Below are 71,174 nucleotides of genomic sequence, written 5' to 3'. Positions count from 1 at the left end.
TCTATTTTGGGACTTTTTAATAACCATGAAGGAATGAGTATCGAGTGTAATAGCTTGATTTTGCTGTATTACTTGGGAAATTGTGTGCGATTTTTCTACTTTCTGTACTCACATGTATCTGTACTCACATGTGGAGGAGAGGGATAGCTCAGTGATTTGAGCATTGGCCTGCTAAACCCAGGCTTGTGAGCTCAACCCCCTGAGGAGGCCATTGAGCGATTGAGGCAAGTAAGTACCAGGGATGGTGCTTGGTCCTGCCAAGAGGGCAGGGGACTGGACTAGATGATCTCCTGAGGTCCCTTCCAGCTCTAGGACACGCGTATTATATCCAAGTATCATCCTTTACATACTTAGTACTCTAAGTCTGACTTAAACCTTTTATAAGATAAAGTCTGTTCTCTGCTTTATTTATTTGATATCCACCCAGTACTGTTAATGTAAACAAGACTCCCCCCTCAGCTTTGGAGATAGATACATTTATTATTGGAATGGCTCCAGCTGTTTTCCAGAGGAATACACTTATCAAGTCAATGAGTCAGTTCCACCACACTGGGAATGCACAGCAATTGGTGCCTTAAAAAAGCCTGTGTTTGTTTGATTTATTATTTGATTATCTCCTATGTAAAAGTGTCTCATTTATATCTTTCACGTGACCTCTCTTCAGACTAAGTTCATGCATTGCTTTCTGATTACTGGCTGGGTGATCTCCTTTGTTTAACTAGCTATTTCCCCAGAAGCACAGGGGAACAGAGTTTACAGTTATATTTTCAGAGGAAAGTTATCAGTGGCTTCCTAATTTTCATTACATTCCCACACTCCAATAAACCAATGTAAAAATGTATGCACTTTTCTGTGTTTGATCGCTCCCCATCAGAGAGGAAGGGTTGCCCAGTGTTAGTGGACTAGCCTAGGTCTTGGATGAGCATTTGGATCTCAAACACTTGTTAAGTTTGGATCTAGGTTTTCTTATTCTTCAAAGAAACCAAGTAGCCGGCGTCAGCAGCTGAATATCCCAGGGCACTCCAGGACTTATTACCCTGCAAGGCAAAGCAAAGGTTGGCATAGCCAGAGAACTGACGATATTAGGGAACTGACGTCCTTTTAGGCAAGCAAGACTTCTCTCAAGAAGCAGGGGATAACCAGGTAACTCCTAGTCCTGGATACCCCAAGAATCATCTCCCTGGGCCTCAAGAGTTTTATTCTACTGTAATACAGACCTATCTATTGCATGAAAGATTTCAAGCTGGATAACTTTGCACATTCTAAACAGTGCACATTCTTTGTCTGAAATTGTTACAATGTTCAAAAGAGAATTCACCAGAGAAACCAGCTCTGAGAAGTGCCCTCCAGTACTGCACAGGAGTTGGCACAGTTGAACCAAGGTGTGGGTGTGGGGATTAGAATCCTTGCATCTATAAATTGACAAAAGAAGAGATCAAGTTCCTCCCAAATGCTTTCTCTCCCTCCTCCCCTGCCCTGCAATACTTTTAAAACTTTTTGATGAGAGACCCATTAAAAGCAAATGTCCTTCAACTCCCAGTGAACTAGGCGTTAGATAAAGGAGTAATTTACACTTCAAAAAATGAAGCTGTTTGGGTGTGGATCAAAACATAGTTAAGTTTAATGTGATCAGTGAGTCATTTTTTATGCATAGCAATTCTATATTTTCTCTTATAAAATTTACATGAGACCATTATATAATCAGGACAGTGAGCAGAAAGTAGACTTGATTTGTTGATACTGTGAAAAGTGAGCATCTCCAATCAAGGGCCTACTGAAGCTACCATAGAGCCAGACAGCCTCTTCTTGTTTATGTTTATTTAAAGTCAAGTGACATTAAACTAACCTCCAAATAATATGATATGACAAAAGATGCCTTAATTTTAGACATAATCAGAGGCCTAAGGTGCTATTTCGCTTTATCCAGTCTGACCGTTTTCCTTACCTCCTTGCATTTAATTCGATAATGCTGTTCTGCCCCTTCAGAAACACCCCTTCTGATCTTCAATGCTTTCGTCTCTTGGACCAGCTTCAGTGTTTCCACTTCTTATTGATCGTCTCTTCTTCTGGAACCATCTGCTCAATTGCCTCTTCTGTCACCATGGCTATCCCTTTGACTCTCTTATCTAGGTTTTTTTCTGTGCCCACATTCTTGATTTTCTCTTTGAATGCTGTTCTGTATGCATTCGCTATTTCTTCCTTGCTTAGCCTCACCACGTCTCTTCGTTTCTTGAACTGTAGCTTATACTTTCTTTTGAGCTACATCTTGATGTTCACGATCACTGGACTGTGGTCCGAGTCTATATCTGCTCCTTGGAAAGTTTGACTCTGCTGTACTGATGTTACCCAACTTGTTCTTATCAAGATCGTATCTATCATATTCTTGGACGTCCTGTCATTCGATCACCATGCCCACTTCCTACAGTCCTTTTGTTGGACTCTCATGTTGCAGATCATCGTGCTCCATAAGAAGCTCTAGCAGTTTCTTGCCTCTTCTGTTTCTTTCTCCATATTCTAACATTCCCATGACTCTCTCCCAACCTTTGTTATCTATTCTGACCTTTGTGTTCAAATCTCTGATGATCAACACATCTCTCTTTGGTATCTCCTCCAGGGTCTTTGTCAAGTCTTTATAGAACAGCTCAATCTCTTCCTCCATGTTGTCCAAAGTGGGTGCATACACCTGAACAACCAAGGTGTTGAATGGTTTTGCTTCAAATCTCACTACCATCATTCTCCCACTCACCAGTTTGTATCCTAACAATGCTCCTCTAGCTCTTTTGTTAAGAAGGAATCCAACTTCTGCCTCATGCTTCATTTCATTTCCTTACCAAATGACTTTGCAACCACACAGCTCTCCTGATTCCATCCAATGTATCTCTGGAAGTCCAAACGTAGCACACTGGTAGGTTGTGCAGTGATGGATGAAATATTGCACTGATCTGTACAAAGCACAGTTGGATCCAACTGTCTCAGAGAGACTGAAAAATTAAAAGAGAGATCTCCGACAAGCATCAAGAGCGAGACTGATATTTCCAAGCAGGAAGTAGAAAGAACAATGAAATGACTAAAGAACAACAAGACCCTGGAAATGATAAGATCATGGGAGAGACGATCAAATATGGTGGAGAAAGTGTGATTCAGGAAATATACCAACTATGTAATATAGCACAGAAAGAAGAGAAGGCACCTAAGGAATAGACAAGTGACAATACACAAGAAAAGAAGCGTGTTGGAGTGCCAGAACTAAGAACAATTGCCCTAACGAGTCATCTAGGCAAGGTGCTGTGATGATACTGACAGAGAGACCGATTGCAGACAGAAGACCATATACTGGATGGGCAAGTAGTATTCAGGAAAGATAGAAGTACCATGCAGCAGATATTGGCGCTAAGATTGATAGCAGAGAAAGCTTGACGAGAGGATATCTACAACTGCTTTGTTGATATTCAAAAGGCATTTGACAGTACAGTATAGATCAGAATGTGACCTGGGCAGTGTTGGAGTCATATGGAGTGGATAGCAGACTGATATGGTTGTTGAAGGATGTCAGTGACAGTTGTGAGGATGTGCAGAGTGTTGGGGAGTTGGTTTAAAACAAGTAGAGGTATGAGACAAGAAGATCCAATATTGCCGAGTATCTTCATCACGCACCTAGAAAGAGAGATGGACAAGATCAAGAAAGAGGTAGAAGGGATATCGGTGCACACAATGAAAATTAACAACTTGAGGTTCATGGATAATATAGTTATCTTTGAAAAAGATGAAGAGAAGCTAGCAAGAACAGTGCGGGTGACATGGATGATAATGAAAGATTCAAAGAAAAGGATATTGGCATTTGAGACTAGTTGTTATAGAAAGATCGTGAGAAGAGGATGAATGCAGAATGCCACCAATGAGGAATTATATAGGAAGATACAGCTGAAAGAGAAACTACTGTCGAAGGTTATACAATGGAAGTTACAGCTATTCGGGCATATCTGCAGAATGAGCAACACACAAAAAGTCAAGACCCTGGTATTTGGCACAGTGGACAGTTCGAATAGGAGAAGCAAACCCCATGGAGAATGGACAGATGATAAAGTAGATTGGTGCGGAGCTAGTCCACAGAAACTAAGCTCCTCTGCACTGCACAGGGAAAGATGGAAGGAAATAGTGAGGGAGGCATTGGACGTGGTTGCTGTTGATGATAAGGCACCAGCTCCTGAACTCACTGTGATTACATCAGCTTGTAGGATTTGGGTTTTTCTTAACAAAAGTCCAGATGGTTGCAAATAAAAGCTTGAAACCATGGCCCAGGTGTAATAGATGCCAGAGTCTGCAGAGACCCTACAACAAGAGTGTTGAGGAGTGTGATTGCCCCATGCATCTCCTTACGGCGATAACTCCGGTGCCCAGTGCTCAGGGAGCCCTGCCAACACCAGTGCAAGAGAGGGTTCTGTGTGAGGCAGAAGGAAGATGCAAACCTCTCATCTCAGATCCGCCCCAGTGTCTGGTGTAAGTCTGAGGGAGCCCTGCAGCCAGCCCTGCCCCTAAGGTGGGAAGCTGGGGCCCTCACTGACTCCAAACAAATGCTGCTGCTTTTCAGGCAATGCCCAGAGCCTCCTGCCACCGCAAAGTGGGGGTCACTGGAACCCTGTGTCATGTGGTGCTTACGGGCCTAATCCAGCAAGGGTTGTGCTTCCCTTTTACAGTGCTAGGATGCTAGAGCATGAAGCAGAAGGGCCCACTAAACCATCCGATACACTGTGATACAGTCTGATGTGCGTATCGCAGGCCAGCAGCTCCCCCAGGCTCCTGCACGCTAAACCCAGCAACCAAAACAACCAAAGTCTCACAGCCCACAGGGGAGAAGGCTGTTTCACACCTGTCATGAGCAGAATGGCCTCCCTCTGAACTGGAGTGTGTGGGGCCCACTACCTTCCCCTAAGGGGGCGGAGCCAAATGCACCCCACCCTGTCACCAGCAACAGCTGGCCCGAGGGGTAGTAGAAAAGCTTCTTTCCTGACGAAATATGGAGGAGCGCAGATGCTCTGCAAGAGACCGGCTCAGCCTTGGACTGGACCCATGTCTTGCTGCTGGGGCAGGGAGACAAGGACCCTGAGGAACAGCCAGCAGCTGAGTATCTGGGGGAGACAAGTTGCACCCGGGAGGCAGACTCAGCTCTGGTCTGCTGCTGGAGTGGGCGTCCACCTGAACTTGCAGCTGGATTCCCGGAACACTCTGCAATTTAGGGCCCTGGCTGGGACCCTGTGGAGCAGGATAGACCTCGGTCCCCCTATCTCCTGCTGCCACCCCTGGGGTGACATCCTCCTCGCCCCACAACCAGAAAGCCTGTGTGCTGCCTGCAGTCTGCCCCAGCCAGGTGGCTGTGCCTAATGACTGTGTGTGACTCTGCCCCACGCAGGTAGCTGTGGTCTGAAAACTGTTGTGCTTTGCCACACCTGGGGGTGGGCAGAGCTTTCCTCTAGAAGACTGTTACTTACTGCCTGCCAGTAGAGAGTCCAAGCGGCCTCCCTCCCTACATGAGAGTGAGGGAGCACTGCCATGCCACAGGCAGAGAACAGGAGCACTGAGATCACCACAGCCCAAGGCCCCTGCAGTGGCAGGAACGTGATTGTAAGAAATACCAGATAATCCTGGCCTGTGCGCAGCACCCCTTGCTGCAGAGAAAGGTGACCCCTCCCCCCCAGTTCCCAAGGTCATTACCTGTCTGATCTCACATGCTCAGTGCTCAGTCAGGCCCTGAGCACATGGACAAGAACCAACCACCAAGCCCCTGAGAGAGCGAACGCTCTGCGATACGAGAGAGCCCTGGCCCACTGTACCCAATGTCCCATCTCCTGCTGTGGCAGGGAAAGAGACAAAACACATGCCTAGAACTCACTGGGGTGGAGGAATCCCTTTTGGCTTGGATTTCTGTCAGGCTCCTGCTGTTCCTGGCACACTCACATGAGCACTACTGTTTAGGCATTAGCCTTACGCCTGGTTGGGTTGGGAGGGGGCCTCTCGGCTCATCTCCCCTTACCTGTGGAGTCTGTAACAAATCCTCATCTGGTTACCATCTCAGGCCATGCTCAGAAACAGCTCATTTACACTTAGGTAACACCACTGAAGTCAGTGGAGTCAGTCTGGATTTACACCAGTGTAACTGGAGTAAGAATCTGGCCCTTAGATTCCAAACTCTTTGGAGCAGGAATCATTGGCCAAATTCTAATTGTTACTGGTGGTAAGGGCGGAGTGAGTCCATTGAAATCACTGGTGAAAGTAGGATCAGAAGCCACCACGTTTCATTGTTAAACCCCTTATGTATTTTTGACACCATAAATTAACAATAACAAACTCTTCCAGGTCCTCCATGACCTTCTTGTCTCTGCCTCCAAGGATAAAACTCAAAATCTGGGATTCGAGCTCGGGCCAGTGTTTGCAGACATGGAAGGGGAACGGTAACTATGTCTTCTGCTGCAACTTCAACCCACAATCCAAACTCATTGTTTCAGGATTGTTTGATGAAAGAGTGAGGACATGGAATGTGAAAACAAGGAAGCACCTCAAGACACTGCCTGCACATTCTGACCCAGTTTCAGCTGTGCATTTTAATCTTGTTGGGCCCTAGATAGTGTCAACTAGCTACGAAGGTCTCTGTTGAATCTGGAATACAGCATCGGACCAGTGCTTAACAAAACTGGTGATGGTGATGATGATGATGATGATGATAAATAACCCTCCTGTGTCTTTTATGAAGTTCCCTCCAAATGGCAAATACATATTAGCAGCAACGCTGGACAACACCAAAGCTTTGGGACTACAGCAAAGTGCCTGAAGACTTACACTGGTCACAAGAATGAGAAATGCTTCTTATTTGCAAAATTCGCCATCACTGGTGGAAAGGGGATTGTGTCTGGTTGAGGACAACCTGGTTTATAATGGGAATTTCCAAACAGAAGAGATGGTACAGAAATTACAAAGACACACAGATGTGATTGCAACATCTTGTCACCCAACAGAAAACATGAGCAGCACTAGACAACAGCAAAACAATTAAACTGTGGAAGAGTGACTGTTAAACACTTCCAGTAACATATCAGAGACTGTCAGGAAAATTGTGTTTAAAAAAAAAAATCCAAAAACCCTCCCACAACATGAGAATAATAACGATAATAAGCCAGGGACTGAAGATAATTTTCTTTGCTCCATAACTCCCCCAGTGATTAAATTATGCCTCTGCTGGATAGACCATCCCATCCAAAAGGAGATTGAATGAACTTTCTGTATCACAGCTCATGTCATCAGGACTGTCTCAGAGCTGTGACATTGGAAATCTGTCAAGTGTTTGACAATGTGCCATGTTCAGAAGACTGACTGCAACCCCAGGAGAAACACTTGCAGCCAAGATTTACTCCTTGGCTGTTTTCCTCTAATAAGTTTGTTGATCACACTTAAATTATCCCATGGCAATAGCAATAGCACACATATAATAACACCAGGGAAGAGAAGAAGTGCCCATTTAGCAGCCCCAGAAAGTTTGGCAAAGAAGCTCCTTTTTGTGAGCATGGATCCTTAGGGATTGTAGCACGTGCAATATTCAGAGGGACATGGGAACCATCAAGGAACGTGGCATAAATAGCATAGGGAAAAATTATTGAAGGAGATTATGAATCTGAAAGTGATCAGAAGTCAAAGGAGATTTCCACATGGGTAGAGGTGGAAAAGATGGAAATGGTTTAGAGAGAAGAGGGATAAGAGGCAAAATTATAAAAGTATGTGAAATCGTGACTGAGATATAGCCTATTACAGCATTCTAGCCAGTTAAAACCTCTCCCTTCTTTCTGCACCCCTTTCCCCCGTGATGGGAGAGATGGTAACTGACCAGCTCACCTTTAAATGGTTCCTTGAAATATGTGTTAAGAATTTCTTTCTAACCTATCTGTTCCACCTTGTGTTTAGCTGTGACACACTGAGTACGTGTCCCAGGCATGAGGAAGAACTCTGTGTAACCTTAGAAGGTTTGTATCTCTTTGGGGAGAGGGAAGCTCAGTGGTGGTTGGAGCATTTCCCTTGTAAACCCAGGGTTGTCAGCTCAATCCTTGAGGCTGCTGTTTAGGGTTCTGGGGCAAATAAATTAAAAAAAAAAAAGAGGGATGGTGCTTGGTCCTGCTGAGAGGGCAGGGGACTGGACTTTCACCAGCAGCTCTTGGTTTCAGCCAGCTTGCCTCTCTGGTGGATAGAAAGGCAGCACTGCAACTTCCACTTATTCAGTGATATTGAAAGGCTGTACGCTTTCCAGTGGATAAAAGAAAATGCAGTTTTACCCAAAGGGAGTGCTAGCCTGTGGAACTCCCTGACACAGGAAAGTCTGAGGCTGAGTTTAGCAGGGCTGGGTATTGGACAGAATAATAGAATGCCCAAAGCTATGTTCAAAAGGTTTCAAAGGCAAGCAGAAACAAAAAGAAGAATGCAGAGGAGCTGTAATTACTCCTGCTTCCAAGGATCAGAGGTTAAAACAACAGCAAGGCTGATAATTAATGCAGGCCCTGGGGCAAGGTGCAGGGTGCAGCTCTGTGGCCCCTGCAAGGAGTGGGGCCTCAGGCAGAAGAGACAAGGTCAAGGATGATCAACCTTTAGCACTACACAGACTATGACACCACCACCCCCAAGCTCAGGTGGAAGGAAGTGTGCTAGCAGGACTCACACCAGGTGTGACAGGCCCTCCTCCCCACTCAGGCTTAATGAAAATTGGCTTGTGAATATAAAGATCATTAATTCAGAGATGCTTTGGATAAAATGCCTCATGTAACCTAACAATTGTAACATTACGATTTGCGGGGTCTGTGTGTTCTATTTTGGTACATGCATCATTCTTCTGTGAAATTAGAAATATGAAATGTAAGTGTCTTTATAGTTTGAAATGTGCTAATGACAGCCATTAGTCCTGTGCCAACCCTAATGACTCAGTGATCAACTTAAAACAGTCCTGTTTGTCCTGTAAGTCTAGAAGGTGGTTGCTGCTAGAAAAACATGCAACCATACCACCTGGTATTGAAAGCCATTTTGATCCAGTGTTTCTCCATGGGGGAATGAGGGGGGTTTCCCATCCTAAGGAGAAGTCTATTTAAACAGTGGGAATCTACCAGGCTTTTGTCTTCAGCCTGTTTTGGAATCTGTCTGATACGCCCTAAGAAGAACCATAGAAACACAGAATTCTAGGGCTGGACAAGACCTCAGAAAGTCATCCAGTCTAGCCCCCTGCCCAAAGCAGGATCAACTAAACTAACTAAATCATCCCAGCCATGGCTTTGTCAAGAAACAAAGATGTGAAATGTTGTTGACCCAAATCAGAGAAAAAGAACAGCATGGATTTGAAGATTTTTGAAGATTTTACTTAATGTGAGAATAGTTCTTTAGCATAAGAATCTGTACACAGTAAGTCTCTTAGTGAAGTTAGAACTAGCTATGCATCTTCTTTGCATTTCATTTAAGTAACAACTTTGAACAGTCTGTTTTCACTTCTAACCACTTAAATCCTACTGTTTGGCTTCATAAAAACTCTTTTGGTTATAATGAAGCCCAATGTAAATAATTATTTCCTGGGGAGGGCTACCACTGTGGGCATCTCCCTTTCATTGATAGAAGGGGCCTACCTGATGAGCCTGCTCTGAAGAAAAGTTTTGCACAAAGAGGTGCATTTATTTGGGATTTTGTTTCCTTACTGTTGGTTTCCAGGTACTGTGCCTTAGAGCTGCATCCTCCCAGAACTGAAGTAAATCAGTGTCTTCATTGCTCCGCTAGGGGTGGTAACCCCAATTCTGTGCCTGGATATGGGGAGAGCAGAGGATATTGCCCCAACAGGACAGGGTGTCAGGCATCCCCACAGCTTACGAACGCAGGTATTAGTGGCCTGATCAGCACCTCAGGGAACAATCCCAAGGGGTCATCTGTGACAGCAATCCATCACACTGGGGACATCACTTGAGCTAAGGGGCGGGGTGGGTGTTCACCAGGATGGGGCGAGTTAGTCCCTGTCACCACTGGAGCAGCCACATCCACCCTGCAATTTTTTTGTGTCTGCTCCCATCTGCAGTGGAGGAAAAACCTTCAAGAGCCTGGACTCTGCAGGGTTACTGACTTTCTGCTCACACAACCCCAAACACCCTTGTCCCATCCCCTGCCTCCCCACCCCTGAGTTCCCACTCCCCTTCTCACTCCACCCACTTCTCTGTCTCCCACAACTTCCCACACTCCCTTATTTTCACCAGGCTGTTGCCAGGGGAGGATGTAGGTGGAGGAGGGGAGGGCTCTGACTGGGGGATGCAGGATCCAGGGTGGGGTGGTGATGAAGATCTTGTAGTACAGGAGGGTGCTCCAGGCTAGGATCAAGAGGTTTGGAGGGCAGGAGGGAGATAGGTCTGGGGGCAGGGGTTTGGGGAAGGTCAGGGCTCCAGCTGGGGGGTGTGGGCTCTGGGGTGTGGATGGAGATGTGAGGTTTGGGGTGTGGGAGGGGGGGGTCCAGGCTGGATTTGGAAGGCAGGAGGGGTATCAGAGTTGGGATAGGAGATGGGGCCTCAAAGGTTCAGGCTCCAGGCTGCACTTACCTCCGGCAGCTCCCAGAAGCAGTGGCACCTCTCCTCTTCAGCTCCTATGCAGAGGCACAACCAAGAGTCTCTGAGTCTGTGCACTGCTCCCAAAGCTCCCATTGGCTGTGCAGCTGGCACCTGGAGTATGGGGGGACAGTGTGCAGAGCCCCCAGTTACCCCTACTAATGGGGGCTGGACAGGGAATGCTGCTGCTTTGGGGAACTGTGCACAACCAAGGCTGGCGTGGAGCCTGCCTGAGCCCCGCTGTACTTTGCCCAGCGTTTTAACTGGCTGGGCAGAGCCACCAGTGTCCCTTTTCAAACGGGCATTCTGGTCGAAACCTGCACTGCTGCCAGCCCTCCCCCCGCCCCCGGGAGCATGTCTACGCAGCAGTGAGACAGCAGCTTGGGGGGGCTCTTTCATTGCTGTGCAGCGGTCTGGGCTGAGGCTGCAAGCATGAACTCTGGGATCCTTTCACCTAGTAGGGCCCTACAGCGCAGGCTCCAGCCTGAGTCCAGACAGCTACACTGCAGTGAAATCGCCCCATAGCCCAAGCCCCACAAGCTGGGTGGCTGGCAGGGACCGGCCACAGGGGTCCAGCTGCTGTGTAGACATGCCCTGGGTGGGCAGTAGGACAGGAGCTGGTTTGCTTGGGAGGGGACACTACAGGGTTTTCTCAGCACTAGCTACAGTATGATGTGTCATTTGCCAGTTCATTGCTCTAAGCCAGGGGTGCAGGAAGTGGGGGATGAGCCCTCTCAGAGGGTGTGAAATTTCATAAGAGGGGGGTGCAGCACAATCGGCTGCTGGGTCGCAAGTTCACCCATCTGAATAACATTGTTGAAATCCGTTACAGTTTTATGGATGTGTATTCACATTTCTAACCAATCAGTAATATTTTTACATTCTACAGCCTCATTTTCTGACGTGCGCCAAAGGGTTATTTCTTCATATGAACATAATGGAACTTTCTGTTGATTTGGATCACATCACACAGGTTCAGGGGCCCTGTTAATTGCAGGGATTAAACCTGGGGCCCGATATAGAAAGTTTGCTCACCTTTTGCACTGCGCAAACCATAGTTAACATAGCCTCATTCCTCCCCGCCCTACCCCAAAGAAAGCAGATCAGGCTCATTGTCCCCTTTTTACAGACGAGGAAAATGAGGTACAGCGACGCAATGTCTTACCAACACTCACCCAGGGCAGCAGGGAATGAGCTGGAAATGACACCCGGGGGTCTGACTTCCAGTGCTGTCCCTGTGCCAGGAGCTCTCCTGCCTCCCTTACAGAGCATTTACCCCGAAACGTGGGACAAAACAAAACAAAAAAGCCAGGCCAACAATTACCAGCACATCTGCTGGCAGACAGGCAGGAGGGTGGCCTGGCTGCAGGGCTGTGTGAGCTTTTGTGACACTCTTTTCTGTAAGGATGCCTTGCATACATAATTCCATTACAGCTTTTTCCATAACAGCACAACGCGGACATAATTATATTACAGTATTTTCCATAAGCCATTATGTGATTGAAAACTGGCCCTGGGAAGCAGCATCAGGTTGCTTAAATGAAAGCATCCAAGCCGATCGGAGCTATCGCCAACTGAGGCTTTTTAACCCTTTTCTTTATGGAATCAGAGAACACTAGATAGGAAGGAGCCTCGAAAATCATCAACTCCGGTCCCCTGCATTCACAACAGGACCAAGCCCCACTTAGATCAAGGGTGCGCATGCAGGGCCCAGAAAGGAGTATGGGTGCAGGAGAGGATTCTGACCTGGAGAAGAGGTGTAAGAGGGGGGTTCAGGGCCTCGGAGGGGGTTGTGAACTGGGGCAGGAGTGTTGGGGGGGGCAGGGATGTGGGTTGTGACCGAGGGTAGGAGTTTGGGGTGCAAGGTCTGGGAGGGGGGTTTTAACCTGAAGAAGGAATGTGGGAGGGGTTGCAGGGTCTGGGGAGGCATGTGGGTGTAGGAGTGGTGGGTGCAGAGGGTTTGGATCACATGGGGTAGGTGGGCAGGACAGGGGCAAAGGGTTGGGGTGGAGGGAGGAGCTGGGGTGTCAGAGTCAGACTCTAGCCAGGCCGTGCTTACCTGGGCAGCTCCCAGCCAGCAGCCCAGCAGGTTCCTTAGCCAGACTCCCTGCCTTCAACCCCCTCACTTGCTTAGAGCAGCCACAGGGGCCATATGGGGTAGGTCATATGCGGCCTGTCCTGCACACAAGCAGCTCCCATTGGCCAGAAACTGGCCAATGGGAGCAGCAAGATTTTGCTGGGATTTTGCTGGCAGCATGAGAAGCTTCTGTCCCTGGGCTCGCAGCATTCACAGAACCCCTCTCTCAGCTTTTCTAAGCACTGAGCAAGCACGGGGTTGGCAGGGAGGCAGCTGAGGCTGCTGTGCATTGGATCCAGTGGCTTGGCGAGCTGGGGGCCATGTTTTCCCAAGATCTGATCTAGATCATCCCTGACAGATGTCTCTCTAACCTCTTAAATACGTCCAGTGATGGCGATTCCACAACCTCCCAGCACAATTTATTCCAGTGCTGAACAACCTTGATGGTTAAGAAGTTTTTCCTAATGGTCAACCTAAACTTCCCTTGCTGCAGTTTAAGCCCATTGCTTCTTGTCCTATCCTCAGAGGTTAAGGAGAACAATTTTTCTCCCTCACTGTGTAAGACCCTTTGACATAATTGAAAACGTTTAGCATGTCCCCCTGTCATCTTTTTTCCCAAATTAAACAAGCCCAGTTCTTTCACTCATCCCTTGCCGGTCATATTTTCTAGACCTTTAACCATGTTTGTTGCTCTTCTCTGGACCTTCTCCAATTTCTGCACAGCTTTCCTGAAATGTGCTGGCAAGAACTGGACACAGTACTCCAGCTGGGGCCTGATCAGCACAGAGTAGAGTGGAAGAATTATTTCCCATGTCTTGTTTACAACACATCTGTTAATGCATCCCAGAATGGTGTTTGGTATTTCTGCAAGTGTCACACGGCGGACTCACACTTAGTTTGTGGTCCAATTTGACTCTTAGATCCATTTCTGCAGGACTCCATCCTAGGGAGTCCCTTCCCATGCTGTATCTGTGAAGCTGATTGTCCCTTCCTAAGTGGAGAACTATACATTTGTCCTTATTGAACTTCATCCTGCTTACCTCAGACCATCTCTGCAGATCTTTTTGATTTATATCTTTATCCTGCAAAGCACCTGCAACCCCTCAGAGTACAGTATCATCCACAAACTTTATAACTGTACTCTCTATGCCAGTGTTTCCCAACGTGTGGCATGTGTATCACCAGCGGTACGCAAAAGGATTTCAAGGGATACGTGGAAGAAGATAAATTAGTAAAAATCAAGAGATAAGCACTGTGAGGGTACTGGAAGAGGGGCGTATACCAAAGTCCCGAAAGGGATAAGCAAATGTTTTAAGTTTGGGAAACATGGCTCTATGCCATTATCTAATAGTTGATGAAGATATTGGCTGGGTATGAGTAAACAGTGTGCCCTTGTAGCCAAGAAAGATAACGGCATACTGGGGTGCATTAGGAGGAGCATTTCGAGCAGTGGTTGTTCCCCTCTATTCGGCACTGGTGAGGCGACATCTGGAATATTGTGTCCAGCTTTGGGCCCCCCCCAGTATAGAAAGGATGTGGATGTGTTGGAGCAGGTTCAGCAGTGGGCAACAAAAATGATTAAGGGGCTGGAGCACAAGACCTGAGGATAGGCTGAGGGATTTGGGCTTGTTTGGCTTACAGAAGAGAAGACTGAGGGGCTGCTTTCATAGCAGCCTTCAACTTCCTGAAGGGGAGTTCTAAAGAGGATGGTGAGAAACTGTCCTCAATGGTGTCAGATGGCAGAACAAGGAGCAATGGTCTGAAGTTACAGAGAGAGAGGTGTAGGTTGGATATTAGGGAAAACTAATTCACCAGGAGGATGGTGAAGCACTGGAATGCGCTGTCTAGAGAGGTGGTGAATTCTCCATCCCTAGAGGTTTTTAAGTCCCAGCTTGACAACATCCTGGCTGGGATGACTTGGTGGGAGTTGATCCTGCTTGAAGCAGGGGGCTGGACTAGATGATCTCCTGAGGTACCTTCCAGCTCTAGTATTCTATCATTCTACAACAGAGGCAATCTCAGAACCAATCCCTGTGGACCCCCCTCTTGTTAAGTCCTTCCAGCATGAGTGTGAACCATTGAGAATGGTTATCCAACCAGTTATGCACCCACTTACAGTAGCCCCATCTATACTGTATTTCCCTAGCTTATTGATAAGAAGGTCATGCAAGACTACATCAAATGCTTTACTAAAGTGTACGTATACTACATCTACTGTTTCTCCCTTATCCACAAGGCTTGTTACCTTATCAAAGAAAGTATCGGAGGGGTAGCCATGTTAGTCTGGATCTGTAACAGCAACGAAGGGTCCTGTGGCACCTTATAGACTAACAGAAAAGTTTTGAGCATGAGCTTTCATGAGCACAGACTCACTTCATCAGATGCATCTGTGCTCACGAAAGCTCACGCTCAAAACTTTTCTGTTAGTCTATAAGGTGCCACAGGACCCTTCCTTGCTGTTATCAAAGAAAGTTATCAGGTTGGTTTGACATGATTTGTTCTTGACAAATCCATGCTGACTGTTACTTATCACCCTATGATCCTCCAGATGTTTGCAGATGGATTCCTTAATTATTTCTTCCATTATCTTTCCTTGTACAGAAGTTAAGCTGATTGGAGTCTCCTGGGTTGCCCTTATTTCTCTTTTTATATATGAGCACTTTATTTATCTTTTTCCACTCTTCTGGAATCTCTCCCATCTTCCATGACTTTTCAGAGATTATTGCTAATGGCTCAGATACTTCCTCAATCAGCTCCTTGTGTAGTCTAGGATGGTGACTTAAATGCATTTAACTTTTCTAAATAATTTTGACTTGTTACTTGCCTATTTTAGCTTCCAAACCTTACTTTCTTTTCTCCAGTATTCACTATTGCAGGCATTCCATCACCACCAACTTTCCTTGGTGAAAGAAGAAACAAAGAAGTCCTTAAGCACCTCCACCATTTCCACATTTTTGGTTATTGTTCCTCCTTCTTCATTGAGCAATGGATCTACTCTATCTTTGATCTTCCTCTTGCTTCTAATATATTGGTCTAGTGTTTTCTTGTTACCCTTTATGGCCGTGTCTACACGTGCACGCTACTTCGAAGTAGCGGCGCCAACTTCGAAATAGTGCCCGTCACGGCTACACGTGTTGGGTGCTATTTCGAAGTTGAAATCGACGTTAGGTGGCGAGACGTCGAAGCCGCTAACCCCATGAGGGGATGGGAATAGCGCCCTACTTCGAAGTTGAACGTCGAAGTAGGGCACGTGTAGCCGATCCACGTCCCGCAACATCGAAATAGCAGGGTCCGCCATGGTGGGCATCAGCTGAGGGGTTGAGAGACGCTCTCTCTCCAGCCCCGGCGGGGCTTTATGGTCACCGTGTGCAGCAGCCCTTAGCCCAGGGCTTCTGGCTGCTGCTGCTGCAGCTGGGGATCCATGCTGCATGCACAGGGTCTGCAACCAGTTGTTGGCTCTGTGGATCTTGTGTTGTTTAGTGCAACTGTGTCTGGGAGGGGCCCTTTAAGGGAGTGGCTTGCTGTTGAGTCTGCCCTGTGACCCTGTCTGCAGCTGTTCCTGACACCCTTATGTCGATGTGTGCTACTTTGGCGTGTAGACATTCCCTCGCAGCGCCTATTTCGATGTGGTGCTGCCCAACGTCGAAGTTGAACGTCGACGTTGCCAGCCCTGGAGGACGTGTAGACGTTATTCATCGAAATAGCCTATTTCGATGTCGCTACATCGAAATAAGCTACTTCGATGTAGCGTGCACGTGTAGACGTAGCCTATGTCTCTAGGTAGACTGAGCTTGTTTTGTGCCTTTGCCTTTCTAATTTTGCCCCTACATACTCATGTTATTTGTTTATATTCATCCATTGTTCTTAGACCTAGTTTCTACTTTGTATAGGATTCCTTTTTGAGTTTTTGATCATTCAAGATCCCCTGGTTAAGCTAGTGTGTTCTCTTGAAATACTTCCTATCTTTTCTATTAAGTGGAATAGTGTGCTCTTGCGCCCTGAATAATGTCTCTTTAAAAAACCGTCAACTGTCTTCAGTTGTTTTCCCTCTTAGTCTCGCTTCCCATGGGATCTTACCTACCACAAGAAATTCATCGTCTTTATTTTGCTGTTCTCCCACCTAGCATTCCTTAGAATCAAGCACTACCATTTTATTATCACTTTCATCTACACTGTTCTCCACTTTCTAATTCTCAACCAGTTCCTCCTAATTTGTCAAAATCCAGTCTAGAATAGCCTTCCCTCTAGAAATTTTCTTCAACTTTTAAAATAAAATATTGTCTCCAATATATTCCAAGAACTTGTTGGATAATCTGTGCCCTGGTGGGTTATTTCCCCAGCAGTTGTCTGGATAGATGAAGTCCCCAATCACCACCATGTCCTATGTTTTGGAGGATTTTGTTAGTTGTTTTAAAAAAAGCCACATCCACCTCTTCTTTCTGGTTAGTTAGTCTGTAATAGACGCCCTACCATGATATCTCCCTTGTTTTTTCAGCCTAACCCAGAGACTTAGCAAGTCTGTCGTCTTTGCCCATCTGAACCTCAGTTCAGGTGTACACATTTTTAATACATACTTCAACACCTACCTATCCTACAACAACCCTGCCTATCCTTCCAGAACAAGCTGTAGCCTTCTCTACAAATATTCCAAACGTGTATTATTACAAGTCTGTGTGATACCAACTATGTCATAGCTGTGTTTATTTAAAGTTCTTCCTGCTTATTCCCCATACTTCTTGCATTTGTATACAGACAACAAAGATACTCATTTGATTTTGCTCCCCCAGTTTTGCCTTGTTTCTCCTTTATCCCTGCTATTGCAGCCTATGATCCCCCCCCACCAGTTTCTGACTCATCTCCCAGGTCTCCATGTTCATGACTTACCTGTGGGTCATCTGTCCTGACTGAACCTTGCTTAAAGACCTCCTCACTAGGTTAGCCAGTCTGTATCAAAGTACTCTCTTCCCCTTTCTTGATAGGTGGACCCCATCTCTGCCTGGCAGTCCTTTTTTTTGGAAGAGCATTGCATGACCAAGAAAGCCAAAGCCCTCCTAGTAACACCATCTTTGCAGCCAGGCATTCCTCTCCAGGATTCACCTGTCTCTGCGTGGGCCCCTATCTTTGACCAGAAGGATGGAAGAGAATACAGTTATTACAATTAGTATATTTTTACTATCTTGGGCTCTAATCCTGCAATCTGATTCATTCAGGCCTAGGCTTTTACCTTGGTATAGCTATATCTCAGAGGCATGTGACCTCCACATCCCCTGAGAGATGTAGCTATACTGACCTCATCCCCTGCTGTAGACAGCGCTTCATCAATGGACAAATTCTCCTTTCAACCTAGCTACCACCTCTCAGGAAGGTGGAGTTCCTATGGTGATGGAGGAGGCTCTCCTGTTGGCGGAGGTCGTGTCTACATTGAAGTGGTGCAACTGGGCTGCTGTAGCAGTTTAAGTGTAGCCGTACCTTTAAGCAGATGTTTTCCCAGGTCCCCCAGGGGCAGTAAGTATCCACTCACATCACATCACAGAGTTAAAGTGAGGCGGAGGACGTGGCTAAGATGTAACACTTGCTGGGGGATCCCAGTTTTGTTTGGTTACTCAGCAATCAACCAAGATCTTGTTCATATGAACTTGTTTTGTGTCCTGCCCATCCCAGTTTTCCATCACCCCTCTGTTTTCTCTCTTGTTGAGCCAGTGCCACCACTGCCATCCCTGCGTAAAGTATTTCGGTGCCCACCTCCCATTGAATACTATGGGGATTAGGCACTGGCTCTGCTTAGGCCTTTTTGACTATTCATCCCTCTACTACCACTATCACCCTGGAGCCCTTCCCAGCTCTGCCACTGATTCACTCTGTGAGCCATGACCAAGTCACTGTCCCGCTGTGCCTCAGTCTCCCCTCTCTGTCATAGGGGGAAATGACCAGCTCCACTGTACAGGTGTATTGTGAGGCCTCATTAATGCTTGTAGGGGAGACTGACAGCCTCAGATGGGAGGGGTAACAGAAAAGCCAGTGACTAGCATTTCCTATGGCCCAAGCCTCTCTCCCAGCTATTGTCTTTCATAGGTGTAACATGAGCTTCTCTTTGCACATAACCCATCACTGTCCCTCCAATACCCACCTGGATGTCAACTCAGATGCTTTGATTGGCTAACAGTTCCTGACTGTGCTGTAGCAGGGATGCCTCTGCTTCGGCTGCATCTCACTGATTGTTCACGTCACGTGTCAGTTGCTTTTCCTCTGCTAGCCCAAAGGAATGTCACTGCCAGCCTCTTCCCAAAAGCCCTTGTTCTTCCCAGCTCTGGCCAGAGTCCATCTGGTCTGGTCCTGGGTCCGATGCGTTTCTGGTCACAGGCCGTGTCAAGGCCGTGCCTCACTCTGAGTGCAGAAGGTGGGGGTTCACAAAAGACCTTAAAATTGCCTTGCCTAAAGCTGCCAAGGTAACTGATTCCCTGACTTTGGAGAGCAGCTGCTACCACCCAAGTGAGAAAAAAACCTTTTTAAAACCCACTCCCTGTAGGGTAACCCCAGGCTCTTAATCCTCCCTTAGGGGAGAGCTTGAAAACAAAGAGGAAGAAATTAAACTGCAATCTGGCAGCTGACCGTTCAGCCTGAGGCATTGTGGGGGGGCCACCTGCCCCGCACATCATCTGAGGTCTTTCCTGCTGTCTTCAGACCCCCACGGCCTAGCCCGCATCCCCTCAGTCAGGCCTCAGAGGCCCATCCAGAGTACGCAGGCCCAGCAGCCTAGGCAGTGCCCCCCTTCCTCAGGGTCACCAGGGTGGGGGTAGGGGAGCTCAGGTCCTCCCTCTCCACTGAGCTCCAGCCCAGAGCCCTGTCGGTGGCGGTGGGGTCTCCCCAGCCACCAGCTCAGTGGAGGTCCCACACTGCAACACACTGAGCTCCAGGGTTACCTCCTGGTGCCCTGCCCTGGGCTGCTTCCTACCCCATCTGAGATGGGGGTGCATTGCTCCACCTCTGGCTGCCCCTCCCCGGACTGCTGCTGCTGCTGCTTAGGTGGCAGCAGCCACAGCTGCTCCCATGTTCAAGCAGGAGCTCTTTCCCCTCTGCTGGCCAGCCCCAACTGACTGGCTTCCCTGGCCTTTATATTGGGCTGCAGTTGGCCCATGCCCAGCAGGGCCACAGGGGAGGGGCCTGGTCCCTTCCCCCCAGGCTAATGTGGGGATGGTGCATTCCGTCATAGGCATGCATGTGCATAGCCCCTACTCTAGGACACAGAAATCAAATCATCAACGTATCAGATACACAAGACAGCACGTGCTTTGTTGGTAGGTGTTACAGAGAAAGAAAAAAGAATGTAGATTAAAGCACAGAGAATTACTTTCCTGGGATCCAGTTTAAAAGTTACAGTGTACAAGGGGGGCACATCAACCAGCCCTGCACCAAACCCAAAATAACAAGTAACTTGATCGCGTCTGACTAAACGTTTCCTTTCTACGTACATATCTGTATGCCCAGATTGCCTTGTGGCCTGGATATTTATTGAATCCTCCTAGCCTAGTTCAGCTTGAAACCATCTCCATCTCTCTCTCCTCAGGCCACACAAAAGGAAAATCTCTTTGCAGGTACCTGCTTCAGTTCAAAAATACCCTTCTTTTCCCATTGGCTCCCCTGGCTGAGAACCCACTCTCTCTGGGTTTAGCCCTTTACAGACATTCACTCATGACAGGCCATCTGTTTAACTGGGGGCAGCACCCTGTTTTTCTCAGGCCTCCTGTGCCAGAAGCCCAGGGGGGGGATTTCACAAAGGGTGAGGGTTAGGGTAACTATTCATTTCCATGGGAGTTCAGTGCCTTGAATTCCTGTATGGGTGTCAGCCCAAGCCTCTACCAGTTCTTCTAAGGAGGGTCTTCTGTAGCTACTAGGGTCTACGACACACAGTTGAGCAACTTTGCTTCCTACTGGATAGGAACAGGTTACAGTGTGCTTCCCTCCTTGTTGTAACTGCATTATATTTATTGGGCCGTGTTGAGCTCTGGGTCGGCTGTGTTTAGGTTAGACAATCACACCAGGTATAAATCTTGCTTATCAACTGTGTTGTCTCAAGGCCTGACCCCCATCCTGTACCCTCATCGTCTGTCTGATACCATCCTGTACCCTCATCTCCTGCCTGGCAACACATGGTACCTTGATCCTCTGCCTGACACCATCATCTACCCTCATACCCTGTCTGATAACCACATGGTACCCTCATCCCCAGCCTAACACCATCCTGTACCCTCGTCTACCTGCCTGACACTAAACGGTACCCTCATCCTCTGCCTGACAATACGCAATATCCTCATCCCCTGCCTGACACCATCCTGTACCCTCATCCCCTGACTCTGAATCTCTTTTACCATTTGAAATACCAATTTCTAACAAGCAGGTTCTTCCTTCCCTCCCCCCGATCCTACCCCACTCAGTCTCCAGGGCTCCTTTAAACTCCTAGGTTCCTGAAATGAGCCTGGTTTAATTGTCTTCTCATGGATTATTGCTAATGTTATTCATAGTTGTCATTGCCTTTGCATTGGGGATGCTGACAAATGCTGACTGTGATCCTGTCCATCACGGTGAACAGGGCCAGGGCGCTGTGTAGGTTAAGTCTGCATAACTTTAATCCAGCCCCTGGTGGCTATACCCTGTGATATAGCCCTTAATGACATGATCCTGTAATTTTATTTCCCCAGGACCCTGCCTCCAACTCCCAGGTGTTGCCCCATGCTCCTGGAAACATTTATACAAGCCTTCTACCAAAGGCTTTTCTAATGTTGGATATTCTCTCCCCTGCTCCCCCAGTGACTTGCCCAGGATGGAACCCAGGAGTCCTGACTCCAAAACCCTGCTGAGACTAGTAGACTTTTCCTGGAGATTAGTTATGCTGTGGTAGTCAATCTGCACAGCTCTACTGAGGAAGCTTGGGGTTCACACTGTAGTAGCTGTCCCTAACCTGCTGGGTTCTCTTCTTCTGCTGTGCTGCTCACTTTCTTCTCTTCAGGAAGGATGGCTAAAGCATTGGATTAGAACTTGAGAGATCTTGGTTCTGTTCCTGTCTCTACTGCAGACTCGGCTTGTGCCAAAGGCACACAGAGGAGATTTGCTTCACTGAAAATGGGGTTTATACTTCCGTACTTAACAGGGATGTACTCAGGATCCTTCATGTGGGAGAGACCTGAGGTCCCTCACTTGATGGAGTTTAAGCTCTTAGCGTAGTCTGATGCCCACTCTGAGTACCCCCTTTTATTGCCTACATATCAACACTGTGCTGATCCTCTGAACCATGTACTGCTTCCATGGAGTTACTCATTTTCCAGGATATAGCCTGGTTCAAAGTCTTCTGGTCATTTTCCTGGGCCAGTGTCCTGATGGAGGGCATGTTCATTACTGACCTGGGGAAAGGACTCTTCGTGTGAGACTCCTCTGAAGTCAGGAGCACCGTGCCTCTTTACGCCTCTGGATTTTCATAAGAAGCTTCCCTGGATCTGTGCATGTGTAAATGCAAGCGAGACCCACAAGCTACCTTGATATTCTTTCAGTGTGGCAAAGTCAGATGTTCAGAAGTAAGAAATGCCAGAGGTAAGGTTGCCTGCGTAACTTTAATCCAGCCCCCCAGAGGGGATGGCTTATGATACAGTCTTTGACAACAGTCTCCCGTACTATTTTTTTTTCACAGGACTCCTGTCTCCAACTTCTGGGCATCTCCCCAGGCTTCTGGAGTCGATTTCATCCCTACTTCCCCGACCCCCAGGTGCAGTTCTTGTCCTCTCTGTCATGTAGATTCCTCCTTTTTCCTGGGCACTAGCAGGGGGTTGCATTGAGGGCCTGGGGCAATAGTCTGTGTGCCTAGTACCACAACGGCCCCTGGCTGCCATGAAGAAGAATTGCAGGGGAAGTCTGGCTCAGGTGCCAGCCTCAGGACACAGCATGCTCCTTTGCTCTGTGGGGAGACAGCATGCTCAGTCTGGCTGCGTATGGGAGCTGGGAGGGGCTGGAGCATGCTCAGTGCGGATGGGCTCTCTGGAGAATTTAGCAGCCAGACTCTGAGCCTGCACTGAGAATGTGTGAGCTGAGATCTATTTTCCCCCAGAAACTCATAACTTAGCCAAATTTGGGCAGGTTTTTGTGGAGACATCCAGAACCCCCCACCCTCCACCAAATGTCAAATTGTCTCTCCAAAGCACAGAAGAGCTAGAGCTTCTCTACAAACAGCCAGATGCAGTCCTTTAACACGGCCAGAATGTATCTTCCCTTAATCTGAATCTTCTGAATGGCCGAACCGTTGCTGAAAGTTTAAAAAGCACCTGGAGGCAAACACCTGGCCTGAGACGCTTCAGCCACAAATCTAAAAGTCTAAGAACGCTCCAAACAATTGAAAACGGGATCTTATATTGGAAAGTTCCAGCTCACCCTAAATTTAGGTGGATAGTGACAGAGAGGAAGCCGTGCTAGTCTATATACTATCAAAACAAAAAAGCAGTCAAGCAGCATTTTAAAGCCTAACAAAATAATTTTTAGGTAAGTTTTCATGGGTCTGTCCCACAAAAGCTCACCTAATAAATTATTTTCTTAGGCTTTAAAGTGCTACTTGACTGCTTTTTTGTTTTAGTTTTAGGTGGCAGTGCTGAATCGGCCCCCAATCACACTTCTTACGAAGACTCAAAAAGTCAAATTCTCTTGCGTGTGCGCACACACACATGCTGTATGGATATGGCCCCGCTGCCACAGCAGCTCAATGTCTTCATGGGATTATGGACTTCTAGTTCCTGTTCTTTGGAACCAGTGGGGGAGGTTTGGAGTTCAGTGGTTTTCATTGTTAAGGAACACAATATCCAACATGTTCAGATCCTGAAAATAGGAGATCTGCCAGGCAAGTGACTGTGAATGCAATGACTTGTTCAGTAGTAGGAACTGTGTACTGGCACACTGAAAATCCCCTCTCCCTGCGCCTCTGGATTGCTCTACTCCAGAGGGCCAGGGTGCTGACACCAGCATGGGTCACATTTTCACACTTGGTTGAGGCTGCTAGGAGGTGTGCACAGGTGAGAATGGCAGAACCTGCGGCTTCTACCTCTGTCCTGATCCCCAATGCCAGGAGCTATCTATAATCAATGGCAATCCAGAAAATTCCCTCACATCTGGCATTCTTGTATCATCCATTCCTGTGTTTTATGGTCCCTTCAAGGCAAAGTCTGAGGTTGCTTTTGTATCCACTCTGCTGTTCTCTGCAGGTTTGCCTGGCAAGCCTGATCGCTGAGTTCTGCATATGGGGTTCATTATCCACAAACTAGGGCATTTGGGATAGACAATTCCTGTCTTAGCAAACAGCAGAGTAATTAGCGCCACATGGGGCGAGAGGGCCCACTCCAGAGAAGCTTTGATTTGCACAGAATGGGTAAGGTGCTTCTCAAGGGACATATCTGGCATCGACCTTGGGTTAATGAATAGCTGAAGCTCAGTTAGCTCCACTCCCTCCATCTCTAATGGGACAGGCCTGAAGGAAGGGATCTGCGGGACAGCCCAGCTGTTGCTCCGGGGGGCGTGGCCGGAGAGGAGGTCAGTCCAATAGATCTCACTGTGGGAGAGTAAGGCCCTGAGTGAGATTACAACCTGTCTTAGCCTCGCCACTTGAAGAAACCCTGACGTGGGACGTGCTGGTTACATTTCTCTCTTCACCTGGCAGAAAGAGGAGAACAGAGGGCTGAGTGCAAAGGGTGGATGGACAAATAACCGGTGGGGACAAGACTCCTTTATTCAGGGCTGGATTTTGGCCTGTGACTTTGGACTCATCTCCCCCAGGGCCAGTGCAAGCGACCAGCACCAGCAGAAAACTGCTGCCAACTCCCCCATGAGAGTGGCTGCAACACTGTCCTGTGCCCTGAGAAGGAAAGCAAAGGGCAGTGATGTAACCACAGGGGGGTTAAACTGCAAAATGTTTGTATGTGTGTGAATACTCAGCCCCTCACACTGTGTTTCCCACGAGCTGTGAGATATACAATAAGTGGCGCCTCACTTCCTAACAGCTTATGTGCCCGTGCAACCTGCTTGAAACCTACCTCTGAAATGTGACTTTCAGGACCAGCTGGAGATGGAGGGAGCATGAAATAGACAAGAGGGCACCTTCCAGCTGACCACTTTCTGCCCCCATTGGCCTTATCTGCCCTGGCTGCCCTCTTTCCCCACTTTACAAGATGTTCCATTGATGGTGGCCATGACGTACAGATTGGGTTCTGGCAGCTATATCACTGTCATGTCATGTCTCCCAGGTCAGTGAGCAGTTGGATGACGGCAGCTCAGACAACATTGGCTGGAGCATGACTGTAAACCAGCCCTTACTTCAGTGCAGCTGCTCTGGTTGAAAATTCTCAGTGGGGCAAAGCTAGTGCAGACACCTGAGGTTGGTGGAGCCATAAAGCTGTGGAATTATCTCACCCTAAAAGAAACCTCTGAGGCCTTCACATACCCCTCACATACACTGGTTTAGTTAAGCTGATGTGAGCTCCTGTGTGGATTCTCTTAGTTCACCTAAGAGCAGTCTGCTCCAGCTTATTTCTCTTCCTAATTAGGCTGAAGTGAATAAGCCAGATTGAAACAGATGTAAGAGTTCGTGCTGCTTCTTGCATCAGTCCCAACATGGATGGTGTTGAGCAGGCCCTACTCTGTCCTTTCTACAGTGCTAAATGGGAGGCGAGGTGTATAGGCAGGGGCAAGGGTAAGTATGCAAAAGACCTAGTGTGGATTCATCCATCACACTCATCAGTTTTAATTAGTTCTGTTTGTAAAATCTGCTGTGTCTGGTTTTTCAAATACACATTGAACTTGAACCTTTTGGAAACAAACTTCTAGTGCCTGAGTGTAACAGGGGGCTGCTTCATTGGCTGGGGGAGTAATTTACAGTCTTGTTGCCATGTTACTGGCCTTCACTGGCTCATTAATCATCTGCTTATCTCAGACAGTCTCTGTGATTACATGACCATCATATTTGCAGCAACCGGGGAGAACGATAGTCAGATGATCATTGGAGCATGAGAATGAACCGGGCAGTAGTAGATGTAAGTCATGCTAATACGCTCTGAGAGGTCTGCCAATGGCCAAGGTTGAAACACAAGAGAGGGCCAAACTGTATCTACCTTGCTCACATTGTCTTGCCTTAACTGAGGCTGTTGCCAGAGGAAAGCTCACAAAGGGAAATCAAAAGCCTGATCCCTGCAAATCTCAACCCTATGAGGAAGGCTGACTCTGGCCCATTGCTGACAGGGCTGGCAGATGCTCAGGCCCTACCACAGGCTGATGTCCATTCCTTGGAGTCCCAGCCCACTGGCAGTTTTACCTGGGCAGGCTCCAGCCTGTCCCTTTCATTACAGAGCCGTAGTGAGGCAGGGAGAGAACTGCATTTTTGTTAATGTGTATGTGGTTATTCAAAAATTCCATCTTCTTAATGAGACATAGTGGATTGTGCCCACAACTTGCTGGCTGGCCAGAACAGCAGACAATGAGAGCAGTGTGTAACAGACAAGGCAGTCTTGGCGATCAACAATTCCTTTCTTTTGGTGGGGGAGCCCCAGATAATCAAGTCAGGCTGTGGGGATAAACAATGGCGGCATAGTCATCTCTGCCTGGGGACATCTGCAGCAGTGTGGGAGCAGTCTCTGAGCAGAAGATGATAGCACTGATGAAGGGGGAGCAGCCAGAGGGTAACATAAGCATGTGGAAGTGGGCTGAATCGTTCCTTGTGGAACTAAATGCCTGTGAGAGAAGGGCCTCCAGTTTCGCCTCCTCTCTGCTCATCTCCCTGGAGTCGCTTCAGAGACATTAGCAGGAGCAGGGGCATGCACTGCGGTGTTTGGTGCAGCTGAGTTTAATGGCTTCAGGGCCGATGTTTCCGCAGTGGTCCTTTGGAGGCCGGGGGCAGTGCAAGATGTCAGGATGGCTTTTCCTGATGGTGGCCTGACATTAGCTTAGGTTCTGCTCATTCCTTTTCATTAGCCCTGTCTGCACCATGCTAGCAATTGCTCTCCAGCCTTGGAGTTCATTCCATCCAGGGCCTGTAGATCCACCAGAGACCTTCCCCGCTTCCTTCTCAGCCGACAAACACAGCTGATTTTTACTCTTTGAGTTTCTAACTCTGGCTGTCGAGGGCTTCCCCAAGCTCCTTTAAGTATATTTGCTGCAGTTTCTTGTTGCAAGTCAGGTGTGTGAGACTGGCAGGCCAGACTACAGTCCTTGCCCAGGCTGCAGGCATGAGTTGAGAAGGGACAGGCTCCTAGCTGTAGACCACAGCGGGTCACCCGTGTGTTAGTTCTGCTCAAAATAGGTACTCTCATCAGTACACCACCTCCTTATTGGAATGTGGTTAGTGTTTAGACCGGGGTGGGCAAAATCAGCCCCAGTGGTCAGATCCAGCCTGGCAAGCTGTTCTCTCCAGCCCACCCAGCAGATGATGAGCAGAGCGTGCATACTTACAGCCAGCAGCATGAGTTCAGCTGCCCCTTCCTTACCTTGTTCTGGCTGCAGCAAAGCTGCTCCTAGGATTCTCCTGCTAGCTGTGCAGAGGGGTGGGTGGAGAGGGTAGTGTGGAAGTCAGGGGTTCCCCCACCCCTGCGCCCTATCTCTGCAGAGCAGGGATCGGGGAGAGGGAGGCACAGGGCAGAGCTGAAAAGTGGATGGTCAGTGACACACTCAGGAGTGCAGAGCAGAGGAGGGGTAACAGAGCAGGACAGAGTTCCCTTAAAGAGACAGAGGTGGCTTCTCTCAGAAACTTACCCAGCAGCAGCCACTGCACACACTGCATCTGATGAAGTGAGTCTGTGCTCACGAGAGCTCATGCTCAAAACTTTTCTGTTAGTCTATAAGGTGCCACAGGACCCTTTGTTGCTGTTAGAGATCCAGACTAACACGGCTACCCCTCCAATACTGCACACACTTCATGTCACCATCATTCTGTGTCACTGTCACACAAACCCAGCCTGTGCCACGCACACACACAGGCACTCTCACATACACACTGCAGCACACATTCAATCTCTGTCACAAAATCTGTCTTTCACACATAAAAGTGTTTCTCTTTCACACTCACACACTCTCTTTGTCTCTCTCGGTAACCCCACAGCCCCACCCTTTCTGCTCAAGGTCCCTCCCCTTCCAGAGGGCCCAAAGCCAGCCCACGGCCAGTACCAAAATTCATGGAGTGACCCCTCTGTGAAAATTATTGCCCACCCCAGGGTAGACTCTAGGAAATGCTTGTATGGTGCAGCCTGCTTTAATCTCACTGTTATAGGTAATTTAAGTGTTTGGTCTGAAATCAAAGAACCCCCACAGTCAGGACAGACACATTCCCAAGTCAGAAATATTAGTTTCCCACCAGAGATATTATCTCCCACCAGACAAAAGAGAGCCCCTAGACACCAGACAAATCACTGGGGAACACCAGACGACGGAAGAGTTTGTTTATAACTCCACCCTATGCATACCCCCATCATCTTTGAAATCTGGAAGGAGGGAATAAAACTTTCTGGCAAGAAAAAACTGCTGCTTTTTGGCTGTTTGAACTTTGAAGGGCCAGAGACTCTGAAGCCAGAGATCTCCAGGGGCTGCCTCCTGGGTCTGCCCTGAAAGACACTTTGAATAGCCAGATCACTGAACTCTGTCCATCTTAGGATTTAGCTGGGTTTTAGTTTGTGTGTCTGTTTGTTTGCTTTAACCAGGAAATAACTTTTCTTTCCTTTTCCTAGTTAATAAGCGTATGTCTTCACTACACGGAAGATTGACTCAGTCAGCGTTGCTCTTCCAGGAATCGATTTTGCACGCCTAGTAGGGAAGTGGGAAATTGAACTACCTGGGGTCATCAGTCGACCCCTGGATGAGGAGTAAAAGAGGTTGAGAGGAGAGTTTCTGCCATCAACCTCCCTCTGTGAGGTCGGCCAGATAAGTGGAGTGTAGATAAGTCAAGTCGAGCTCTGCAGGTGCCACAGCTAGAATTGTGTATCTGCAATTGACTTTAATGTCTAGGGTAAACCTGGCCTAAGGCTTTACATAGTTTGTTACGGTATCAGCTCCAGGTATTGGTATTAGGGTGTAGGGGGCTAGAGTAGCAGCTGATTCTGTGCTGGTGACGGGACAGTTGAGCCCGGAAACAAACTGAATATGGTGTGATTTTTTTATGAGAGACCATTTACTGCTAGATCCAGTGTGTCTGGGTGATGACATATACTGGAGAATCTAAAGGGATAGTTTGACTTCCTGGTTAGACTGTGAGGGAGCCAAGAATTTATACTTGTTAGCGGTTTGGTGAAATATTGTTGGAGAAGATGCCACTATTTGGGCTGTTTGCCTGCACTGAGGTAGCCACTCGGCTGGTGCCGTTCCAGACAATGTGACAAGATGTCTCTCTAGAACAAAACAAGACTCACCCCTCCAGCCCAGGATGTGAGTGTTCACCTGCTGACTGGGTGAAACTGGCTAGAGGATACACATATGGAACACAAATCTGGCTGTAAAATGTTTACTTGCAGTAACAGAGAGGTGGCCATGTTAGTCTGTGCTCCAACAAAACAAAACAGCAGAAATGTAGCACTTTAAAGACTAACAAAATGATGTATTTAGTGATGAGCTTTCATGAGACAGACCCACTTCATATGTCCCATGAAGGCTTATCATTGAATAAATCATTTTTAGTCTTTAAAGTGCTACTTTTCTGCTGTTTTGTTTTACTTGCAGCAAATTATGCATCCACTAGGTTCAACTGTATGCTGCATAGATTTTCAGGCTGGGTGCTTTCCTGGTAAACAAAGGGGAGGAAGCTGGAATTCAAGCGGTGTGCAAACATTCAATACGGCAACTACTTAAAACAGATTGTGTGATTTTTCTGCACCATGCCTGCTGTTAATCTGGCCATCTTGACTATTTGCAAGAGTGTGCAATGAAGATGTTACATCTGCCTCTACTGGGACCAAAATACATCATCTCAGTGTCTCAGGGTGAGTTGGGTGTGTGTGTGTGTGAATATCCCATGAAAAGCCATTGCCTGTATTAACAGCAAATAAACTGGTATGTTAGCCCAAATCATGGCAATGGGAGCAACATCCAAGTGGCTGCCTGTGCAGGCACAGAAGCAGAGGACTTTGAATGGCTAAGTGGCACAGTGGAAAGCTCTTCTCTTCTCCCCATCCCACGTATATGGGGCCCACTAATGGACTAGCAGAGGGGTGAGGACTGAAGCCTGGCCAGTCAAAAATCACGAGTCTGACCATGCCAGAGGGGGTGGTTTTTTTATTTGCCTTCCAGTTTTGGGCCCAGCAGTGGCAACTTGGGTCACACCTTCAGACATCTCTCTGCAGCCACAAGAGCTAGAGCTGCACTTTGTGTGTTTGTGTGTTTAAATGGAAGCTGAGATTCTCTTGTGGTCACTTGAGTCCAGGCACTGGGGCTTTAAGAAAACACCAAATCCCTGAAGCTGGCTGGGTGGGAGGAGAATGCACCCTCCAGTTCTGCAGCTGGAGCCGAACGTTCCTCCTTTATTTAGCAGAAACCTTCCCCACCCCTGCCCCTGCCCCGCCACATGGCCATACCTGGAGGGGGAGACAGAGCCTTTTGCTCATGTTCAGTGAATTGGGTTTCTGCGGCCAGCTGCATTTGTCTCTTTGTTTTCCAAGTGTTGAGATGACCCAGTGGGGAGCTATCAGCCATGCTGCAGCCCCTCAGACCACAACAGCCTGGCCAGCACTTGATCGGTTCAGTGAGGCTGGGAACCACGGACCTAACAGGCCCCATTCTGAGTTGGACCCTGTCCCTGAGCAATGGGGGGCTCTCACTAGGTTGTGTGCAGATGGGCTGTGAGACAAAGGCTGAGGCAGAGTCCCTGGGTGATGGAGAAGGCCTGGGGAAGGGGCATCCAGGCAGAGGACATTTCAGTGCCATTGGGGCAGAATGGGAGAGGAGAAGAGAAGTGGGGGGTCATGGCCCTGAATGGGCCTGGACCCTGAGCAGGCGCCATGAACAAAGCCTGGCCTCTTGGCGTCTCTCCTCCCCATGGCTCTTTTCTGTTCCTTCTTGTGGCCCCTCCAAGGCCCAGGCTTTGGGCTGCCATTGCTGACCTGAGCTAGCAGAAGGGCCCTGTGCTATTCGCCCACGTGTGAGGCAGGCTTGGGCCGGAGTCCAGCAACTCAGCACAGTGGTCTGGGAGCTGTTCCTGACTCTCTGCTCCCACTTGCCTAACGGGAGCACAGCAGGAGCGTGAGCCTTGAGGACGGGCGGCTGTACCCAGCCATGGAGCTGCTCCTTTAAGGGCCTGTGTCTCAGCCTTCCAGCCTGCCGGCTCCCTTGTCACTGCCTGCCTTCCTCAGCCACTTACAGAGGCTTGGAAGACAAACACAACCCTTGACTCAGCTTGGTACTGGATCTCTCCCCCCAGCCTGCCTGCATCATGGAAAAATGCTAACAGGCTTCCAGCAGAGGCCACTGGCAGGTTTCCATCCAACAGCGGCTCCACCATGGCTTGTGCCAGAGGCAGGCTGAGAAATGAACAGAACGTTCCCTGTGTCCCACTTCCCCCTCCCCTGGCTCTGTGGATCACTTCTGCACACACCCCCTCTTTAGGCAAATGCTCCCCGCCTCCTTTCCCCTCACCTTCGGAGCAATGACAGCTCCCTGAGGAATGCTCCCCAGTGCCAGCGCCGGCTCTGTGTGGAGCCACCATGCCCGTTCGCATGGAATCCTCAGCATGCTCGCAGGAATGCTCCAGCCCCCGTGGAGTGCGGGGTAGGTGGGAAGGAGAGTCTTCCTGGAGAGGGCACTGCGAGTGCATTAGCCACATGTTCCGATGTCATCACAGTCTGCAAAGGATGCCTGGTACTCTTCGGCCGCCTTTCCTGGCTTGCTGGGGTTCAAAAGAAACCCTGAAAAGTTTCTCCCTCCTCCCTTGCCAAACCTGGGTTTTTATGTTCGGGTTTTGTTCCTTACACAGTCAGGTCTTGTCTGCCCTGTTCTTAGTGGGCGACTGGTTGAACATCTGGAGATGCCAGAGAAACTGTCCTGGTGGCGAGGGGAAGCACTTTCATATTCCAAAAGTTTTACTCTGGCTTGGTGGGGGGTGGTTCTTGAAGACACTAAGTGACTCTTGGGGGAAAAAGCTCATTGTTGAAAAGTCACTGGTTCTCCAGTTAGTGCATGAAAACACTCACAGGCCACATCTTCCAGACCTCCAAAGAGTTCTCCAGCAAGCCCAGGGAAGTGTCATGACACGTGTCGCACAGGGGTGCCAACCAGTTAGAGACTAAAAGCCAAAATAGCTGAGGATAGAGTGCAAAAAGTCATGTGTTCTATCTATCTATCTATCATAGATAAATATATAATATGTGCTCAATGCCCTTCCCCTCCCCCTCCCCCAGAGCCAGGCACTCCCAGATCCCCCACTCTAACTCAATCACCCATCCCTCCCCCAAAGCCCCTCCCCCCCGCTCTAACCCAATGCCTGGGACTCCCTGGAGCCACCGCCGTGTGCTTCTCCCTCCGAGCGCTGGGGCACGTAAGCAGAGTGGAGGACAGCACTATTGGTGTGCAGCTCCAAGCGGAGGCTACATTTCATTGGTCTGGTATTTCTAAAGCTAAAAGAAACGTAGCATGGGAAAAACTTTTTGTGGGTGGATGAAGCTGACCAGATGTCCTGATTTTACAGGGACAGTCCTGATATCTGGGGCTGTTTTTATATGAAGGCTCCTATTACTTCATACCCGCATCCTGGTTTTTTTGCAACCAGAAAAATCTGGTAACCCGACAGTGGTCAGGGAAGTATGGGGTTGCCAACTTTCTACTAACACAAAACTGAATGTCCTGGCCTAGTCCCATTCCTGAGGCCCTGCCCCTGCCCTGAGACCCCGCCTCTGCTCACTGCATTGCCCCTCCCTCAGTAGCTCCCTAACTGTTATTCTCTGGGAGGAGATTGGTTGGGCTGGTGAACTCAGAGAAAGAAACTAGAAGCTATAGGAAGAGAAGTCCAGGGAAAGAGCAATAGGGTCTAGGAGGCAGAGATGTCTCATGCTAAACCAAGAGTCCGTGGACTGGAACCTGGAGTGGAGAGCAGGTCTAGGTTCCCATATCTGCCACTGGCCAATGAGGGAGAAGATTGCCGTTTCAGAAGAAGAGACTTTGCTAACCCTGAAAGGGGAAAATCGCACTGTGACTTGGCCAGATGCTATGCTGCAGAGAGCACCCTGGAGCATGCAAAGAGAGCAAAAGCAAGTGCCCCTGTACAAGTAACAGAGAAGGGGTGTCAGTGCTGGAAGGAGCTCATCCCCAGAGCTGCCAGGAGGAGGTTACCTAGTGGTGAATGGACCCTGTGACAGGTTCCCAGCTTGACGCCAACTTTGGCAAAGTTATGCTCCTGGAATATACATAAGGCCATAGATACATGCTCTTGCTGGAAGCTTGCAGTATAACCCCATTTCTTAGCATTCAAAATGCTAATACATGAGAACCCAAAAACAGAGAACAACAAAGCAGGCTGCTCCCTAAAAAATTGAAGCACAGCTCAACCCACATTACTCACAGCCAGTTGGCTGCAGAACTGCTCCAATGTCAGCTCAAAGGCTTCCCTAGAAAACCCCTTAGTTTGCAGGCAGGAATGGAAACCCCACTGTTTACAATATACCCCAGACTAGTTACTTAACTTACCTGCATCTTTGTTCCTCTGTCTGAAAACCAGGGCAGATCACTATCTGCCTCTGTAACTCAGATGTCTAACAATCAACACATTCTAGGATGGAAATTGCTTTGTGTACAAGGCTGTTCCTTGACTTAATCTCACCAATGTCACAAACTAATAGTAAGCACTGGGATGCTGGGCAGGACAGGTGAGGAGATGTGGAGCCCTTCACCTCGGGAACCCCTGCGCCAGTCTAGCCTGCATTGGTAGTGAGTGCAAGCCATTTCAAGCTGATGTTTGTGCCCACTGGTTCCAGCTCTTTTTCGGGCAAGACAGGCGTCTGTGGCAAAAATCCCCATTACTGAAGGCTCTAACTTGTTCCTGTTGGCTGTCTTGGCAGACAGGCCAATAGCAGCTCTTTTCATCAATTGGCCTCAAAGTACTTCTCAAAGCCGGTCAAAGTTACTCCCACTTCACAGATAGGAAAACTGAGGCACAGAGTGGCGGTGAAGTCACTCAGCAGGTCATTAGGTTAGAAATAAAACTCAGGGCTCCTGAGCCCTGGGCCAGCACTGTGCGAACTAGCCCAAACTGACTTTAAGGACTGAACTTGTCATGGTGCCTGGACTCCCCTCTGTGGGTCAGGTCTGTGGCATTGTGGCAGGAGAATATGTTGCCAATGTGTTCTGTTGCTGCCTGTGCTGCATAGTACTCAGTGTGCTTGTGCGAGGCAGGGGGAGCAGCAGGCCTGTGTGGGCTAGAAGGAAGAGCAATTCCAACAGGAGTGAGTGGCACCTGTTCAGTCACAGTAACCCCAGTGCAGGGCAGGCAGGCCACTGGGCTGGCTGCTCTCTGGCACTACAGAAATGCTTGGTGCTGGCTGGAGGGGCCGTGTGGCTGTATCACTGCTGCCAGCAGACATTTAATTTACTCTTGCTCCTGAGAAAGCAGCAGCCTGCTGTGTAGAAAGAGCTTCCTCCAGCTTCACCGCCTCAGCCCACTACCTCAGGGTGGGCCAGAGGCCATGGCCTCATGACATTTTGCCAGATGTAAGAGTGAGTGAATGGGGACACGGGGTGAGCAGAGGGCGGAGGCTCAAGGGAGAAGAGAATGAGCAGGGGCGGGGCCTCAGCAGGAGGGCCCAGCATGGGAGTGGGACTCTGCCTGTTTGGGCACCGGTCCCGCCCTTCAGGAGCTTTGGCCACTCCTCTGCTAGTGAGAATGCATTCCTGCTGCAGGCGGGGTCTGTCTGCTCCAGGCCAACATGTCCTGCAGACAAGAGCCCTCAGCCAGTCTAGAACAGTGGCCCCTTCATTTGGTGGTACAGGTTGAACCTCTCTAATCCAGAACTCTCTCATCCGTCAACATCCCCTGACTTTGACTAATGGAGCCACCGTAGTTCTGCACCAGCAATGGTAAAAATCAGAATCTAGCTGGATGAAGTAAGGTGTCTTGCCGTGGGCTAGTGAAGAGTGAGTGGGAGAGCTAGAAATGCATCCCAGGACCGCTGGGTTCTTTTTCCCTTGCCCCCAAAACTCCCGGTAAGTGGGGAGTATCTGTCCAGCAGCTACATTTATTTATACTGTAAGTTCTTTGGGGCAGAGACCCTCTACTATGCCGTGGAGCACCTAGCACAAGGTTGGCTTGTAGGCCTTATGAAAATAAACATACATGAATAGACTGGGTTCGACTGGTCTTTAAAGGAAAAAAATCATCAATTTCCCTTCTCCTGTGCCAAACACATGAAAATGAAAACACATCACTTCAGATCAAATGTTTATAATTCCATTTCTGAGGGGGGAAGAACCACAATGAAACCAACCTTTTCAGTTCAAACAGACACGAACTTTCTCCTTTAACAAAAAGTCATTCTGTGAAATATTTCAGCAAGCAATAAAATGTTAATTTTGTTCACCAACTTTTTGTGTAGAAGATACCTTTCTTTTTCTATTTCTTTTTGGACCACCCCTAGATTTAATGTCATAAACATCTTCCTGCTTTGCTTTAATCCCCCCTCCATTCAATGTGAGTTCAGATCACAGAATTCTGGAGCCTCTTTTCAAGAGCCCTCTGCACAGTCTGGCCTCTGGCTCTGACTTTTACAAGCCCCTCTCTGTGGCAGAGGAGGAGTGGTAGGGTGAGTTGTTGGCAGTGTGGAAGGAAGCTTGGATCTTGTTAATTTGCACTATGCCTACCTCTAGGTGGGAAAGAAGATGGGTGAGGTCATGTCTGACTGGACCAACTTCTGGTGGTGACAGAGACAAACATTTGAGCTGTCCAGAGCTCTCCTTCAGGCTTGGGAATCTTGCCACATTACTTAGGATGTACCTGTCTCCAGCTCATGCTTGCAGAGAACTAAAGATAACTTTCAGTTGCTTTTTCAAGACTTAAATTTTTTTTAAAAAAGTACAGAAATTCTAGGTTCATAAAACGGACTCATCAAAGTTTGAAACATGTTCATTAAACAACAGTGAACATTCTTGCCCAGTGTGACTCAGGACACCCTGTAGAGCCCACAAAATCTCCAGCCCACATCCTTCCTCTTGTTGTGCAAAATCAGCTGCCCACAGATGGGTCCAATCCTTCAAGATCTTTGCTCAGTAGCGAAAAGTTAGATCCCACATGACTGGAAGGGGATCAGGCTATGCAAATGAGAGAACATGAGTTGTTAAGAGCAAGCGAACAGGGCAGCAGCCAACAGCAGACTTTGCCTGCTAGTTCACCTTGAGGGGAGCCCCACAGTGTTTGGTGGTTTTTCTTGCTTTTTGTTTTCTTCTTTTTTCTCTTTCTCTTCTCCCCTTCCAACTTCAGTGGGCACCACTCCCAAGAAGAAGAGGCTGGTAGTGGTGATCGAGGACACCCTATTAAGAGGGATGGAGTAATTTATGGCTGGGAATCACAAGAAGTGTGCTGCTTACCTGGATCTACAGTTCAGATCGTGACCAAGAGTCTTCCAAAACTGATCAAGCCTTCAGATTACTACCCCTTCCTATGTCTCCATATAGTAACTAACTATATGGCCAAGAATAACCTGGAGAAGGAGACTGTAGATTATCTAGCACCGAGAAGAAGGATCAAGGCATTTGGGGTGCAAGTTGTGTTCTTCTCCATCTTACCTGTTGAAGGAAAAAGTTCAGGTAGGGATCACTGAATTTAGGAAGTAACTGCGTGGTTGTGCCGGTGGTGTTGGAGAGAGGGCTTTGGGTTCTTCCACCATGGAATGCTGTTCTGGTCACAAGGATTGTCAGAAAGAGATGGGACCCACCTAACCGAGAGAAGAAGGAGCATCTGCACAGACAGGCTTGCAAACCTACTGAGGAGTGCTCTAAACTAAGTTCACCAGGAACAGTGACCTAAGTCCTGAGGTAAGCAGGAAAGAGGGATACTGGGAAAAAACACAAGGGGGAAGGTGCAACAGAAGAGAACCCCTGGTTCATCTGGAGAACATAGGACAATCAACTAGTTATTTAAGGTGTCTCTCCATCAACGCAAGAAGCCTGTGAAACAAGCAGGAAGAATTAGAGGCCCTGGCACCGTCAAAGAACTACGGTTTGATTTGATAACAGAGACTTGGTGGGATGAGTCACATAACTGGAGCACTGTCATGGAAGGGTATAAACTGTTCAGGAAAAACAAGTGGGGGGTGAAGAGGTGGAGGAGTTGCACTGTGTGTAAGAGTGCAATATGACTGCTCAGAGCTCCAGTATATGGAGCGAGAAAAGCCAGATGAGAGTCTTTGGATTAAGGTTAGAGGCAGAAGCAACAGAGGTGACATTGTGGTTGGTGTCTGTGATAGCCCACCAGATCAGGTAGATGAGGATTTCTTCAGACAACGGAGAGAAGCGTCTAGATCACAGGCCCTGGGTCTCAGGAGGAACTTTAATCACCCTAATATATATTGAGAGATGAATACAGGAGCACTCAGACAATCCAGGAAATTTTTAGAGAATGCTGGATATAACTTCCTGGTACAAGTGCTGAAGGAACTGACCAGGGGCCATGTACAGCTTAACCTGTTGCTCACAAAAAGGGAGGAATTAGTAGGAGAAAGAGATGTGGGTGTCACCCTGGACTGCAGCAATCATGAGATGGTGGATTTCAGGATCCTGACAAAAGGAAGAAAGGTGAGCAGCCAAATACACACCCTGGATTTCAGATCACAGAACTGGTGGGCAGGATCCCCAAGGATGCTAACATGAAAAAAAATGGAGTCCAGGAGAACTGGTGGTATTTTAAAGAAGCCTTATTGAAGACAGAGGAACATACCATCCTGATGCACAGTAAGAAAAGGAAGTATGGTAGGAGACTAGCTTGGCTTAGCAGTGAAATCCTATGCAAGCTTAAACACAAAAGGGAAACTTATAAGAAGTGACAACTTGGACAGATGACTAGTAAGAACATTGCTTGAGAATGCAGGGGCGTAATCAGAATAGTGAAAGCACAACTGGAACGGCAGCTAGCAAGAGATGTGAAGGGTAACAAGAAAGATTTCTACAGGCATGTTGGCAACTCGATGGTGATCAGGGAAGGCATGAGACCCTTGCTGAATGAGGGAGGTAGCCTAATGACAGATGATGTGGTAAAAGCTGAAATACACAGTGCTTTTTTGGTCTCTGTCTTCACAGACAAGGTCAGCTCCCAGATTAAGGCACTAGGCAATGCAGTATGGGAAGGAGGTGGGCAGCCCTTGGTGGGGAAAGAGCAGGTTAAGAGCTATTTAGAAAAGCTGGGCATACACAAATCCATGGAGCTGGCAGATTGCATTGCAAAGCCTTTGGCCATAATCTTTGAAAACTTATGGAGGTTGGGAGAGGTCCTAGATGACAGGAAAAAGGCAAATATAGTGCCCTTCTTTAAAAAAGAAAAGAAGGACAATCCAGAGAACAACAGACCTACCAGTCTCACCTCAGTTACTGGAAAAATCATGGAGGATCCTCAAGGAATCCACTCTGAAGCATTTCCAAGGGAAGAAAGTGATCAGAAATAGTCAACATGGATTCACCAAGGGCAAGTTACTCCTGGCCAATCTGATTGTCTTCTATGATGAGGTAACTGGCTCTGTGGACATGGAGAAGTCAGTGGATGTGATATACTTTGACTTTAGCAAAACTTTTGATATGGTCTCCTACATAATTCTTGTCAGCAAGTTGAGGAAGTATGGATCGGATACATGGTCTGTAAAGTGGATAGAAAGCTGCCTAGATGGTTGGGCCCAACAGGTAGCAATCAATGGCTCGATGTCTGGTTGGCAGTTGGTTTCAAGTGGAATGGGTTGAGGGGATAGATTGCACTCTCAGCAAGTTAGCAGATGACACTAAGCAATGGGGAGAGGTAGATATGTTGGAGGGTAGGGTTAGGGTCCACAGGGATCGAGAAAAATTGGAGGATTTAGGACTAAGCCAAAACTAAACTGATGAAGTTCAACAAGGATAAGTTCCGAGTCCTGCACTTGGGCTGGAAGAATCCCAAGCACTGTTACAGCCTGGAGGCTACTGGCTAATCAGCAGTTTGGCAGAAAAGGACCTGGGAATTACAGTGGATGAGAAGTTGGATATGAGTCAACAGTGTGCCCTTGTTGCCGAGAAGGCTAATGGCATATTGGGGTGCATTAACAGGAGCAGTTCCAGCAGATCTAGAGAAGTTATTACTCCCCTCTGTTCGGCATTGGTCAGGCCATGTTTGAAAAATTGTGTTCTCTTCTGAACCCTCCCCCCACCACCCACTTCCCAGTACAGAAAGGATGTGGATGTATTGGAGAGGATCCAGTGGAGGGCAACAAACATGATGAGGGGGCTGGAGCACATGACTCGTGAGGAGAGGCTGAGGGATTTGGGTTTGTTTAGTCTGAAGAAGAGGAGGGAGAATTTTATAGCAGCCTTCAGCTTCCTGAAGGGGGGGTTCTAAAGAGGAGGGAGGGAGGCTGTTCTCAGTACTGACAGATGGCAGAATAAGGATCAATGGTCTCAAGTTATAGTGGGGGAGGCCAAGGTTGGATATTGGGAAAAACTATTTCACCAGAAGGGGGTGAAGCACTGGAATGAGTTACCGACAGAGGTGGTGGAATTTCCATCCCTAGAGGTTTTTAAACCCTGGCTTGAGAAAGTCCTGGCTGGGATGATTTAGTTAGGGTTGATCCTGCTTTAGGCAGGAGGCTGGATTCCAGGACCTTCTGAGGACACATCCAGCCCCGGGGTCTATGATTCTATGATGTGGCTGGCTAGTTTCATGGAAGTAAAGGCTCTCAGCATACTCAGGGACCTGGATGTTTCCTGAAGCTTGAACATACTCAGGCCAATCAGCGTTCATGCAGTTCAGAGCTGGGCTTTCTGTTAGTCACCAGCATGTGCCAGCACCTCTCAGGACAGGCCCTTCTGGTTGGTAGGGGGATGGGAGCATGTTCGGTGGTGGAAGGCTCTGGCTGAGTTGTTAGTAACCCTTCTCCTCCTCCCTCTTTATATTCCCTCTTCTCCCCTCTGTGACTCTGCAGCAGTAATTACTCTGCCATCTGCCATCAGCGAACCCGCTGTCCGTCAAGGGTCTCTGCAATTGCTGTCCCTCTGTGAGCTGCTGTTTTCCTTTTGGAGATTTCTAATTTATATTACACAACCTCAGGAAACCTCCTCGTCTTAATGGGTGAGTGACTTCAGCACAGCCAGTCACTAATGAAGAGAACATTATATAACCAGCCTAAGCCACTGGCCTGAGCTGTGAGCCAGCTGAAGGTTAGGACTCCATTATCTGACACTAATGAGGGTCAAGGTAGGTGAGGGAATATGTTGCATTGAACCAACTTCTCGTGGTGAGAGACAAGCTTTCGAGGAGCCCAGAGCTCATCTTCAGGGCCGGGAAATTTACTCAGAGTCACAGTAATTATAAGATAGGCTAAAGAATCTGTTCTGAGTGGCTAACACATATCAGCTACGTCTACACATGAAGCCTACATTGAAGTAGCTTATTTCGATGTAGCAACATCGAAATAGGCTATTTCGATGAATAACGTCTACACGTCCTCCAGGGCTGGCAACGTCGACGTTCAACATCGACGTTGCGCAGCACCACATCGAAATAGGCGCTGCGAGGGAATGTCTACATGCCAAAGTAGCACACATCGAAATAAGGGTGCCAGGCACAGCTGCAGACAGGGTCACAGGGCGGACTCAACAGCAAGCTGCTCCCTTAAAGGGCCCCTCCCAGACACAGTTGCACTAAACAACACAAGGTCCACAGAGCCAACAACTGGTTGCAGACCCTGTGCATGCAGCATGGATCCCCAGCTGCAGCAGCAGCAGCCAGAAGCCCTGGGCTAAGGGCTGCTGCACACGGTGACCATAGAGCCCCGCAGGGGCTGGAGAGAGAGCGTCTCTCAACCCCTCAGCTGATGGCCACCATGGCGGACCCCGCTATTTCGATGTTGCGGGACGCGGATCGGCTACACGTGCCCTACTTCGACGTTCAACTTCGAAGTAGGGCGGTATTCCCATCCGCTCATGGGGTTAGCAGCTTCGATGTCTCGCCACCTAACGTCGATGTTAACATCGAAATAGCGACCAACACGTGTAGCCGTGACAGGCGCTATTTCGAAGTTAGTGCCGCTACTTCGAAGTAGCGTGCATGTGTAGACACGGCTATCAAGAGACCATTCACCCTGAACCAGCCCATTAATACTCCTCCAGTCCTAGAGGGGAAAGGCATATGTAGTGGCAGCTGAGGTGGAGGGGCAGTAGTTCGTGCGTTATAGATCATTGTAATAAGCCATAAATCTGGTGTCTCTGGTCAGTCCGTGATTTTTAGTGTCTAGCAAACTTCTGAATTTAAACTCCCAGCTGAAAGTTCAGTGCAGGGTTCCTTTGGGGATGAGGGCTGACGGGTCAGACATGAGGTGATTGTTTCATGAAAGGTGTTTGAAAAAAAGCCAACAGCATCACATCATCTGTGGGTGAGCACTAGCAGGGGGAAGGCACTGGACTGGTCCTCAGGGGAGGTTGGCTCTGTCCTTAGAGCAGATGCTAATCTGATGCCTGACCTTGGGCATGCAGTTTTCCCCAGTCTGAGCTTTCGTTTTCGCTCTCTCTGCTCTGGCCTCTAAGGGAAAGGCTGGAGCTGGTGGAAACATAACGTTTTCTCTCATCCCAAATTCCAAGATTTCTAAATTTGGTTTTGTTCAGAGTCACAAAGTCAAATCAAGCTGGGAATTTTCCACAAAATGAACCACTGTTTATGGTAGAACAGAAATCCACTTTTGTAGGTTCAAATATTGAAAGTCAAAGCAAAACATTATGTTAATTTCTCATCAGACTTCCACTAAATTTATTCATTCCCACACAATGTTTTTCACTAGAAAATGCTGCATCTACAAAACTGGTTTGTTAGAGAACCTGACTTGCTCCCAGGCAAGGAATGCTCCAGAGAACCTCTGCATGGAGAACTCCCTGCCTGGAGGACCCAGTGCCATGGGGCCTGAGCCCAGCTGTCTCCTCTGTGTTAGTATTAAAACCTGGAGAGGCTCTATCAGGACCCTAATTAGCCAGCTTTTTATCTGGCAGGTTTGAGGGCAGCTACCTTGGTATTTCCCCTCACATTTTCCCTTTTTTAATCACTCCTCCAAGGCAGTATTCCCACTAATGGTTTCCATTCATGAGCAGAATATATTTTGTTATGTGCAGCAAGGGATGTGTGGATGCGCTCCACCACTAGAAACACACACTGCCGGCTGTGGGCATTCTGCTGATCAGCTGGAAGGCACCTGAATCTCTCCTGAGTAGCAGCCCAAGTGCTCAGCTTACAGGGAACACTGCTCGAAGGCCATGTCTACATTGCAGTAAAAACACCTACAGCTGGCCCATGCCAGCTGCCTCAGGCTCAGGCTGCAGGGCTAAAAGAATTGCAGTGGGATAGCCCCATGAGCCCCCGTCAGCTGTCATATGCCAGGCCCGGGTGTTCTATTACCCAAAGACACCCCAGGAGGCTGACCCAAAATTCTACCAAGGCAAGACTTAGGCTGGCAGACAGCAGGAGAGGTTTAACAGGCTAGCGTGGTGGGCTGTCTCTTCTGGGCTGAACAGATGCCACACTCTGCATGAGCAAGTCAAGGGAGCTCTCAGTCATTGATGGCCCTGCTAGGTAAAGTCCACAGAGCCCATTGTGTCCATCCAGTGCACACCCCAGAGAGCACAGATCACATCACGCTCCCAATCAGTGTCCAGCCCTGGCCAGGGAAGGTAATGATCCAGTGGTCCAAAATCAGTGATTAAATGTGTTCATGTACCCCTGAGGTGCATTGCACCTACACTCTGGAGAAGTCCCCTTGTCTGACATGTCCAGTTGCTGGCAACTGGCCTCTTAGCCCATCTCAGGCTGTCCATGACAGAAAAGCTGAAGGTGCTCAGTGAGACTGAATCTGGCTCTTCCCTATTCCCCCAGCTGTATATTCAGCTAATAACATACTGTCTGACCCCGCCATCAACAGACCCTGGGTGAACGTAAAAACTGCTTGAAAACAAATTTCCATCTCTTGCTTCTAATAAGCCCTTCCTGTCAGAACTGAGGCAAGTCTGCATGACAAAATTAAGTCAGCCTAAGTAGTTATGTTGATGTTCACAGTAGCAACTAAATTGGGTTTACAGGTCCATGCTACTGCACTTCTCTGTCAGCTGTGTGCTTCCTCACCAGGAGCACTTGCACTGATTTGACAGTCGGTGCCAGGCATTATGGGACGGCTTCTGGAGGCCAGCAACAGTCGATGTAAGCACCACAGTATCCACATGGACAATGGTTCAATTTAACCATGTTAACTCAGTGCTATGTCTTTCATGGAGGTGGTAGTAAGTGGCAGTAAGTAGCAGGTGACTTACTTTGGCAAGAGCCCTGTTTTAGAGCAGAGGCTTGAAGGATCGTGTTGACGTAAGATGCCTTATTACATTGACCTAACTCTGTTGTGTAGCCTAGGCTGAGAATTTTACATACTGAAGGCACTTCTCACGCTGGATCCTTCTGATTAGCATGTCATTTACCTGGTCAATTGCTCTTTGATTTACAATGAGATTTGCCTACCTGTTCTCTTACATTAGCAGGATGCTGCAAAGTTTGGGTTGTAAATGTAATTTTTTTTTGGTAATAATGCTCCATAGAAACTTTACTGAACCCCTGGAATATGTTTCTGTTCACCTTTGTTTGTATAAAAAATGTTATATGCAGTTCAGTTTTGGCTCAAACTTATATTCTGTTAAACTGATGGTATCAAGGGCTTAATTTTTCAACTGTTACCTGGAATAGTAGTTTTGAAATCAACAGGCTTGAATAAGTGTCACTTACGGGTCTGATTCTCCACTGCCTTGTAAATCAAATTGGTTTCAGTTTACACCCTCTTTCCAGAAGTTAAATTATGCCCCAAAGTAATAAGGCAATGAAGACTCAAACACGGCATAAATGAGGATTTTCAAAACAGGGCTCTATTTCTTGGGACGGGATCTTTCTCCAAAGATCAGTGTCATGTAACTCAGCACTTTATAAATGAATGCGATCTGCTGATTAGCATTTATCCTTGTAAAAGAATTAAAAATCTAACAAACCTATCAAAAATGTGTACGTCTGCCTGTAAATGGAGAATGGTTAATATCTTGGGACTTCAAGTTCTCAGGCCTGTTTCCAAGATCTCACTGAAAAACGAGATATAATTACTTTCCCAGTGGCATGGAAAGATGGTGATTTTCATTACTGACCTCCAAACAGCTCTGCGTGCAATTGCTTAGTCAACATTCTAACTATTTTTATAGAGGTTGAGTCTCTCAACCACTGAAAAGGTGCTACCTCTGGGGTGGAACATGGCAGTTGTCCAACAATCTACATGACAACTTTAATCCAGTTTCCAGAAACTTGTCTGCACAACTTGGCTCCAGAAATCTACTTGAGCTAAGAAAATGACATAGCTGAAGTGGACGTGCACACTGTGGCATTTTGCACGTTCAGCATGGGCTGCTCTCCCGTGGACAATGTCTACACTTCTCATTTTGGTGGAGTCCTGGCATCGAGGGCAGACTACTCGGAGATCAATTTGTCACATCTAAGCACGTGCAATAAAGCAACAGCAGGTGGATCGATTACAGCAGCATCAATCCACTGTGTAGCATAGCCAGAAGCCAGGTAAAATGCCAATGATCCAGTTGGAATTTGGACAGAACATGTGGGGACTTCATTTTTAAGGGCTCAGTTCCTCCTGAGGTACTTAAACAAGCTAGATTTTCATAACTGTCCATTCTATACAAACCTATTCACACAGCAGCAAAAGCCTGAGCTAATCCCCCTTCAACAACACATGGTTTTGGTCAAGTCACGGACCTGAGAAGTCCACATGTAACTACTCACAGGCAGGCTGGATCCTGGGACCTCTGAAGCTTAGTACAGGTGCCGCTATAGTTTGAGCTGAAAGCTGGCTACCTCACAGCTAGGGCTGGAGGCTGTGGCTACACTAGCCCCTGCCTTTTGAAAGGGGGATGCTAATGAACCATTTCAGCAGATGCTAATGAGGCAGTGTCGTGAATATGCAGCACCTCGTTAGCATAATGGTAGCCACTTGCTAAACAAATGCCACCGGTGTAGACAAGGGCCTTTCGAAAGGATCCCCAGCATTTGCAAGTCCCTTTTTCCCATTTGGTTTGAGGAAGAAGGGACTTCTGAAATCTGGGGAATCCTTTCGAAAGGCCCCTGTCTACACCAGTGGCATGCATTTCAAAAGTGGCACATTATGCTAATGAGGCACTGCATATTCATAGCAGTGCCTCATTAGCATCTGCCGAAGTGGCTCATTAGCATCCCCTTTTGAAATGCGGGGGCTAGTGTAGCCACGGACAGAGACAAGACTCATGTTTTCTGCATGTTTGTGGTCTAGGTGCCCCTCCATGGGATGGTGTGTGGGTTACACAGGGCCACAGGCCTGGGTAACTTCAGGCAAGTGCCATTAACAAATGATTTTCAGGACCACTTCTCCCTCTGCCATGAACTCACAGTGTGACCTGGCCCAAGCAGCATCACCACACTGTCCTGCAGAGGTGGGGGGGACAGCAGCATTGGCTGGCGTTGGGCCTGCCAGCCCTCCACCATGACAAAGGGTCCCTGTTGAGGGAATGGGAGCAGGCGAGTTGCCCAGGGCTGGTCTCCTTCAGTGCTGCCCAGGGGCTGGCTCCTGCAGCAGGGCTTCCCCACCCACAGGGGCCAGCCCAGCCTGGTCCTGCTTCCTGCCTGCTGTCAGGGACAAGGTGCGATGCTGCAGCTGGGGGAGGGGGGCTGAACGTGGCAGCTGATGCACTGGGGTGGCTCCACGGGGCTGGATGATGTGTACAGCACGCAATGTCTGGGGTCATGCAGCAGGATGTGGCAGTGACTTGGCCAAAGGGAAAGAAAGCCCCAGGTAGCCCTATACCCTGCGCTGAACCACAGTACGTGCACAATGACCCTGGGACCTGGACTTGTGGATTATCCCAGATCCCTGCTTGAGTATCCAGGTTGCAGGGTAAACTTGGGCTTCTCATTACAGGCTCCGGACTCCCAGCTGTGTTAGCAGCCATACTGTGCTGTGCAGACCTTCCAGCTCACATCTGCAGCTTGAGCTGCATCTTCACCGTGGCATGGCAGGACTTGGACCCACCCCCTCACCAGGGTCCTAGGAGCTGGGTCTTGGGAGCTTCCTGACCTGAGTCACCACAGCCTGTGTGTGAGCAGAAGGCTTAGTATGCAGTGTAGACATACCTGGAGGGGCTCTTCCTAGCAGAAGCCTGATGCTACTGATGCTGGCCCTTGTCAGGTTGCAACCTCTTACCTTTCCCTTCTTCCCTTGGGCAGCTGTATCCTCTCCCTCCAGCTCTCTTACGTCCAAAACCTGCCTCAACCCAGGCCTGCCTCCCACATCAATTCCTCACCTGTTCAGCAAGCTCTGGCCATCTGGCTGAGATCCCACCTGATTGCTCAGGTCCTACGGAGCATGTCAGCTGCTTGTAACTGAGCCCTCAGAAAATTCCCTGGAATGACCTGGCCAGCCCAGAAGGCAGGAAAGCATTGCTGCATGAGATGTGCACTTGATGCATGTTTTGCTACTGCTTGCTCTGGGGAGATGCCATGCCACTGCTAAATATGCCACTCCTGGTCAGGGTGGCCCAGCAGGGGCCTTTACCTGGCCTGAGGTGTGCACCCAAGCAGGGCTGATTTCCAGAGGCTTTGCTCCCAACTCCTGCTAACAAGGAAGGTTTTGCTGCCTGTTAAAGCCTGTGCAAAACCAGGCTCCAACAGCTGTGTGTTCTCCAGCGTGAGTCATCAGCAACATTCCATCTCTGTGAAGTAAGGGCTTGGTCTGTGTCCAATCACCAGGCAGTTCTCCTCTCCCCACGCACCTCCTTGTAGCCCGTCTGGATGCCTGAGTCCCAGCACAAGGTGCCTAGGAGTACAATAATGCTAGTGCTTTGCATCTGGGATGGAGGAATGCCTAGTCAGTGGATGGGGAAACTGAGGCACTGAGCTGTTGCACCAGATCACACAGCAAGGCAGTGGCAGAATTGGGACTGGAGTGGACCTCTGCCTCTCATTCCCCTTCTCCTACGCTGGACTATGCATGTACAGCAAGTGTCATGGTCATGTCTATCTGTACCGTAGGAGGCACCTGGAATAACATCCGAGCAGGCAACTCTCAGCAGAACCTATTAAGTAGTCTCCTCTGCTGTTGGTTCAGGAGACTCACAGTCCTGAGCGTGGCTGTTATGGATGAGAACCATTCACGGTGCTGGCACCTGCTCACTCACATGGAGGTAAATCGGAAGACCCCCATCTCCCAAGCAGATGATAGATTCAGCAGGAGCTCACCAGCACTGAAAACTCCAGCTTTGACTCTACTACTGCCCAGCAGGGAAGGAGGGACTGGCCTGCATGTAGACCTTGGATGTAACTCAAATGTCTTTCTTTAAAGTTCTTCTTTCCTGGTGTGTGCAGCACAGCACTAGGCTCGGAGGCAGCGGAAGGGCCTTGTAAAAAGCAAGGTCAGGAACAATGAATGCATGGGGTTGCTTTGCTCATTTTCATCCTTGCCAAGGGCTCAGCCATGCAGCTTTCTGGTTCAAGGGTGGAACTAGCAATTTGAATTGCCCTCCTCTGGGGCTTCTCATCCCAGGACCTCCAGCATGCTTTCCAAACACTGCTGTAGTTAAACCTCACAACAACCCCAGGAGGGAGGTCATGGGAGAGAAACTGAGTGGCTTGCACAAGACCATATAGTAAGTCAATGGAAGTGCTGGAAAGAGACCCAGGCCTCCTAGATCCCTGCACCATCCACTGACCACCTAAACAAATGGGCACTTGGCAGGGGTCCCCACCAGCATATAAGGGGATGGCCTCCAGGATAAGTCATTGGTGAATCGAGCCTTATGTCTCCTCTCAAATATGAGCTCCTCTTATGCAGGGTACCAGCTCCTGCAGTCCAGACTTCATCAGACCTGTCATTGAGGTTCACCTGCATAAAGGGCTACAGCAGGATTCGGTTTGGTCCGCAGCTGAGTGGGGGAAGGGCAAGGTTTGGCAGGGTTTTAATTAAAGGGCTGATGGACAGACTTTTGCCTGCAACAGTTCAAAAGGAATTTGACTTCCTGAAACTGGTAGACAAACATTGTTCCTTCCTGTCATGGCACAGGTTGGTGTGAATGTGATACTCTCTTTGGTGCATTAACTCTTCATTTAGCACGTCTGAGCACACTGGCCGTTTGTTTCAATCATTGCACTGTGCCAGGAGCATGTCTGAGGTGAAGGCGTGTGTGTGTGTGTGCGCGTGCACTCATCCTGTAAATGCTGCTACAGGTTCAACCTCTCTAATCTGCAGTGCTGTGGTCCAGCGACATCTGTAGTCTAACATGATTTTAGTGAGCTGGACGACCACTGACTATGGGTGTGGCCAAGTTTTCTGAGGTGCCCTAATGTTTGTTTCCAACCACCAGTCCTGGCTCTGTGTTCTGTGTTGTTATTTAGTTCTAATCTGCCCCTAAATGTCTTCTGAGAGCCCAGCAAGCAGTGGAAGTGTTGGTAATGTGCTAGACAATATTGACCTCCCATAGGCCAGCAAATTCTCTTGTCCAGCACCAGTCAGGTACCAAGGGTGCCAGACTGGAGAGGTTCAATATGTACTGATTTTAGGATGAGGGGGTCATTGAAGATGGAGGAAAATACAGACAGCCTAGAGTATATGAAACTGGTTTTAAAACGCTTTCCCATCACAGGTCTTGCCTTCAGAGTCTAATTTAAACATCCCCTCCAAGCCCCGTCAAGTATTTTAGTCCTCAAAAGTGACAGTTACTTAGTGCAGCGAGCGTTCCCAGTGAATGATAAATTCACACAGAAGAGGTACAACTGGGAGGCCGAAAGTAAAGAGCGCCTGTAATGAAAGGGCCAATCCCTCTGCGTGCCCCGCTGCCAGGAATAAATCAGAACTGTTCCACCATGTGTCACAGGCCCTATACTGCAAGCAGCGGCTGTCGGCTTCCTTCACTTCTGTGGTAGGAGAGTGGGCTTTCAAATCTGCTGCCTCTCTCCCTAGCATCTGACTCTACCCAGCTCTTGAGGGAGCCCTTCCCCCAGCCCTGGGAGGAAGACTCCCAAGTGCCATTACACAGCCAGGGAGACGAAGTGACCTGCCCCAGTCTGTACGGCGCTGAGAAGGGGCATCCCAGCTCCAGAGCCCCAGTGCCTCTGCCAGTGGCCGCGGGGCGGGGCGGGCCACTCTCCAGCAGGTGTGAACAAGCCGCTGGCGACAGGAGGAGCAGCTGCCGCTTGCCCCTGCGCTGAAGTTCTGACCGCGCCTCCCCCACGCCCGGGGTAAGCCAGTGGGAAAAGCGCCAGAGACGTGTCCGGCCGCTCCCCCGGGCCCCGCCGAGCAGCGGCTGGCGGCCCCGGGCGGCTCCCTGCGTCTTCCCGTCCCTTCCGGAGCCGAGCGGTCCCTGAGCCGCGCAGCGCCGGAGCCCGCCGGCAGGGGCGGGGTTACAGGGGCCGGCGCAGGGTGAGGGGGCGGAGAAGCCGGGCGCGGGGGGCCGGGCCGCCCTAGCGGGGCCGCGGCGCGGCTGCAGCGGAGCCCGGTGACCCCCGCACGCCGAGGCGCCTCCAGGGGCTCAGCATGGAGCCTCGGCCCCGGCGCCCGGAGCAGCCGCCCGCCCCCGCCGCGCGGGACGCCCAGGGGTGACAGGCGCGGAGAAGAGCCGCGGGGGCGGGCCGGGGCCGGGGCCGGGGCTGAACTTCTCCGCGGGCCGCCGGGGCCGTTGCCAGCCGGGCCGTCCGCCGCGGCTCGCCCGGGAGCGCCTCGGAGCCCGGCTCGCACGAGGGCAGCGGACTCCAGCCCGCCGGGGGAGAGCAGCCGGTAGGTGCCGGGTTCTGTCGGGGATGGCCGGGAGCTGTGCGCCTGCTGGGCGGGTCACGGCAACCCCGTGGGTCCCGGGGCGAGACCCTCCTGCCCCGCCGCCGGCAGCGGGACACACACCCGCCCACTCGCACACACCCCTTGCGGGACACCCACTCCACCACCCACTCCCGCGCGCGCGCGCGCGCGCGCACACACTTCCCTTGCGGGACACCCACCCAGCCACCCCCACATTCCTTGCTGGAGGGACACACACACACACACACACTCTTCTCTTGCAGGACACCCAGCCAGCCACCCCCACGTTCCTTGCTGGAGGGACACACACACACACTCACTCACTCACTCACTCTTCCCTTGCAGGACACACACACACACACACTCTCTCTCTCTCTCTCTCTCACACACACACCTTAATTTGCCCTAGGAAGCTGTTGCAGATTGGGGAGCTGAGACGTTCTGCAGACAGGGTGCCTTTTACCAATCTTCCTGCCATATACCCTCCTGTCAAGGACTTCAGGGAGGGAGAAACAGGCAGAGAGTTGCTGCTGGGGCTAAAATCCAACCAGCCCATGTGCTGAGTTAAAGGCAGGTCAGACGCTTACTCTGGTCCTAAATCTATCTGGACCCTCTGCAGTGAAGAGGGGGTGTGACAGGGCTGGCAGGAATGCCCCGGTGCCTGCAGTCCTTCAGATCATCTGCTGCCTGCTACTGGGTAGAGCCCCCCTGGGCAAGGGTCTGGCCTCCAAAATAACTGTTTAAAGGACTTCTTGAAAGGGGGTTCTAAAGAGGATGGAGAGAAGCTGTTCTCAGTGGTGACGGATGGCAGAACAAGGAGCAATGGTCTGAAGTTACAGAGGGGGAGGTGTAGGTTGAGTATTAGGAAGAGCTAAAGCTGCCCCAGGAGTGTGGTGAAGCACTGGAATGTGTTACCTAGAGAGGTGATGGAATCTCCATCCCTCGAGGTTTTTAAGTCCCGGCTTGACAAAGTTCTGATTGGGATGATTTAGTTGGGGTTGATCCTGCTTTAGGCAGGCAGCTGGATTTGATGACCTCCTGAGGTCCCTTCCAGCCCTGGGATTCTAGGATTCCATGAAGGATGGACCAGCCAATGGCAGTGACTTTGCAGGGACAGTTGCAGGGGAGCTGGGGTATGGCTTGAAAAGGTGCAAAGGGGGCAGGGGAGAGGGGGCTGTGATGCTATTGAGTAACACCAGCCTGGCTTCTAAATCCTCTTCTGTGGCGCTAAGTATTTTGGAAAAGCATCTAAGCAGAGAGTGAGTCACCTCCTGGGTAGCTCTTGCCTGGCTGCAAACATTCAGTAACTTGCTAGCTTCTGTGAAGAGCTTTTACTTTTCTCTCTTCTCTTTGCTGGTGTTTTCAAATGCGTTCAGGGAGGTACACTCCAAAGTCAATGCAAGCTGAGCACGCAGCCACCCCTTGAGAATTGCAGCCAGGGTGTTCTTTCCTGTGACTTCTTTTTGCTGGCTCACTTGCTAACTACGTTCTTATGTGTGCTTCCCACATGCTGCAATGTTGAGATCTCTGCACCCCTTCCAGTGTGTAGGAATGTTCAAAGCAAGCCACCCTGCTAGTTCCCCACTCCATCCCCATCCGTCAGGGGAAGGAGCTGAGAGGAGAAATCACAGGCTGAGTTCAGTGTGAAGATACTGTTCTCTCCAGCAAGGATTTAGTCGTCTGCCTCTTGTTTGTTAAAAGGTGAGGGGTGCAGCTGTTCGGAGTCTACCCAGAGAGGTGCAGCCTGAGCCCACGTCTCTTGTTTTGCTGTGCTCAGTGGGCCGGAGTAGACCACAACTAATGAGACTCTCTTTCTAAGAAGCCTTCAATGAGCGAAGATGCCATCTCTAACCCACATGATCTGCTTGTGACAGACTGTAGTTCAGTTTCCAGCTATGGTGATTAGTGCAATTAGCAGCACCAAATCTGAATAACGCGAGCTTTGTAATTAGCAACCAATTGGATGTTTCTGCCCACCTCTGTTAGGGGTAGTGAGAACTAGCCCCCGCTAGGAGATGGCCCTTCTCAAAGAGGCCCAGGGGAGTTATGGCTGAGGACAATCAGGAAAGGGAGGTCAATGCTTTGCCTCTGAGAGCAGCCTATTCCCTAGACAATTAGCAGGCTGCCCTCCGCTGCACTGATATTTCTGGATCATTTGGCTGCTTGGCTCTCTCTGCCCAGTCACTTCCCGCTCTAGCCTGCCTGTTCCCTTTATCCTGGCTGGGAGGCTGATGATGAGCACCCTGAGAATCAGCCCAGGAATGACTTGCAGGTGGTCCCAGAGGGAATCAGAGACAAAACCCAGAAGTCCTGATTTGCCTGTCTCCTGCTGTAACAACCAGGCTGCCCTCCTCCCAAAACAAACTCTGTGAAGCAGCAGCGTGAGGAGCCTGGTAACTGCTGTGCAGCTGGCTCTGGTTTGGATCATGAAACCTAAGAATACATCCAAGTAAAACAGCCAGAGGGAAGAGGTGATGGCTCAGGTCAGCAAAATGTTCAGGGACTGGTTAGCAGCTGCAGGGTTGGAGGGAGCTGAGCTGTCCAGGAGCCCAGGGCAAGTTCAGTGCAGGGTCTTACACTGTGATGTACGGACAATGCTGTGACACTTCGGAGGTGGAGCTCTGATGCTTTGAGCTGCAAACTCTGTTCAGATCCCATAGCCTGAAAGGGAATTGTTTTGTGTTAACGCTTCCCATACATGGGCCTCTCCTGCTTGGGACAGCACAGCTGCTGAAATGACCCAGGAGCAGAGGAAAATCAGGGTGGTGAGAACTCACTGGCAGACTGCTGCCAAAGTCTTGCCCTTATGAGCTGCAGGACCCTTGCTGGGGTTGTTCTCAGCCAGCATCTGGGGAGGAGGGTTTTTAGGGCACTATTTTCAGCAAATGGCATGAGGTCCTCCACTCTGCCCCCTCCCCGCCCGACCCCTCCTCAGAAGAGAGACCACTCAGGGACTAGGCCCAGATGCAGGGTAGTTTGGAACAGGCTCCCAGCACCAGCCTCCCCATGTCCTGCAGCACGTTTGGTACACATGGGCCCTTTCTGCAGTGAATGCCCCTGTGCAAAGAGATTTTGAAACCCACCAGTGCCAGTGGATGTTTCTGAGTGCAGCTCTGCCTGCCTCACCCTGAGGGAAAACAGCCAGAGCTGATATTCTGCTGTTGCTCGGAGCTTTCCCAGCCTGCCCTGAGAGTTAAACCTCTTCGTGGCTCCCCGTGGGGAGCCGGATACCCAGAATCCTGACTGACGTGGGATGGTGCCTGATTTGAGGAGATCTGTCTGGCTTCCTGCTGGCTTTGAGCTTGGCAGCGGTCCAGGGGAATGCAGAGCTCCAAGATTAGACCAAGAGACTGGCCACATGGACTCCTGCATCCTTCTTCCCACTCTGTGTGACTCAGTTTGCCTGGCTGTCAAATGGGATTAATGCTTTTCTATCTCCCAGGCTCGGGCAGTTAATGAGTTCTCATTAGTGCTGCTCGATACTTGTGTGAGGAGCACTGGAGGAAATGGACTTAACTGACATTAATTAGTAAGGGTCCCCTATTAGTTTGGAGGCTAGCAAGAATTTCACTGTCAGGGGACACAGCATCAGGGCATGCAGATGGCACAGGGAGCTGCAAATATTGCAACTGTCACAACACAGAGACTTTATCCCTAGGGAGTAATCCAAGACCGTGACAGCCCGGGTCAGAACAATGCACAGTGAGCACTCGGACAGGCTTTGTTTCTGTGCAGAAAACCCCTGGAATCCCCCTTCCGTATCCACTGCTTTGCCCACTTGATTTACCTCCGAGCTTGGTAACTGAGCTTTTTGTCCACAGGAGGAAACTGAGGCAGGCTAAGGAAGATGACAGAGGCCCGGGCAGGAGCTGCTGGCCAGGTGCATGAATAATGGAGGCAGAGCCATTATTTAGGGCAAGGAGGCATCACTGAGATTAGCGGGGGAAACTGAGCAAAGGGAAAACCAGGTTGGATCCCAGCCAGCATGGCCACCAGTGAGCTCTGGCAGGCTGCAGGAGCCTCTGCCCCACTGCTTGTGTCAAGTGAGGGTAGCTAGACAGAGCTCGGGGGCTGCAGACAGAGGGGTGCAAGCCAGCACTAGCTCTGGGAGCTCTCCACTGTTTCTAACTCCTCTCTTTCCAGTCTTTTAGCTGAGAAGTGGAGACAAGCAGCAAGGGCTGGACCCTGCAGGCTCGTAACCTCACTCATGGGAGCAGCACTGCTAAAGCCATGAGTGGGGCTACTCGGGGGCGGGGGGGCGGGGCAAAGAGCAAACTCAAAATCCCTAAGCCGGTGAACCGCCGTGGAGTCCCAGGTCTTACCAGCAGGGTTTGCTCGTCAGACTTCCGTTCTGGGGGACCTTTCCGAGCTTGCGGGAGGTTGGGACCTGGCTGTGGAGCAGGGCACTGAGGTGTGTGTGGGAGGGGTGGCGGGGCGGACAGGTAAGGATGTGCTGTAAGGGAGAGGGGTGAAGAACTGGATGAAACCACTGGGGTGTTTTCTATTCCAACTATCCTTTGGCTGCCTTGGGAGCTGAGCATGGCAGTGCTGGGCCAGTGCCGGAGAGCAGCTCTGGGGTCGCAGGTCCCCTCACTTCACTGAACAGCTTGCTGCCCCACCCCCAGCTCCAGCCCCACCCCGGCATTTGGGCACTTTCCGTCTCTGCTCCTCTGGCTCATGGGACCCAGAAGTAGCAGCTCACATTTGGTGGCTGCAGGATGGCTCAATCCCCTCAGGCACTCTGAGCGGCTCCTCATACCAACTCCCTGCTCACCCAGCCCTTCCACCCCTGCATACGCCCCTCCTCATCCATCTGCCCAGCCCTCTGGCTATGAACCGAGCTCCTGTCCAGGGCTGCTGCTTCTAGTGGAGAGGCTGCCCCGAGCTCTGTTCCCTGTCCGGGCACTCGGTGTGACAGAGGCCTCTGCTGCTCACGCTCAGCTCTGAGTCCATGCCAGGGGTGTGGTGGGGGACCCCAGCATGTCTGTAAGATGAGGGACGGCACCACCTCACTTCCCTCTCAGCTCCCACTGCCTTCCCTGGCGACCCCTTCCTCCGGCTCAGGTGCCCCTATGCAATGGCGCACTCAGCCTCCCAGCCCCTAAGTGATGCTTGGAGCTGAGACAGGCCCTGCTGCTGCCCTGTTGCTGCGGAGATTGTCCATTTGTAGCTTAGCAAGGACCCTTAACGCTCCCCCTAAGCAGCCCTGCCTGCTGTCCCCTGGTGCCAGCAGCAGGGTCTGTGTGCTGGCCACGTGCTGGCCCCTTCTCAAAGGCGTCTCCGTGAGAAAGCCCAGCAGCTGCACCAGGCATGTATCTGGCCTAAGGCAGCACCAGCACTGCCATGGCTGCTTCTGTGCCCTGGCAGGGCAAGGGGCATTTCCAGCTGGATGCTGCTGGCTCAGAAGCAGAACAAAGCAGGGCCCCTGGGCACTTGGCAACGGGCTGGTGGCCCTGGGAGTGAAACGCTCCAGGCAGACTGCCTCATGTGTGACACTGCCAGGGTGTCCTTGGTTGCCATCTTAAGTGACCACCTAGCAGGCGAGGGGAGGGGCCGAGATAGGGAATTCCTGCCGGCTCCAGGGGGGGATTCTTGTGAGGAGAACCATAGCACTAGGAATTGACCTGAACCCCTCTGACTCCAGTGCCCACGCCACCGTGGGTGGCTAACTGCTTTAGGTCACACCAGACCAATCCCCTCACAGTCCCACCACCACAGCTAATCCTAAGCAACTCCATGGGGGCAGCCAGTAGCTCCCAGGTGTTGTCCCTTGGTGGCATGTTGGTAATGGGCAGCCGGACTCATGTCTGCCATTGGCCCGGCTGTTCTTGTCCTGGGCGGAATAGGCTGTCTCCAGCCTCCTGGGGCTCTGAGTCCGACAGTTCAGATAGCCCCGGGGAGACTGGCCAGGGCTTGGGCTTTCCAAAGAGGTGCTTAGCAGTCCCGTTCTTGTGCATGGCAGAGGGCTCCGCGCTCCTCTCCTCTTTGCCCCGGGCGTGGGAGGCGCTAGAAGGTTACACTGACAGGGAGTTATTTTTAACCATCACACCTTGTTGCAGACTGTAATTATGATTCCCCTTCTCCTTCCATGGTGGGAGGTGACTCCAAGGATGATTGTTCCAGTGGGAGCTGCGCTGCCTGCCCCCCCGACCCCCGACAGTCATCTCTCGTATACTTGCCTGCCCAGGATGAGGGATGACAGCACAATGGAGGGAGCTCTGGGGCTGGAGAGAGGCTGGGATCCATGTGGTTCCTGGGGCCAGGGGAATGTTGGAGTTTTTCCTGCCTGTCATCACTGGTTGGGGCTGTCGCTGGCTCCTGTCTGGATGCATTGGCATGGGGCACTTCAGCTCTTGCAGCTGTGAGCTGTAAGGACCCCGCTCACCTCCACCAACTTCAGTGGGGCATAGACTAGGCCTTGGGTAGGACCCAGCACTGTGGTACATTCTCCTCTGCTTGTCATGGTAAGACAGGGGTTGATTGTGTTCTGGAATCTGTAGCTTAGGCCCAGGTAATAGGGGCAGGCGTCTGTAACAGACCAGTTCCCTTGAGTCACAAGCCTTGGGGAAGGGACATTGCATTCATTCCAGTCAAAGGGGACAATTTGTGGAGCATTTGTTAACTCAATACTCAGCATTACTGCCTCCCACTGCACAGCCTTGCCTCCCGCCCCAGGGTGAGGGCCTGGCCCCTGGAGCACAAAGCCCCAGACCAGCGCAGCATCCAAGCCGGGAACTGAGCTCTGATGCTCTGAGAGCTAATGAGGCTTGAACAATCAGTGCTGGAGAAGCAGAATAGAACCGGAGTAGCTCTACAGCTCTGTGCTGAGCACCAGCTCCTGCTTTCGGGCCAGGCTGTTGCACCGCAGCGTTGCAAAGGGAGATTTACCCATTTCTGGAGCTCGGGCTGTGAGCTGCGCTTGAGTGCTGCTGTGCTGCTAACTCGGCAAGAGAGCTGGAGGGAATATCTGTCTTCTGAGAACTTAACTCCATCAGATCTGCTCTTCTCCCCTCATTGCCCTCCCCGCCAAACCGCTGAGCCTGGTCGACCAATTGAAAATTCACTCACTGTTTCACTCAGACAGTTTTATGCCTGCAGTACTGGAAACAAAGCCTGAGTGCTCTCCCCCGCAGCCATGCATGTGCAAAACTAATAAATATGGAGTGAGGCTTCATTGGCCATACCAGATTCTGGGCTGCACTCGGGCCACTTTCTCTACAGTCACAGGGGTTAGAATGTCTTGTCAGTGAAAACCAAGAGGCTCAGGCAATTAGTTCTGTCCAGAAGCTGCCTGCAGCTTTAAGCAAAACATCGGCTGTGGTGGGAGCTGGAAGTCCTGAGAACTCCAGGAACTGGGCCTGCTGGACATGGGGAAGGGTGTCGCAAAGGACTTGCAAGAGAGAGGGCCCCAGGGTGGGGGCTGTGTTCTGCATGCAAACGTGTTCGTCCTGGGGCCCTGGGTTGGTCCCATTCCCAGACAGGCAGGAGTCCAGAGCTCCTGTCCCAGTGGTGTTCTCTGTAGATACCACAGAGGCACATGGGGGTTTGAGGCTGGTGGCTGTGTGGGGCTCCAGGAAGGGTGATGCGCTGGTGGAGCACCACAATATCCCATCTGGGCCCCACAGTGTGAGTATGGGAGAAAGCTGTCGTCTGCAGGAGTCGTCTGCAAGGGCTGTTCTGCCAATGTTCACACAGCAGGTTCCTCCGAAGCCTCACTGCTGGAGCCTGTGACAGCCTCTGTGCTGCAAAGTAGAGGCAGGAGAACATAATGGATCCATGTCAATGACTTCCTGTAGTGCGTAAGCCTGGGAGGGAGGCAGCTGCACAGAGCAAACCAGCTTCCCCACAAGCTGTGCTTTGCTAGGAACGTAATGGACTCTGTTCTGAGGGTGTGGATGGCAGAGCCCAGCACTCAGCCTGGGTGACGGGGGAGGGTGAGACCGTATCTCACCCGAGCCAAATGTTCTCTCCTACCTGCCTGCTTGGGACAGCCTCATCCTTTCCAACGGCCAAAGAAGAAGCCCCTTCTAAGGAGCAGTGAGACAAGCCGCCGAGAGGAGCTGGGCCTGGCAGCAGTGATGACAGGGAAAGGAGGCACCTCAGCCCTGGCTTCTGTTTGGAACTTTACCCAGGGGGTCCCCAAGCCACCTCTGGCACAGCAGCAGCTGGTGCTGGGAGCTGGCACAGCCGCTCTCCTGAGTGCACCTTCACAATTGCAGAGGAAAGCTGGAGCTGAAGTGCGGGGCTCAGATTCCCCAGCCACTCACCAAAGGTGAGCACTGGGAGAAGGGACTGGAAGTTGTTCTAAATGCTGCCTGCAGGTTTGAGGCTGTCCTCAGTAGTGGCGGGGGAAGAAATCTTACGGTAATACCCAGCTCTTCATGAGGAGAGTTCAAAGCCCTTTCCTAGCATCATCAGTATCACTATCCCCATTTTATAGATAGGGAAACTGAGGCATGGATCAGGGTGGTGGCTTACCCCAGCAGGCCAGTAGAAGAGTGAAGAATAGAACCCCAGTTTTCCAGCACAATTGGTAGGTAGTCTGTCATGTCCGACGATGATGTCAAGTGATGAGAATGTGCAAAGAATCTGTGCCGGAGAATGTTTAAAGTGGAAAAGGCATTGCACAGGGGCAGTTCCACTCTCTCGACCTCAGAAGCCTGGTTCCAGTGGTATGAAAAGTCATCACAGTGGGACTTCCTAGGCTGCAGAGGATGGCCATGCCGTCGTTGGTGCCTTGTCATGTCCTTCGCTCTCCACAGAGCGTTGCAGAACCGCCTTCCTGGTCTTTGGATCTTGCTGTTGATCTCATCCACCCAGTCCACCAGGGCCAACTTTACATGCTGGGGTAGGCAATTCCCTATCTCACTGCAGGTTTGAGACCTGCCGGCTACCCTCACCTGGTTTAGCCCACCTGTTGAAGTGGTTTATCAGGGTGTGGCCGCTGCATGCTACAGCTTCTTGGAGCCACAGGTGAGAGCTGGGTGCCACATAGGGACCAAAGGTGCACAAACTGCCCCAAAGAGACATGACAAGTCCCCACACCAGAGGTGCTACCCCTCCCTGGACACCCCATACACCCTTCCAACATGATAGCCACTAGGCAACACTGCCTCCTTCTTTTGGTTTCTGCCACTTATGTGTAACGCACAGGATGAGAATCGAGGGACTTGGGCTCCTTTCCCAGCTCGGCTGAGACCCACTGGGAGGCCTTGGCCAAGTCCGTTTCCTCATCTGTAAAACATAGCCCATGATACTGTCCTAGTGAGCGTGTGAGATGCTCGGGCCCATTGGATGGCCACTGCTGTGGAAGTGAGTCAGAGGAGCTCTTCCCAGAGTGTGGGGTCACTTCAAACTTCAAGCAGGCCAGAGTGCCAGCGAAGTGAGTGTGCTGCTGTTTAGAGCTTTGCACCCCCAAGGCTGTGCTGTTGGTTCTACCCTGAGTAGCTGCCCATAGCTGCATCCAGCTGCTGCTGGGTGGTAACGAATGCAATGGCTCTGCAGAGAGGCTTTTCCCAGCACCCACATACTTCATACCCAAGCTGGCTTTTGCCAAGTCTCCCAAGGTTTACGTTAAGATTTTCAGTTGGTACAGGAGGGGGAAGCAGTTACAGGACTTGAGGGAGCCATCAACCCGCCCCAGTGTCAGGGGATTAGGGAAATAGCTCTGATTTCTAATGGAAGTTTCATAGCAAGATTGAAAGCTTAACTTCTAAACTCCAAGTCTAGGAGCTGAGCTGCTGTCTCACTCTATAGTGCTAATGCCACCTGCATTTCTGCAGCCTCTTTTATCCCATGGGACACCAAGCCCTTCCCAAACAGCTGACATTCTGTTCTGCTGAAATGCAGCCACCTCTGGGGTGCAGGGCAACAGTTCATAGGCTGAACAGCAAACTGCACTTCAGGAGAGATGGGGGATGAGTCCTTCATCATTGAAGCTGGGGCAAACACCCCTCTTTTCCAGGGAGTGCAGTAGGGTCTTTAATGCCCGTTTAGGAGAGGAAAGGGCTTCAGTCTCTCTTTACACTTGGCGAGGTTTTGGGCTTCTGCTAAAATATCAAATTAATCAATTAACTGGAGTGACAGTGTCTGAGAGTTTTAGAAGTTAATGGCAATGCTGGGTTTTTTAAAAAGCCGCTTATGTAACCCTTGGGGATTCTATTAATAAAAATAATGGTGCTGAACTCTAGGAACAGCCATCTCTAGCGAGGAGTATTAAATGCTCCAGCTTTTCAAAACATGCTGTTTTGTGTTGGTGCCCTCTGAGTTCAGGGGAGACCATTCAGGGTGGGCACTGTGGGGAAAGTCACATGAAGAAATGTTGAGGGCAGGTCGGTTGTTTTCTTGTTTGACTTTTGAATTGCCTCCTTCAGTGAGTCACGTAAGGGTCCAACAGCCTTTTGGAGATCAGAGAATGAACTGATGAAGACCAGTGCAGGAGGCCAACCAAGCTGGGCAGTGCCCCTTCAAACACCACTAACCCACCTCTGACCAGCACCTCCACCTCATTGCATAGAGCTGTGGAGCAAGGCTGCCCCAAGAGCTCCACTGCAGAGCCGCCCCAAGTTGGCTGCCTCGTGGAGGGTGTGCGGAGAAGTGGAAGACCTGAGAGGCTCATGGAGAGTCCCTTCCCCTCCTGCCCAGACAGCCAGCCTCTCCCACCAGAGGAGGCACCATGGAAGGAGGCTGTGTCTGGAGGTGGCCAGAGGCCTCCTGGTTTATCTCACCAGCACTAGCTGAGCTGTGCAGAAGGCCACTAGTTCACTCATAATTAGCTGCTGGCACCACCCGTTCTGTGTGCAGCACAAGAACGTGGTGGACCTGCTCCAAAGCCCACGGTAGCTTGTGAAAAGATTCCCGTGGACTTCAGCAAACTTTGCATCAGTAGAGCCCTGAGCAGATTCAAAATTTGTATCTGCATCTGGATCTGCAACAAGGAGCCTCAGCTATGATGCAGATTTGCAGGGTTCTCTTGCAGGCCTTGGTTGAGGAACCCAAGGGTAGGTAGCAGATCATGGCCTAGATGAGTAGGGCAGAGCTGGGCATGTCAAAATCCATAGGGCTTTAATTTTCACATCCTGGACTGTGGTGTGGGCACCTCTGACACATGCAGGTCATATCCAGCAATGCAAGGTGGGAATAACAGCCGCTCTGTGTAGGTCATGGGGAAACTCAAGTCTGACTGAAGGATAACTCTTGGAATGAGGGTTCGATGCTTGTTAGTCCCTGAGCAACGGTAGAAAGTTGCCTTAGAAAGCCACAGGCTTGCTGTGCTTTGTTCCCCAGAGGGCATGTGGGGCTCAGGGGAAGCTAAATGAGAGAGGAAGGGAATTAGGTTTAAAGAGACGGTGTCATGGCTGGCAGCCAAAAATAGGAGCAGCCCACTGTGTGTGTTTTAATGGTAAGTCTGTGTGTGAAATTTAAAAGAATGTTCTTCCCTGCAACTTCCGGGAAAGGGGTCGCACTCTGGGAGTGGTTTTCATTCAACCCCGCAACAGCCAAAGTTTGCAGTTGCATCAGTGAGGCTTTGCAAAATCCATGGAGTCTGGAGATTTGTATTTTTAAAAACATGGAAGCTGTCAGCAGGACACTGAAGAGTTTTAATGTAACTTTTTCAAGGTACATCAAATCTAAGCTCATAACTGAGGTTAGCTGCTCTCCATAGAGAGCTGGGAACAACACACTGTAAAAAATGGCATGCGGAGAAGGAAATGCAAGTATTAGGGAAGACTTAAAGTGCCTGCTAACTTCATTTGGTTTTAAAGGAGAAAATCTCACTCATTTTTTTTGGCTAACTCTATCACTTTAGTAACAGAGAAGGAGCCGTGCTAGTCTATACACTATCAAAACAAAAAGCAGTGAAGTAGAACTTTAAAGACTAGCAAAATAATTTGTCCTCCTTAATTACTGTTTTTGGTTCTCTGTGCCTTAAATATCGAGTCTGTTCTGGTCTGGCTATGGTCTGAAGAAGTGGGTCTGTCCCACGAAAGCTCATCACCTAATAAATTATTTTGCTAGTCTTTAAAGTGCTACTTCACTGCTTTTTGTTTTGATTCCATCACTTTAGGTGAGTGTTAAGGCAACCTTTATAATGGCTTTCCCCATGTGACCAAGGCTTTTGTGGGATGTTTCAAAGGCAGATTTAAAATCTCACTCATCAGTAGGCTGTGGTTTTATTGTTTTTTTTTCCCCCTTTAAATCGCCCTCATTCGAATTGTCACAGTTTGACAGCTCTGTGCCAGAAACATACAGTCATCATGAAGCTTATATATTTAATTTCTTCCCTCTGATATTAATAATGCCTTAAGATGATTAAAATTGGAAGAACTTTAGCATCCAATTTGCTTACTTATGCTGTTTTGCTGGTTTTTTGAATTTTGCTCAAGCTAGGCCATGAAATTAGGTCGTTTTCCTTCCTTCCTTCTTTCCTGGTGTGGGTTTTTAGTTTCTAATCAGTTTTACTTTCTGGCTACGGTGCACATATCACCATGTTGTTGTAATTGGGTTCTTGGTTCTGCACTGGAAGGTTGTCAGCTGATCCATGCTATGTACATGATTGCAATTTAGAGGCAAGGTAACCATCCGTCCTGTTTGGACTGGTGTATGGGCCTGGCATACGATGTATGGCCCTGGGCATAGGGGCTGCAGTTTTCCAGTGGGGGCAGGGGACCCTGGGGATGAAGGCTGCAGCCTGCAGGCCTGTGAGGGGTCTTCCCTGGCTGCAGGGAAGACTGCCCAGCCAGGGGCAAAAGGAGAATTGTCCGATGTTCACGCCCGCTGCTGAGATGCACCCCCACCCACAGTCAGATGTGCTCCTCAGCCAGCAGGGAGAACAGAAAGCTTTATTTGTGGGCAAGGGCAGGGTATAAAACAGACTTAGCTCAGGTATCAAGGGCAGTCAATACCACCCACCTTGGAACGAGGGGGCTCAGGGGGAGGACCCTCCCTGTACCCCATACCAGTCCAGACCAACCCACATGCCCAGTAGCCTCCTTTTCCCCCTCCAGACAGCCCCTCCTCTCTCTTTGTTCTTTTCCCTGGACAATAGAAAACTAACATCATATATGCCATCATATGCCAACAATGCCCAGATGCTTTGTATATTGGACAGACTTCAGACTCCCTTAGACAAAGGGTTAATGGGCACAAAACAGACATCAAAACACTCCAGATCCACAAACCAGTCAGTCAATATTTTAATGGAATGGGGCATTCTGTTAATGACTAAAGAGTATGCATGTTACTGAAAAAAATTTTCACACCGCTATTCAAAGGGAAGCAGCCAAGCTGTATTTTATATTCAAATTTGGCACATTAACACATGGTTTGAACTAGGATGGGAATTTTCTGAGTCACTATAGGGGCTCATCTGCATACTTGGGTTTATCTAATTCTTGACCTTCCCCCCCACCCCTCCACACTCTGATTTGCTCACCTTGATCATTTTTTTCTGATTTGTCCTCCTTGATGATTGTTTTTGGTTCTCTGTGCCTTAAATAATGAGTCCGTTCTGGTCTGGCTATGGTCTGAAGAAGTGGGTCTGTCCCACGAAAGCTCACCCAATAAATTATTTTGCTAGTCTTTAAAGTGCTACTTGACTGCTTTTTGTTTTGATAGTACATAGACTAGCATGGCTCCCTCTCTGTTACTACCCGGGCAATAGGTGTCACACCTCCCTGCTCAGACTAGGAAGGGCACGGGCCATTATCAGCTATTGTCTCCATGGGAGGCTGCTGGAACAGCCTCAGTGAGTGAGTCACACCCCATATTCCTACCACTACCAAGATGTGGTGCAGTGCCTGGCGAAACTGAGGCACACACACAGAGGAACTATAGTAAGGCAGTAAAATACAGTTTTACAAGAAACTCACATACCGGAGGAGGACAAGATGAAGACAAGGCCGGCCTTTCTGCAGAGCAGTAACCATTAGCATGTAAATATATATTTTTAATTTTTACCTTTTATTACTTATAAAAATATAGTGTCTTTTTAATGAGTGCTCCGTTATTTCAAACATTTGCAGTGCACAGGTCCAATCAATTTCCATAGAACTGGCTGATGTCTGAGCAGTTTCACCAGATGTCCCATATTTGGCCTAGGGAAATATGGTCACCCTGTTTAGAGGCCCAGGTAGTTCATGCTGTTGGAAGGAACACAGTTAAGATTGGGTCCATGCCGTAGTTTTTCTGCCTCGGCACCATGACATATGTGTGCTTGTACTGGTGCATTGTGGGAGAAGCTGGGCAGCACCCCAGTCCTGCTTTGGCAGGGGCTCGAGTGCCCAAAAGCCACGTGTTCAGAGGGGGAAAGGAGGACAGACCAAGGCAGTCACACGGGCAGTGTTAGGGGGCCTGGCTTGTGCCACATAATTACTACATTCTAGTCCAGTTACAGGAAAAGCCCTCAGACAGGGACAAGGGACTGTTAATCGCCAAGTTGGCATGTGGACACAAACTTCCTCAGTATAGCTGGAGTGTAGCTGCACTATTACATTGTCAGCCCAAAACGTGGGGGAAATAGTCTCTGCATGCTTGATTTGAAACCCTTTGGTTTTTTTGCAAAAGCCTGTGGCTCCGTCAGTGCCTGTTTGCTAACCCAGCAGCAGCAGTGCCAGCAGCTGCCACGGGCCCCAAGGCGGGGGAAGAGGGGATCCTGGCTCTGCGCCCTGGAAGGGGCGGGACCAAGAGCAGAAAGGGTGGGGCCAAGGGCAGTTAGCTCTCAGCGCCAATGGGACCGCAGTGCTGTCCCCCTGCCCCTCCCAGAGCTGCACGTAGCCAGAGCAGTAGTGCTGCAGCACTTCAATGGGGCCAGGAGTTCCCACCTCCCCCAGTCAGCGGGCCTGCCCCCAGCCACAGCAATGACATCCTGACGGGCCAGGGTGAGAATGTGAATGTGTAATCGGCTAGTTCCGCTGGCTCTAGAGCTGACCCAGGAAACAGGCTAGGCTGCTGCTGCTGTGTGTTTGACAAAGACTTGCTGAGCAATGCACCCGTGTCTTTGCTCCACGCAGAGGGCAGCGTCTCTGCGTCGCTCTTTTTCTTGCACCTGTGGAATCTTTGGGGGATATTGGTGGCTACCCACCTGGCTCCCTACTGCACATTCCAATAGAAAGATACTGTCTTCCATTGCTTACCTTCCAAGTAGCTTAGCAGGCGAGTGTTAATGTTTCATATACAATTGATCTCTGGTTCAAATCCTACCTGCCTCAGACGAGGTGTCTGTTCTCTCTGACGTGAGACTACATGACTCAGGAGAGAACATTCTGTTTGTTTAGATGCTGGGAATGGGCGGCAGGAAATGGATCACTTGATCCATTTGCCATCTAGTAAGTATGTGGCAGAAGCCAGACCCCCTAACGCTACCCATATGACTGACTTAGCCAGTCCTCCTTTCTCCCTTTGCATTGGCCACTGTGGTAAGCCAGGATACTGGGCTAGGTGGACTTTGGTCTGACCCATTAGGGCCAGTCTTATGATCTTATTTAATAATCCCTCCTGCCCTTACACTCTGTGACTCTTACGTTTCTTTGAAAGCAGGGGGGTTTCATACTATCTGTCCCTGCAGTGCTAGAAGCCCAAATCACAACAGCCTGAGCTTTTGCAGGGCCCTCAGGAAATGCAACTGACAATGAGCGAAAAGCAAAACTGCTCATCTAGTTGTGCTTCCCAAGCTGAGCAATGAAGAAGTAGCAATGAACAGGCAGACAAAGGAATCATTAAAATATGCTCTTACAGTGTTGAGCTCTCCCATGACTTTATAATGACCCTGTAATAAGACAAGAGCTTTGTCTCTCAGCCACTGATGGGGTCTGCAAAGCTTTCATGTGGCATTAATGGCAAAGGCTGTTTTATGTGTGGCCATAAACCAGACTCCTGGCCCTGTGCTGATCTGCTCCCTGTGCCTCATTCAAGATACATCAGCTTAGTTTGACAAAGTTCTTGCTGTCAGCCCTGTGATTCTGCAAGGGAAAAATGAGCCAGATTCTGCCTGGCTTCCAGCATTCTCACTAGAGCTGCAGCTGGAATGGAAGACATTAGCAATAATGATGGTTGCTTTGTGAATTATGGAAACTTCACTGCACTGACCAATCTGATTAGCTTCTATGATGAGGTAGCTGGCTCTGTGGACATGGGGAAGTCAGTAGATGTGATATACCTTGACTGCAGCAAAACTTTTGATACAGTCTCCCACAACATTCTTGACCATAAGTTGAGGAAGTCTGGATTGGATACATGGACTATAAGATGGATAGAAAGCTGGCTTGATGGTCGGGCCCAACAGCTAGTGGTCAATGGCTCAATATCTGGATGGCGATCAGTTTCAAGTGGAGTGCCCCAAGGCTCAGTTCTGGGGCTGGTGTTGTTCAACATCTTTATTAATGACCTGGATCAGGTACTGGATTGCACCCTCAGCAAGTTTACAGATGACACCAAGCTAGGGGGAGGGGTAGATACGCTGGAGGGTAGAGATAGGATCCACAGGGACCGGGATAATTTGGAAGATTGGGCCAAAAGAAATCTGATGCGGTTTGTCAAGGAGAAGTACAGAGTCCTGTACTTGGGATGGAAGAATCCCAAGCATTGTTATAGGCTGGGGACCAACAGGCTAAGCAGCCATACAGTGGGATTATGGTGGATGAAAGGTGGGATATGAGTAAACAGTGTGCTCCTGTAGCCAAGAAGGCTAATGGCATATTGGGGTGCATTGGGAGGAGCATTTTGAGCAGATCTAGAGAAGTTGTTGTTCCCCTCTATTTGGCACTGGTGAGGCCACATCTGGAATATTGCATCCAGTTTTGCGCCCCCCAGTATAGAAAGGCTGTGGATGTGCTGGAGCAGGTTCAGCAGAGGACAATGAAAATGGTTAAGGAGCTGGAGCACATGACCTATGAGAAGAGGCTGAGGGATTTGGGCTTATTTAGCTTACAGAAGAAAAGACTGAGGGGTGATTTAATAGCAGCCTTCAACTTCCTGAAGCTCTAAAAAGGATGGAGAGAAACTGTTCTCTTTAGTGACAGATGGCAGAACAAGGGGTAATGATCTGGAGTTACAGAAGGAGAGGAGTAGGTTGGATATTAGGAAAAACTACTTGACCATAGGGTGGTGAAGCATTGGAATACGTTGCCTAGAGAGGTGGTGGATTCTCCATCCCTTGAGGTTTTTAATCCTGGCTGGACAAGGTCCTGGCTGGGATGACCTAGTGGGGGTTGATCCTGCTTGAAGCAGGGGGCTGGACTAGATGACCACCTGACATCCCTTCCAGTCCTATGACTCTATGGTGAGCAGATACTGGCTCAGTGGCAGTCAGTAGTAATAATGATAATGCTGATAATAGAAAAAAAAACCTCTTGATTAGGAAACTGAGCAGACTGGAGAATAAATGTGATGCTCCCACGATCCCATGCTGCTTCATTTTGTTGAGTGTTCATTTTAATTGATATATTTTTCTTGCTTTCAAAAGAATGTATGTTGCCAAGACTCTGGGCTGGGAGCTGGGAGATCTGGCTTTTGTTTCATATAGACTTGCTGAGTAGCTCTAGATATGCCAAGTCTTTTCCCTGTGCCTCAGTTTCCCAAGTTGTAAAATATTACAGGTAACCAGACAAACCCTCCAGAGATGTGAGGCTGCGCTTAGGTGCATAAGATCCGTCAAAGGCTATACCTAGAAGGTGCCATGGAAATGGAAAGTACAAGGAGCAAGCCTGAGTCCTTACTCACCATGACCTTAGTGTGAGCATTGTATGAGAAAGGGCTGTTTAAATACATCACTATTTGTCTAAACATCTTGCATGTGCCCGCAAGACTTGGACATGCCCAGAGACCCATTTCCACGTGCATGGACAGGAGCTCGTGCATCTTTCATTCGCAGAGCTGTTTCGGGGGAGGACTCGGCGTTTTCTTCCACTCTACATGAAGGCAGTCTTGCTAATTCATCAGATGGGTGTGTACTGCTTTGTGTGGGCCTGGGCTAGGTGCTTGCATTTGAAAGACTCCCCTCCCCACCCCTCAGCTACTCAGCCATTGTCTAGCTTCAGAGTGGAAGGGAAAAAAACTCTAGAAGGATGTAGGCAGGAGGCAGAGAAGGGAATGAGAACACCTGTTACATGAGCCACTATATTTCTCAGCTGTGAGCCCTTTCCCTCCACTGCCTGCAAATGATGCCTTCTGTTCATCTCTTTTCTCCCCAGTTCTCTTGAAAGATCTGACAGGGAGGAGGCCATGACGTCCGGGAATGCTGAAGCGAGCAGAGCAATGAGAAAACAGGATCCTCTGGACAGGAAGCCCCCAGCACCTGCCTCTCCTTCTCGGAGGCACAGACGCAGGCGGAGGCATAAGTCACCAACTGAGGCAGCTGTGAAAGGGCAGCTCCGGATGCGTTCGGCATCAGGTGCCTTCGTGATGGTGGGTGTCTCCATCGTCTTGGTCGGCATGACAATCGCTGTTGTGGGCTACTGGCCTCACCGGGGCCCACATTCAGCCGGGCCTGGAGCCAGGCTGGGTAACTCCAGCAGCACAGGGGACATCAAAAAGGAAGTGAAGGTCTCGGCCCAGGCCCGCTACTTCCCTCACAGTGAGAAGCTGAAGCTGATTGGCCCTGTTATAATGGGTGTCGGCCTCTTCATTGTCATCTGCGCCAATACCATGCTGTACGAGAACAGGGACATGGAGACCCGCCTGTTGATGCAGAAAGGTCTCTACTCCATGACCCTGGGCCTCTCCCAGGATCTGAGCCAAAAGGAGAAGTACTGCCAGAGAAGGACTAGCTTGCCCCTCCTCCAGACCAATGCCGAGTGTGTCGAGGGCTGTTATGAGGTGGATCTCTCCTCCAGCGGCTTTCAATCCTGTTCCAGTCCCAGGAACAAGTGGGCCGAGTGCTATGGACCCAGCAGGCTCCAGACAACGGCCCAGCTGCTCCATCACAAGGGGCTTTCCCCCTCCATGTCTCTCCTCAGCGTCTGCTCAGACTCTGGCAACTCCATGGAAGGGAACTTCAATCTGTCCTTCACCCCTGGGGCCGAGTCAATAATTTCCTCAGCCATGAATGCCCTGTCACTTCCTGTCATCAAGGTGAACAACTGCCTTGTCGAGAAGCCAGCTGCATCCCAGGGGGTGAAAGACGAGGGGGAGGGCAGCCTGGCCGGGGTGCCAGATGAGGTCTTGCAGCTCTCATGGACAATTCCGCCCAGGGACGGCAGCCTATCCCCCAGAGGAGATGAACTCCAGGGTAGCCATGTCGTCATTAACATCAGCAGCGGCTCTCCATCTGTCTCTGTGGTCGAGACACTTTTGCCCCCAGAAGGCACTGAGAATGAGTTCAGCCCAGAGGTGCAGCTCCACAACCCAGGTCACTCCAAGTCTCTGGATCTTGGCATGCCTGGGGTGCTGCTGGTGGCGCCCATTAAAGACCGAAAGAACAGGAGCTGGCCTAGGCTTGACCACATCAGCCTGGTGGGCTACACCAAGCTGGAAAGCACGAGCGAGTCCTCTGACAGGCTTTTGGAGCCACCTGATCAGCAGGGCAGGGATGAACCCAACTACAGCATGCAGGAGGCAGGAACCGAATTGGGCACAAGAGCCTGACTTAGCAGGGGATGGTGATGCAGCCAGGCTGCCCAGCTGTCCTTTCATCACCTCACTGGGGAAACAGCTGGGCATGTTCTTCTCTGAGCTGATGCTCCAGTGAGGGGGGAGGACAGCTGAGGCCAGGACAGGCCTGCGGCTCCTGAGGGGAAACTGCAAGAGGTAGCTCTCCCCTCCCCAGTGGTACCAGGGCCGAGTCGCTGCTCCAGTTCTCAGTGGGTGACCCCACCCTGGCCTCCCACGCCCTCCTCCCCAAGCTATGTGGGGAATCTGGGCTTAGACGCGGAAGACAGGTGGGGTGGGGATCCCCGCAAATACGTTTCTGGGGCCCCTTTCCTCATGGTTCGCCGGAAGGGCTGCAGCAGCAGGAGACCCAGTCCCCCACTCCACTAGGCAGTTCACTGGCCGATGGCACATTAAGGCTGACAGGGTTATTAAATGTTCTCTCAACACCACCGAGGTGCTGGGTCGGTCGCTTTGCCTGCGTGATGTTTTGGCTTCTGTCTTTGCAAACCTTGTCAGCTGCCTCCAGCTCATCTCCTCCCGGAAACTCCACGTGCTGCTGTCAGAACAGCAGGTGCACAGGCAGGCTCTCTGGTGTGCCTGGTTTCACTGAGCAGGGCACCTGGCTGAACACAAGGAAGCAATTGGGGCATTTCCCATATGCCTAGCTGGGACTCCATTGGGTGAGGGCATGTCCACCCAGCAGCTGGGCACCCCCCATGCTAGCTTTAATCTAGCCAGCATGGTAAAAATAGCAGTGAAAATGCAGCAGCACAGACCTCACCTTGGACTAGGAGCATGAGTGGTACCCTGGGTTCTGGGTGGGTTTTGTGCAGTCTGCACTGCTGTGTCTTCATGGCTATTTGTAGTCATGCTCAATGCCACTTCTTAGGATCTATAGGGGCATAGCAGTCACACCTTTGCTGCGTAAAGGCACTTACACCAGCTCAGAATTTGACCCAAGAGCTGTGCAAAAGGGTGGGGGAAAGGGGAGACATGGACATTTTCCTGGGAAATTTTTACCATTTAATTTTGATCACTTCCCATTCCCTTCCCTGCAAATTCAACTTTTGCCTCAGGTCAAAACTTCTTCCTTCAACTTTTGCCTTCACCTGTTTCCTCCACAAAGCTGCATGCCGGAGGGTGGGTGGTGGGGGGGACGAGGGCATTGTTTCGTTTTCATAAAAATGCAGCCCACTTCTTGCCTTTGAATCAAACTCTCAGGAGTGAATTTTTTCCATGTGCTCATGAAACTTTTGCACGGCCCTGGCATGCACCCAGGCCAGAGGAGGCAGAGGATAAGGATGGTGACTGATAGTGGGATGTGCAGCATATTTTAAAAGATTTGTGAAGTAAGCAGGGCTGCGATGGCAGATATCGAGCCAGGCAGCAGATTCTCCCTGCATATGTGACAGTTTAGTCAGCTGCAGTTATAAGACCCTGAGCACTGGGTTGGTTTGTAACTGGAGCTAAATGGAAACCTGGGCCTGCGTGGATGGTTTGTGCAAATCAAGACTGAAGTTTTGCAAACTGCTAACTCTGCTCCCTCTGCCCCAGTACAGTTTAGTGCAGGCCCCAGTGCGCTGGATGGGCTTTTCTCAGCCTTGGGGATAAACAGGTCTGGACTGTCTGGCACAAACTTAATCAGGCATCAGCGAAATTAAAGGATCCAGCTTTGTTTCTCTGGCAGACACACAGCCAGGCACTGTGTCCTCGCAAACGTGAGCTCTAGTGTCTTCAGTGGGGACTGGGGGAGAGCTACCCATGTTCAGAGGCGATGTGGCCCTCTATCGCTGATCCTGCTTAAACAACTCAGTAGCAAAGTCCGCAGGGGAAGTGCCAGAATTTCTGTCTGTTGGAGGGGAAGGATATTTACGTGTT

At 49.8% G+C, this 71,174-nt stretch overlaps 1 protein-coding gene and 1 pseudogene across 1 annotated transcript; both read left to right on the top strand.

The window, feature by feature from the left end:
- Positions 1-6,358: 6,358 nt before the first annotated feature.
- On the top strand, positions 6,359-7,067 carry LOC142001128 (uncharacterized; annotated as a pseudogene).
- Positions 7,068-49,353: 42,286 nt separating this feature from the next.
- On the top strand, positions 49,354-70,466 carry TMEM200B (transmembrane protein 200B). The gene is made up of 2 exons (XM_074976230.1): positions 49,354-49,691; positions 67,898-70,466. The coding sequence occupies exon 2, from the start codon at positions 67,929-67,931 to the stop codon at positions 69,288-69,290; it is 1,362 nt and encodes a 453-aa protein (XP_074832331.1). The 5' UTR covers positions 49,354-49,691; positions 67,898-67,928; the 3' UTR covers positions 69,291-70,466.
- Positions 70,467-71,174: the final 708 nt, after the last annotated feature.

This window comes from Carettochelys insculpta, chromosome 24, assembly GCF_033958435.1.
Source record: "Carettochelys insculpta isolate YL-2023 chromosome 24, ASM3395843v1, whole genome shotgun sequence".
Lineage (NCBI taxonomy): Eukaryota > Metazoa > Chordata > Testudines > Carettochelyidae > Carettochelys > Carettochelys insculpta.
This window is presented reverse-complemented; position numbering and strand designations above follow the sequence as displayed.

What these genes read in the sequence shown, in the direction of transcription:
- TMEM200B (XM_074976230.1), top strand. Translation starts at nt 67,929, where the DNA reads ATGACGTCCGGGAATGCTGAAGCGAGCAGAGCAATGAGAAAACAGGAT.